Below are 72,089 nucleotides of genomic sequence, written 5' to 3'. Positions count from 1 at the left end.
AAAAAAAAAAACACTAAAACTAACAAAAACTAAAACTAAAACTAAAAAGTTTTAGAAGCAGAATCATAAGATCTTTAGTCCATCTGGAGAAACAAAGTTAAAGCGCCGAGTCTTCTCTGGATTTCTTCTTCTTGAATCTTGAGTGTTGTTTTCTCTCTCTCAGCTTCATGGAATTTTTCTACACTAGCTTGGTCCTTTAACCGACTTATCTCGTTAGCGAGATGTTGTTGCTCCTTCAAGGAATCATTGTCTTGTTAAAAAGATCTACCTCAAATGATGCTTTTTTGGCTTTGAACTTAGCTCGTCGTTGTTGTATGGATAGTTCTGCTACAATAATCTCTGCTTCCTCTGCCTTAAAATCTTCGAAATCCTTTGTCTTGTTTCTGACAGAGGTTGGAATTTATTTTACTAGGATCTTAGATCTACTCACAAGTATGTTGTTTAACACCCTAAATATGAACTTTCTAAAACGATAAATAAACACATATAAAGTTAAGAAAACCTTACATTGATGGCAGCGGAATAATGTCTCCTTCCACTCAGATCTCTAACCCTTGTATCCTTTCTGTCGCGGAGTATTATCAAAATCTAAGCCAGAATGTCCTTCTCTTTGTATGTGATCCTTCACAGTCTTCCAATCTATGATTGAGGTACCACTTGCTGTGTGTGGGCACTACTTTATCACTGAGGGTTTCGAAATTATGAAGAGGAAAAGAGAGAGGGTTGGTTCGGCTATAATGAGAGAGAGAGAGAGAAGGCTCAGTTTTCTGAAAAAGTTGATTTTCTGATTTTCTGACAAAAAGCATTAATTTGACTGAGCCATCACTTTCTATTTATAGGCAACTACTAGGTTTAGGTTAGTAATTATTTGGCATTACAATAATGAAAATATTAATTGGAAAAACATGCTTGAGTGGCCGGCCAAGGTGTGTAATGGGCCCCACTTGGTTTTTGCAGTTTTCACAATTTTTATTTCTATTTTCTCAAAAACGCCAATTTTCCAATTCTAACCTTTTAAATGCCAAAACTAATTATTTAATAACTAAAATAGATTATTAAATAATATTGTCATTTAATTTAATTATTAATTAGACAAATTAAGTCTCTTAATTAATAAATAAAACCTAGAATCTCTTTTCTTTACAATTTCACCCCTGCTTAGTGAAAATTCACAAATTAGACATAGTCTATCTTTAGAATTATAACTGATTAATCACAAATCAATTATTGAGTCTTACAAGCAGTATAGTCTCAACTAGAATGGGGACCATGGATCTATATGCTGAGCTTCCAATAAGTGAATCGAATTTACTAAGTAAATTCTTACTTATTAATTCTTCGTTGAATCCACTCTTAGAACTTAGAATTGCACTCTCAGACTTATATAGAGCATATTATATGTTCCACGATATAGATATGCTATCTCATTTAACCATTGTTATAATCTTATTGTGATCAAAGATCCTCTATATAGATGATTTACATCGAGATGGGATAATTTTACCGTTCTCACCCCTCAAAGTATTTTGCCCCTTAAAACACTTAGCTACCTGTAAATGATGTTTAGTGATCTAAGAATTAGTCACTTAAACAAGAGCTCATCCATTTACTTCTATTTAGCTAAGCTCGAAGGGAATCATCACTTGACTTCTATACACCAGTAGAAGCTATAGATTCCATATTTATGTTCAGCACTCCCACTCAATCATACTATCATGTTCCCAAAATATACGTATCACCCTGACCCAAAAGTAGGCTTAACTAATAAATCAAAGAACATGAATAGCACTCCTGAGTTGAGCCTAAGCATATCAGGATTTAGATTCTTTTAATCTTAAGATCAACTACTGATATTGACTTGGAAAGATATGACGGTAAGTTTATAATATCTTAACTAAGTTGCAATATCGGTCCAGTCCAATGTATACTCCATACATTCAAAACTAGTATACTTTACCAATGTCCTGGAAAGAACATAACACTTACTCCAAGTGTAAGTACACATCATCGTTGATTATCACATCAGTGTAAATCCAAAATACTGATGAAATAGGGACTTAGTCTTTTGATTCATATTATCACAATCACATTCCACTGTGTTGACGATACTGTAATTGTGAATAAACATATGATCTGGACTTAACTGATTTTGTGTGTAAATGTAATAAACATATTAAACCATTAGCATGTAAAATTCATGCAAACATAAATCACTTCAAATTTCTTATATTGATAACTAATCAGATTGTAAAGGGTTTTATTTAGGGCACAAAACCCAACAAACTCCCACTTGCACTAACATAAAACAAACTTTGCAAATTAATCATTCTGTTGTCTTGATCTTCAGATCAAGTGTAGTATATTTGAATCCACCCAAACTTCTGGAAACTAGTTCATAAATACATTTATGAAACATCCTTTGCTATATGCATTACTCATCAAGGGATACTGAAATCCTTACTGTTTTAAAGTACATCTGAATGAACAGAAGACATATCTCTCATATTTTAAAATATGGAATTGAGATAATACAGCGTAGACTTTTCTTCAGTGAAATAACTTTATGGTCATTTCGAATTTACAAAGTTATAAATCGTCTCTGGTAGAGCTTGAATTATTATAGAATAATTCCTCCACCCCCAGAGTAACCACCATCTCAAAATTTGAATGAGTTTGGGTAGATATAAGGATAACTGATATACAGTTTCTTAATATCTAACATATAGATCACTTTCATAAATCTTTCTTGAATATCTTCTAGTGTTCCTTATTTGATTACATCTCAGATAGCTCCCACTCAATAGCAGATGTCTGGTTAAATAATAATTTTAACCTCTTATTGTTTGGAGAGTTATTAGTCCGAAACTTTAAGTTTCTTTTAAGACTAAATCATCAACATAGCAGACTAGTATTTGAAGTGAAAAATACTTGCTAGAGATTAAGTAATCAAAATTAAGATACCATAAAATGTTATGAGGATTAAGAAATCTTGGTTCAAGTCATTCAAATAGACTGAACTAGAATTATTTTATCTTATTCTCATAATTCTGATAAGTTATATCTACCCACATGAATGGTTATATTTGCTTTTCAATAGTGTTCTTAAGTTCCTATCACAAGTGTCAACCTAATGAAGATGGGTAAAGAATTTTAAAATTCTCCCACTCAATTAAGGTTGTGTGAAACATTATCAAAGAAATTTTATAGGTATCATTATTTACTACAACAGTAAAACGAAATTGGAACATACAATCAAGATCAAGGATTTATATTGATAATAGGTAATTCATTATATTACTTCCATGTTTAAAGAAAAATATGTGTTACATAGGGTATTGTGGATAAATTCCACCCCTAAGTATATAGAGATTATGATCCACCCCTAAAGGTTATAAAGATCATGATTCTCTAAGTGTTATAGAGATTATGTGGAGCTGAATACAATCCAGAGTTCATTAGATATAAAAGATCGTTGAACTGCATAGTTTTCTTAACTTTTCCCCACCCCTATTAAATCAAAAGATCCTTTTATTCAACAAATTCTCAATAATTGTATTAGAATTAACAATTATTAATAAACATAGAAATAATTTCTAGTTTTTACTTAATATAACTCTATGAAGAGTTTTAAATATTATAGAATTTGCATCAATAATAAAAACACTTACACATAGAAACATATAAATATAATGTGGTAATTGTGATTTAAGATAAAGTAAATGAAGCTCAATCTCATAAATTGCAATTTGTTTGAAATAGAAAATAAAATATTATTAATAGTAAAAAAAAATGTATTGCAACAATATGAGAAAAAACAGGGATAAAAATCCCTAACTAAAATTCGAAATCTAAATTGTCTTTAAACTAAAACAAATAATTCAAAAAATAGATAAATGAGCTTCATCTTCATCTTGGGCGATCTTCACCCATTGTCCAGCTTTCCGATCCAACTCACTAAGATAGCATCTGAGTTCAAGTAGCTTGGCCTATAAGAAGAAGAAACAAATAAACAAAGTTAGTCCAGAATCAATAATCCAATTGGATAATGATTCACTAAAACTCTTAAAGTTTATAGAAAGAAATACCTTGTTTCTTTGGAAGAAGTTTAGGACATTGGGGTTTCCAATGACCTTTCTCATTGCAGTAGAAACACTTTCCTTTGAGTGCATCACCAGAAGCAGCAGCCTTTCTGTTTTTCATGGCTTTGGCACGCTTCTTGGTGTTTCTCCACTTCTTCTTAGATTTGGGTTTTGAAGCAGAGGCAACATTTGCCTCAGGTTTGACCGTCCCATTACCATTGCCAGAATTTTGAGGCTTACTCCCTTTCTTCTTGGGTCCTCCAATCAAATTTTCATATGTCTGAAGGTCATTGACTAACTCATGAAAGTCTATGTCCTTTTTATTCATGACATAATTTGATGTATAGGGCAGAAATGCTGGAGTCAGACTATTCAAGATAAGGCTTACTTGAGTAGTGTGATCCATTTCAGCACCATGATCCTAGGCTTCTTGGAAATAACTTGCCATGAGGAGAATATGATCACGCACGTTTTGATGGGGTTCCATCCGTGCATTGATGTATTTCTTAGTCGCGTCAAAGCGAGACTGAAGAGATGCCCTACCGAATAGCTCAGTTAACTTCGTCATAACTTCAGCAGTCTTTTCGGTTTTAGAAAACCGAGTTTTAAGGGTGTCAACCATGCTGGAAAGCATGAAGTATAGAGCTTTGTCGTTAGCTTTCTGCCAACGCTCATACTTTTCTTTCACAGCTTTGGTTGCATTGTCCCCCGGCACTTCTGGAGACGGCTTAGTTAACACAAACAAGGCACTTTCTCCTATGAGAGCAATATTAATGTTCTCATTCCATTTTGGAAAGTGAGATCCATTTAGCTTATTTTCGGTCAAGAGTGATAACATGAAATTCATCATGGTTATACAGGATACTACAAAATAATAAATAGAAATCAATAATGGTTTAACACAAAATCCAATTCAGAAATTATAAGCACATAGAATGTAGGAATGATAAGAGAAAATACTAAAAAAATACAATCCTAAATAATTTCTAAGGTTTTCAACAAACTGATATCAGTGTCCCGTTTAGGCGAGAGTCAAAGCTGCCATCTATTGAATAGAGTTGTCAGCTCATCTAAAATGTTAAACATTCTAGCAACCTTTTATTCGATCAAGATTGGAATCCAGCGTTGTCCCGTTTAGGCGAGAGTCAAGGCTATTCTATCTTATGAGCTTCTACCATTGTTTCATATTTTGCAAGTCAAATACAGTCGCCACCATTAGGGTGATCCATACCATATAAAACACTTACAAAGCTACTTATCTTTCGAGATTAAACGGTGCGAACTTGCTAATGAACGTTCCTCCATTAGGGAGGATTACTCACTAAAACAAACGCAATGTAAAACCAACAATGGAGATCGAATATCTTAATAATAATAAAGCTCATTCTTTAAAATGTATTTTCTTTATTATTTATAATAAATATATTCATTAAATATCGAATTTAAAATTAAAATTCTAAATTAGAATTTAATTTAATATTTATAAAATTATACTTAGATGGTGATTGAAATAAATTGAATTATTTCCATCTTAGTAGTAATTTTGATATATAAATATTAAGAAAATTATTTAAGTTGTATTAATTTAAATTAATTTGCAACTTAAAATAAATTTTCATGAGAATATATTTATTGTATTTTGAAAAAGTATAAAAACTTATTTTCGAAATACTTAAATAATAAATACTTAAAAAAAATACTTCAAGCAAAAATATCACCTATCTAGATTTTCCTTTGACTAATTAATTAATTTCTAATAATATACTTTAATTCATTTATTTTAAATTAATCAATAAATGAAAAAATCATTGATTTAAGTTGGTCCAAGAATTAATTAAAATAAATAATTAATTTACAACTTAATCTATTTTTCAAGATAAATTTAAAATCATCTTCCATTATGAAATGCAATTTCGAAATTGATTAATAAAATAAAGAAAATGTATTTTGAAAATTATTTAAACTTAAGTTGAAAAAATAAATTTCAACTTAAAAAATAATTTTCTATTTAATTAAGTATCATGAAAAAGAAATATTTTAGTATCATGGTGAAAATCAACTTAGATATTTAATTTTTTAATTTAATTAAATGTATTAAATTCAAGAAATAAATAATTAAGTGTACAGAAGACTTAATTATTAATCTCTAGTTTAATACTAGGAAAAAATATACTTACAATAAATTGTACCAAAATTAATTATTTAAATAATTAATTTCACAATGTATAATATTTTCTTATTTAATATTAGAAATAATAAGTAGTCTAAAAATAACTATCTAGAAAATATCTTATTTGACTAAGTATCTTTTCAACAAAAATTTGAAAAAGTATCTAATTTAAGTTGTTATAGAAAAAATCTAGAACTTAAATATTTTCAAATTTAAATTTAATTAAATATCAAAAATTAAGTTGTAACCACTTAATTTGAAAAATATTCCATTTTAAGTTTAAAATTAACTTAAAAAATATCTTAAGAATCTTTAAAAACTAATGCCTAGAATTCCTCAACTTAATTTTAAATTTAAATAAAAATTTTAAATTTAAGTTAGATAAAAAAAATCAGTTAATATAACTAATTTATAACTTAAATAGGAATATTTAATTAAATAAGCTTCAGAAAGAATCTAGTTAGTAAGAATTCTTTATTTAATTAAATACAAGAAAAATACAAATAGTTTGTCTAGAAATAATATCTAAAACTAAGAGTGTTTTTCTTAAAATTAACTTTAAAATATTAAAATGAAAAATAAATTTCATATATTTTAAAAGTTAATTATGTTGCTAATCAATTTTATTAGGTTAAACTAATTTAATTAACCTAGCACAGTTATTCAAATCAGGCAAATGGGCCTTCACAATTGGGGTAGTTCATGTGAGGGGGAGTTGGGTTCAGTATGTCGTACCCACTTCTATTGGCCCCCAACTCTCACACAAGGCCCAAAAGAGAGGAATTTAACCTTAAAATAAATAACTGTTATTAATTGAATAGGTCCAAGAACTAAATGGACCTAAATAAAATCTATCATGGTGTGACATTTTATTTAGCAACAACCTATATGCATCTATATAATAAAATAAACACATAGGCTCACACAGGTACACACTTGGATGGATCCTATCATGTTGCTAGGTCATACACAGATGAAAGAAGATTGTAAAATTTACCTGTTACAAATTATTTACTTGACCAATTGAACCATGGGTTAAAATCAGATCATTGGATCTGTCAACAAGTTAACCATGGCTATTTGCAATCAAGCAATAATAGGTTTTATAAAACTTACAAACAAGCGAAGACACATACTCCTGCAACAAGGTTAGCTGGATAGTTGGATGTAGGATTTATTTAATTTTAAATAATTAAATTTCGAAAAATAATAAATAATAAAAAAATATTTATTTTCGAATTAAAAAAAAAAAATATATATATCTATTTTCGAAATTAATAAAATAATGCAAGCTGTACGGACAGTTTGCTGAGCATACTGCCCGCGCGCGCGTATGGGAGTGTATGGCCGAGAAAACTCAGCGCAACAGGAGTGCTGCATGATTTCCGTGCACGGAGGGGCGAGATTCAGACAAGAAGCTTGGTCGAGCACTGCCTGAACGCGTGATGTCCGAGGGTGTCACCCTCGTCCGCGTGCGTGAGTGGGTTGCACGACCCTGATATTTTTTGAAACTTCAAAAAATCATAACTAATTCAAATTAAATCGAAATTGAGTTCTGTAAAAAAGTAAATTGCTTAATTTTTTCCATACTATCCAATAAAAATAATTCTAGAAACAAAATTTCAATTATTTTTCACGAAAATTCACAAACATCAATCAATCATCATATAACACACAACACAACATGAAACCATCCAAATCACAAACAATCGTTTTAAAGTCCAAATTTCTTGCAAGAAAATCAATTACCAAGGCTCTGAGGCCAGTTGTTAGAATTTATTTTACTAGGATCTTAGATCTACTCACAAGTATGTTGTTTAACACCCTAAATATGAACTTTCTAAAACGATAAATAAACACATATAAAGTTAAGAAAACCTTACATTGATGGCAGCGGAATAATGTCTCCTTCCACTCAGATCTCTAACCCTTGTATCCTTTCTGTCGCGGAGTATTATCAAAATCTAAGCCAGAATGTCCTTCTCTTTGTATGTGATCCTTCACAGTCTTCCAATCTATGATTGAGGTACCACTTGCTGTGTGTGGGCACTTCTCTATCACTGAGGGTTTCAAAATTATGAAGAGGAAAAGAGAGAGGGTTGGTTCGGCTATAATGAGAGAGAGAGAGAGAAGGCTCAGTTTTCTGAAAAAGTTGATTTTCTGATTTTCTGACAAAAAGCATTAATTTGACTGAGCCATCACTTTCTATTTATAGGCAACTACTAGGTTTAGGTTAGTAATTATTTGGCATTACAATAATGAAAATATTAATTGGAAAAACATGCTTGAGTGGCCGGCCAAGGTGTGTAATGGGCCCCACTTGGTTTTTGCAGTTTTCACAATTTTTATTTCTATTTTCTCAAAAACGCCAATTTTCCAATTCTAACCTTTTAAATGCCAAAACTAATTATTTAATAACTAAAATAGATTATTAAATAATATTGTCATTTAATTTAATTATTAATTAGACACATTAAGTCTCTTAATTAATAAATAAAACCTAGAATCTCTTTTCTTTACAATTTCACCCCTGCTTAGTGAAAATTCACAAATTAGACATAGTCTATCTTTAGAATTATAACTGATTAATCACAAATCAATTATTGAGTCTTACAAGCAGTATAGTCTCAACTAGAATGGGGACCATGGATCTATATGCTGAGCTTCCAATAAGTGAACCGAATTTACTAAGTAAATTCCTACTTATTAATTCTTCGTTGAATCCACTCTTAGAACTTAGAATTGCACTCTCAGACTTATATAGAGCATATTATATGTTCCAAGATATAGATATGCTATCTCATTTAACCATTGTTATAATCTTATTGTGATCAAAGATCCTCTATATAGATGATTTACATCGAGATGGGATAATTTTACCGTTCTCACCCCTCAACGTATTTTGCCCCTTAAAATACTTAGCTACCTGTAAATGATGTTTAGTGATCTAAGAATTAGTCACTTAAACAAGAGCTCATCCATTTACTTCTATTTAGCTAAGCTCGAAGGGAATCATCACTTGATTTCTATACACCAGTAGAAGCTATAGATTCCATATTTATGTTCAGCACTCCCACTCAATCATACTATCATGTTCCCAAAATATACGTATCACCCTGACCCAAAAGTAGGCTTAACTAATAAATCAAAGAACATGAATAGCACTCCTGAGTTGAGCCTAAGCATATCAGAATTTAGATTCTTTTAATCTTAAGATCAACTACTGATATTGACTTGGAAAGATATGACGGTAAGTTTATAATATCTTAACTAAGTTGCAATATCGGTCCAGTCCAATGTATACTCCATACATTCGAAACTAGTATACTTTACCAATGTCCTGGAAAGAACATAACACTTACTCCAAGTGTAAGTACACATCATCGCTGATTATCACATCAGTGTAAATCCAAAATACTGATGAAACAGGGACTTAGTCTTTTGATTCATATTATCATAATCACATTCCACTGTGTTGACGATACTGTAATTGTGAATAAACATATGATCTAGACTTATCTGATTTTGTGTGTAAATGTAATAAACATATTAAACCATTAGCATGTAAAATTCATGCAAACATAAATCACTTCAAATTTCTCATATTGATAACTAATCAGATTGTAAGGGATTTTATTTAGCGCACAAAACCCAACAACAGATATGGACAAACGATCTATAGCTACCGAATTATCCTCATCACGACGAAGAAGGTCCATAATAAGAGATTCATCAAGACAAAGGGCATTCTCAACAACTTGAGTAGAAGCGAGAGACTTTTCTTGAGCTTTGAGCAAATCATTAACAGAGTCAATGAACCATGAAACCTCTGATAAGCCAAATTTATAATGCCCACAAATGGTACTCAAAATATCAAGTTGCATACCCTCGTCAGCACAGTGTTTTGAAAAATCTGATGTGGTCAAAGGAGAAGATGACAAATGAATAATATCTTTCATGCATTCAATCACAAACCTTTTGGTATGCTCATTCAAGTATGAGTTGGTGATTGCTGAAGCTGACACTGTCAACACTGGGTTTGGTCGAGGAATAAGCAAATTTGAGGGAACAAATGATGATGGAACACCCGTCTCTGCTGAGACAATCGGTTCTGGTAGAATGGTTGGCTCTGCAGGCAATGCCTCACTGTCAAATCCTTTGTTAACATAATCATCAGACCCATCAAAGTCGATAAGTTCTTCATCCCTACGGCTAGAAGCTTCAAAGCAAGTATCAGATGGTGGCATCTTTAAACTCTGAGTAAGTGGGAAGGAGACATCTTAAATACGACTAGACTCGTCATGGTTGGCACATTTCTTTTGTTTGAAATGTGGGACTAAGGAATGGACATTTTCTGATCCAATGTCCGACTCAGTATAGCATAGTTGGCGCCAGTAAATTCATTATGTTGGGGAGGACATCTCTCGAAAACCTCTTCAGGGTTGGAGTAAAGTAAATGAATATCTTTGATTACATCATTTCACTCCTCTTCTTTGAATGGTTGCTGGTGTTGGGATTTTATGCCCCAAATAAAACCCATTTCAATCTAATCTGATTTGTTATCAATAAAAGATTAGAAGTCATTTATATTTACATGTTGTTTTCATGTTTATGGTTTAATATATACAAAATCTGTTAAGTCCAGAACATATAGTCATTTACAATTACAGTGATGTCAACATAGTTGAATGTGATTGTGATTATATGCTTCGAAAGACAAAGTCCCCATTTCATTAGTGCATTGGATTTACACTGATGTGATAATCAGCGATAAAGTGTACTTACAGTTTGCATAAGTGTTATGTTCTTTCCAAAACATTGGCAAAGTATACTAGTTTCGAATGTATGGAGTATACATTGGAATGGACCTATATTGATCTTGGTAAAGGTATTATAATCCTACCGTTGTATCTTTCTAAGTCAATATCACTAGTTGATCTTAGATCAAAAGATCTTAATCCTGATATGCTTAGGTTCAATCTCAGGAGTGCTATTCATGTTCTTTGATTTGTTAGTTAAGCCTACTTTCTGGTCAGGGTGATACGTACATTTTGGGAACATGGTAGTATGATTGAGTGGGAGCGCTAAACATAAATATGGAATCTATAGCTTTCTAGAGGTATTTAGAAGTGAAATGATGATTTCCTTCGAGCTTGGCTAAATAGAAGTAAATGGAAGAGTTCTTATTCAGTGATTATATTTCACTGAAATATCATTTACAGGAAGCTAAGTATTTTAAGGATAAAATACATTGAGGAGTAAAACGATAAATTTATTTCTACTCGGTGTAAATCATCTATAGAGGATCTTTGATTATTGAGATTATAACGATGGTTAAATGTTGATAGTGTATCTATATGGTGGAACATATAGAGCGTTCTATATTACTGAGAGTGCAATTCCAAGTTCTATGAGTGGATGCAACAAGGAATTAATAAGTTAGGGAATTTACTCGGTAAATTCTAGTTCAGCTTATTGGAAGCTCAGTTGTATAGGCCCATGGTCCCCATACTAGTTGAGACCATACTGCTTGTAAGACTCAAATAATTGATTTTAATTAATCAATTATAATTCTAAAATTAGACTATGTCTAGTTTATAAATTTTCACTAAGCAAGGGCTAAATTGTGAAGAAAAGAGATTCTAGGTTTTATTTATTAATTGAAAGATTTTATTAAGTCTAATTAATAAATATATTAAAAGGAAATTTTATTTGATAATTAATTTTAGTTATTAAATAATTAGTTTTGGCTTTTAAATGGTTAGAATTGAAAAAATGGCATTTTTGAGAAAGTAAAGGAAATTTTGTCAAAAGTGGAGCCCATTAGTGTGGCCGGCCACTTGTTTGGTATTTTCCACTTAATATTTTCATTATTTTAATGCCTAATAATTCCTAACCTAAACCTAGTGGTTACCTATAAATAGATAGTGATGGCTCACACGAAATTTTCTTGTCTTCAGAAAAAATTGAGCCTCCTATTCTATAGTCATAGCCGAACCTCTTCCCTCTCTTTTCTTCTTCAAATTTTCGAACCCTTGAGTGATAGAGTGAGTGCCCACACACATCAAGTGGTATCTCAATCATAGTGTGGAAGATTGTGAAGAATCCAGATTGAAGAGAAGGACATTCGGGCTCAGATCTTGGTGATACTCTGCGACAGACAGGATACAAGGGTTAGAGATCTGAGTGGAAGGAGACATATTATTTTGCTTCACCCAATGTAAGGTTTCCTAAACTTTATATGTGTTTAATTTCATTGTTTTAGAAATTTATATTAGGATGTTAATTGAACATGCTTGTTAGTAAATCTAGATCCTGGTAAAACATATTCCAATAGCTTGGACAATGTTGAATGAACGGCCTTCACAGACCTCCCTAAGTATGGAAGGCAACATCTCACCCACCAACGACAGTACCAATATGTGCATTGACCCATACAGATAGTCCTAGGAATGTGAAAGTGGATACTAGTATTTCTCCTTAATATTAAAACCCAAGCTTTACCGATTTTGCTTATTCCATACTGCCTCCTCCTAGGGATACTCAAACAAAACTTATTTGAGGGCATACCTTGATCAAAACCAAACTGGCGAGCAAATCTGTTAGGGTAATAAGGTTCTAAATATGCATCTTTGCCCACTCTTACGGGTAACAAAGAAAAACACATAGAAATCAATAACTCAAATTTCTCATTAGATAAATCTTCATTACCCAGAAAATCTAGATCTTTTTCCATAAGAAATGAATATGGCTGATGCATAACATAATCTTCTCCCCTTAAATATGTCTAGCCCCATTCATGGTTCGACGTTCAGCAGGGATCCCGACATACTTACTTAAATGAGGAAGATCCATAAGATCCCAACCACTATAGAGATGGCAAAAATACTCAGCTAACCAACCTATCACATAATGCATAGGTAAGAAGGCTTGACCTCGCCCCTGGCCATGTATGGCTGAATCATATAAAGCTCAATAAATGTATCCCAAACCTGTCACGACCCGAGCCCTAGGCTGTGGCAGATATATAATATCCATAACTTGGGTGGTCAAAGGTCACACTTTGACCCTTGTAGGAAGATAAAGCTTATAAATGATCCTTTTATTTATTTTACAAAATACTAATTTAAAAGATATGGATTAACTCCTGTATTAACAAGAGAATATTAGTAACAAAATTAGGACTACCTATCAGTATAAAAGAACAATAATATTCCCACAGTTATGTAATCACCAAATAGATAGATTAAATAAGTCAATAAAATACCAAAATAATACCTAGCATCCATCATTCCTCATTTCTAACTAGTACATAGCTAATTTAAGTCATCCAGACCATCCATTTCAGCTTAAATACAAAATCAGTTTCATTAGAGGGTTAAAGAGTAAAATAAGACTAAACCAATAACGACTTCCATTCCCAACAATACCATCCTCATCCACTAGCATCAAATTGAATTCCTGAAATGGGAGAAAATAGGGGGTGAGCTTATAAAGCCCAGTAGAAAAACAACTAATATCAAAGGACCCTTGGTTTAATAAAATTCCTGCATGGTTAGCTTTATAAAAATAAAGTTCTCATCAACAGTATCAATATGTATAAATAAAGTAGAGAGACAACAAATAATCAGAAAACAAATGTCAAATGCATATCACACGATCCATTAGACCCCTAGCTCTCAATACCAATCATAGAAAACGACATCCAAAACCGGGTAGTCGCATCTGATATCCACCATAATACCGGGGCTCAAATTTAATTCACTTCCTGTACAGATTCTAGGTCTTTCACCTACAGGTGAGTGCACACCTGATCTACCTATGATGACACAGAGACTAGGTCGTGAAACAACAATATGCACCGAACATGATCAACATGGCTCTCATCAGTATAACCAAGGCAGGTAAATAATAATCATAACAAAGAACACATTCCTTTTTATTTTCTAGAAAATTCGGTAGCATAACAGCTGTATTTTGAATAAACCCAAAATCATAACCTGCATAAATATTTGCACACAAAAAAATATATTTGGCACTCAGTGCCCCAGAACAGTCCAGAAAAATATGCAAATTAAGTTTTCAATTTTTCAAATAATTTGTAAATCATAAAAATTAGAATATGTCCAATGTTATACAACACATATAGAAATCAAGTCCAATAATCAAGTTGAGTCCCTACCTCTCCCGAGTCGTTAAATTTTTTCCAAAAGACAATCTTAAGCTCTTAAGTCCTGAGCTCCAATTGTTTAGTCCAAACTTACATATTACTCTCACCTATACCACCAAATGGTTAAATAATTATCATTATCGCATTCTACATTCAAAACCAAGTCCAACGACATATAATATGACTATATTTAAAATTTGGGGTTCCGAAACCTCACCTAAGCGGTGCACATTAACAATCGGTGGCGGTAAAAATTGGTGTACCAGAAATGTCGTCGAAAATAGGAGTAGTGTATATCATGTAATATCCAGATTAAAATAGTATTTAATTTTTTTTTTTTTTGGATATTAATTGAGCGAGGATAATTATCTTGTTTCTTTGTGTTGTTAGTGAGTTGATATTATTGCTTAGAGTAGTTGTACCAATTTTCTAGAGAGAGTTAAAGTTGTATTAACTACGAAAGTAAAATATTATGGTATTTTTACAGAGTAAGTAATCGTTTAATTAAAGCCCAATATGAAGGTCCATTAGGGTTTTATAATATATTTAGTGAGTTTAATTAATTAATGTTAAAAATTCGTAGGTTTGGATAAATTCGCATGATTAAAAACTGTTTTACTAAAATGATCATATCTGGAGTTCTAGAGCTCGGATTGAGGTGATTTCAGTGGCGTTGGAAAGATAATTTAAAGATCTATAAATTTTGTAGAAATAACTATATCAGAATTCGTAATTTTTCTAGGTCAAAACTAAGCCCTAAAGTTACGAGATTGAGAGCTTACAATTTAAATTTAAAAGTTAGATATTTGTTTATTTAATAATTTATCATATTATTATTGTTATTATGTTAATATTATTATTATTCATAAAACTAAAGCTAATAAGATTCAGAATAGTATAGGTTTCATTAACCCTAAAATTATATCGTTCTATTCTTCCCACCTATTTGAGCAAGACTAACCCTAAAAATTTTCAAGTCATCTTTCCATTACATCCTTAGCCAAATCTATACCACTCTTCACTCTCATCTTTGATCACCATCATCTTATGTCTATCGATCCAAGTAGCTTGATGTATTTGAGGTAAGAAACTCTACATTAACTTATTTATTGATCACAATAGGAGAATTTTCGTAGGTCTCCTTTTCTTATTTTTCAGAATGAAACATGTCTCAGTAAAACTGTCATATCTCTTTAAATACTCATCTGATTCTCGCAATCTTGGTGTCTATAGAAAGCTTATTAAATTTCCTATAATTCTTATGAAGAAAGATTTTACAGAATCGAAATTTATCTATGTCAAAAATTAGTATTTTTACGCTGTTTGTTGTAAATCGTTTTTCATATTTTCTATATAAGTTGTTTCAGTAAAATCCGAATATCTCTCTGAATAATGATCCGATTCTAGCGATCTTGGTACTGTTGAAGAGATAATTCAATTTTCCAAATGTTTTATGAAGAAACCATTCACTAATTATTGATTATTCTAAGTCAAAATTATTGTTTTATTGCTGTAGTTCGAAATCCATTTGTTTCAGGATTTCTAGAAAACTGTTTCGGTATAATATCTATATCTCTTACGTTATAACTCCGATTTTAAAGATTTTAGTGTCATTAGAAAGGAAATTTGATTTTCTAAAACTTTTATGAAGAGAGTATTCTCTGATTTGGAATATTTCAGTATCAAAACTTTGTATTTCCGATGTCTCCTGTAATTCGTTACTCCATATTCCTTCTCAGAAATAGTTTCAGTAAAACTATCATAACTCCCTCAGTTTTAATCCATTTTTAATGATCTATATATCGTTGGAAAGATAATTGAATTTCCTATAATTTTTATGAAGGAAACTTTTACTGAATTCGTGTAGTTATTGGTCAAAAATAGTATTCTTTCTGCTGTACTGTAAGAGTGTGAATTTTAATGTTAGGGCCTTGACCCATGTGTTATTATAGGTAGTAGTGACGAGATAACAAGTTTAAGCAGCGGGATTTGAGGTAAGGAAATTAGATAGTTTTGTATGTGTTTATCTGCATAAATTTAAACTCTTTATGTATTGAAATATGATTTATGATTTGTTATTATGAATATGTATATGGTACTGAGAATGTGTGGTATGGAGACAATATGAGTTTGTGAATTGATACATAGATTATGGTTGTATGAATTGTATATGTTGTATGTTGTATTTGTATGTTTTAGGTTGTATGTTGTTTGATGTATTTGTATGTTGCATGTTGTATGTTGTATGCTAACGTCTCAGGTAAAGTGGGGGGACCATGGTGGGGTATGATACGGGATAAGGCCGTTGAATGTAGAGATACCCTACCCTGCATTTTACTGAGTCGTGTAGGAGATTGTTATGGTGGGTATGATACAGTGATGTTACTGTTGAATATAGAGATACCCTATCCTATAACAATGGTAGGGCTGCATAGGCCCATGTTATTATATGGGCAGATTAGGCCCAGGATACTGTAGGGTCAGGCTAGGCCCGGGTTATGTAAGTAATGGCTATGATATGCCAATGTTGTGATAATGTTATTATTATCTATAGTATTGATATGATTATGTTATGAGTATGATATTGGAGTTATGATCTCTGTATATGTGTACGGTGTGAACAAATAGTATAGACTTGTATGATAAAGGTTTCCATATGTACAGTTATTTAGTTATAGTTATAAAAGAGCATGTATGATATTGCTAAAACTTAATAAATACATTAATGGTATGTGTGATATTATATGGTATTGTTTGATAAGCATTTCCTTACTGAGCTTTTAGCTCACCCCCCTTACTTTCCCCCTACAGGTATTAGACAGGGAAGTATGTATAGTGAGCAGGGTCAGTTCTGGTACGTATACTGTGAGCGGCTACGGGCGGACAAACGATCTAGAACGCCGGTGGTGCCTTAGTTTTATTTTAAACAGTTGATAAATCTAACACAGTGGAAATGCATTATTTAAAATTATTTACTTACTGTATCTTGTTTTACAAATGAAGGATCCTTCTCTGTTGCATTTTGATTTTTAAAAATCCACTGTTGTATTTAAATTATTTTTTTTTATCTTTTCAAATTATGCATGAAAATAGTATTTTTGGTAAAATAAGACAAAATATCGGGGCGTTACATATCAAAACGACCACCTCGACGAGTAGATCACACCCATGCCAACTGTTTGTAAAAACGGTACACGATGTCACTGAAAAGTTGCTGGAAAGGGGCGGTGCTACAAAAATGTCACCGGAAAAAGTAGCGAACCGGGAAAAATGGTTTAGTGTAGGTTGTTCTCCTCGACGAGCTGAGTTTAGTGGTGAAAACGTCTCGTCAAACGGACGCCGGAGGTGACCGGAAAATCCGTTCAAAGTTTGAAACCCCAAACTTTGACTTGCAATCCCGAGCTAACGGTGGCAAAAGGAGCGGCGGCGCTTGGGGGGTGAGGTCGCCGAAACTTGGAGTTCTATTTTGTTCGGCGCGTGGGGCTGGGCGGTGGCTGGAGATAGGTCGCTGGAGTGTGGTGGTTATGGTGGTTTGTGGGTTTTCCCTTTTGTGTTTGAAGAGAGAGAAAGAAAAGAGATTGAGTGAAGAAGAGGACGGGTGAGTAAGAAAAAAAAAGTCTGACTTTTTACTTTTTTTTTTTTTTATGTATACATATATATATGTCTCTTTTTGATTTTGACTCAGTCAAACCGAGATCTCACATTCTCCCCTCCTTAAAGAAATTTCGTCCCGAAATTTCAAAGTACAACCTCTAGTTGAAAATTAAATAAGTGAGGATACTTCATATACATCTCGGACTCTAACTCCCAAGTAGCCTCGTCTTCTCTGTGGTTTCTCCATAAGACCTTGACTACTGGAATCTCTCTATTCCTTAACACTTTTAGCTCTCTTGCCAAGATTTTGACAGGTTGTTCTTCATAAGTCACATCTTCCTGAAGAGGGATAGCCTCATACTCAATAACATGTGACGAATCTGGAGTATACTTCCTCAACATAGACACATGGAACACATTATGAACATGTCCCAACTGTCCTGGTAAGTTTAATCGGTAAGCGAGCTCCCTAATCCTCTCGATAACCTCAAAAGGTCCAATATACCTCGAGGCTAGCTTACCCTTCACTCCAAATCTCGTTACGCCACGCATAGGAGTAACTTTCAAGAAGACATAATCACTAACATCAAACTCAACTTCCCGTCGATGGAGATCAGCATAGCTTTTCTGACGACTTTGAACAACCTTAAGTCTTTCTTGGATTCCCTTAATCTATTCAGTGGTACTAGTAATAATTTGGGGTCCAATAGTGACATGCTCATCTGGTTCTGCCCAACACAATGGCGATCTACATGGCCTGCCATATAAGGCTGTTGGAATTTATTTTACCAGGATCTTAGATCTACTCACAAGTATGTTGTTTAACACCCTAAATATGAACTTTCTAAAACGATAAATAAACACATATAAAGTTAAGAAAACCTTACATTGATGGCAGCGGAATAATGTCTCCTTCCACTGAGATCTCTAACCCTTGTATCCTTTCTGTCGCAGAGTATTATCAAGATCTGAGCCCGAATGTCCTTCTCTTTGTGTGTGATCCTTCACAGTCTTCCAATCTATGATTGAGGTACCACTTGCTGTGTGGGCACTACTCTATCACTGAGGGTTTCGAAATTATGAAGAGGAAAAGAGAGAGGGTTGGTTCGGCTATAGAAGAGAGAGGGAAGGCTCAGTTTTCTGAAATTAATTTTCTGACAGAAAAAGGTTATGAAAACTTGTTGAAAACTTGTTGATTGACTGAGCCATCACTTTCTATTTATAGGCAACTACTAGGTTTAGGTTAGCAATTATTTGGCATTAAAATAATAAAAATATTAATTGGAAAAACATGCTTAAGTGGCCGGCCAAGGTGTGTAATGGGCCCCACTTGGTTTTTGCAGTTTTCACAATTTTTATTTCTATTTTCTCAAAAACGCCAATTTTCCAATTCTAACCTTTTAAATGCCAAAACTAATTATTTAATAACTAAAATAGAGTATTAAATAATATTGTCATTTAATTTAATTATTAATTAGACATATAAAGTCTCTTATTTAATAAATAAACCTAGAATCTCTTTTCTTTACAATTTCACCCCTGCTTAGTGAAAATTCACAAATTAGACATAGTCTAACTTTAGAATTATAATTTATTAATCACAAATCAATTATTGAGTCTTACAAGCAGTATAGTCTCAACTAGAATGGGGACCATGGATCTAAATGCTGAGCTTCCAATAATTGAACCGAATTTACTAGGTAAATTCCTACTTATTAATTCTTCGTTGAATCCACTCTTAGAACTTAGAATTGCACTCTCAAACTTATATAGAGCATATTATATGTTCCACGATATAGATATGCTATCTCATTTAACCATTGTTATAATCTTATTGTGATCAAAGATCCTCTATATAGATGATTTACATCGAGATGGGATAATTTTACCGTTCTCACCCCTCAACATATTTTGCCCCTTAAAACACTTAGCTACCTGTAAATGATGTTTAGTGATCTAAGAATTAGTTACTTAAACAAGAGCTCATCCATTTACTTCTATTTAGCTAAGCTCGAAGGGAATCATCACTTGACTTCTATACACCAGTAGAAGCTATAGATTCCATATTTATGTTCAGCACTCCCACTCAATCATACTATCATGTTCCCAAAATATACGTATCACCCTGACCCAAAAGTAGGCTTAACTAATAATCAAAGAACATGAATAGCACTCCTGAGTTGAGCCTAAGCATATCAGGATTTAGATTCTTTTCATCTTAAGATCAACTACTGATATTGACTTGGAAAGATATAACGGTAAGTTTATAATATCTTAACTAAGTTGCAATATCGGTCCAGTCCAATGTATACTCCATACATTCGAAACTAGTATACTTTACCAATGTCCTGGAAAGAACATAACACTTACTCCAAGTGTAAGTACACATCATCGCTGATTATCACATCAGTGTAAATCCAAAACACTGATGAAACAAGGACTAAGTCTTTTGATTCATATTATCACAATCACATTCCACTGTGTTGACAATACTGTAATTGTGAATAAACATATGATCTGGACTTAACTGATTTTGTGTGTAAATGTAATAAACATATTAAACCATTAGCATGTAAAATTCATGCAAACATAAATCACTTCAAGTTTCTTATATTGATAACTAATCAGATTGTAAAGGGTTTTATTTAGGGCACAAAACCCAACAAAGGCCTCATAAGGAGCCATGCCTATACTAGCTTGGTAGCTGTTGTTTTATGTGAATTCCACTAGTGACAAATGTTCTCCCCAACTACCTCCAAAATCTGAAACACAAGAGCGAAGCATGTCTTCCAAAGTTTGTATGGTCCTCTTAGACTGTCCATCTGTCTGTGGATGATGGGCAGTACTCAAGTGAAGTTCAGTCCCTAAGGCTTGTTGCAAGGCCTTCCAAAACCTTGATGTAAATCGAGGATCTCTATCAGAAACAATGCTTGAAGGCACTCCATGTAGTCGAACTATATTGTCTACATAAATTCGAGCTAGCTTGGTAAGCTTGTAATCCTTCCTGATTGGAATAAAATGAGCAGACTTAGTTAAACGGTCAACAATCACCCAAACAGTGTCATGCTTCAAGGGTGTCAATGGCAACCCGGTAACAAAGTCTATTGTAATCTTGTCCCACTTCCATTCTGGTATAGGCAAAGGTTGAAGTAAACCTGAGGGTCTCTGATGCTCAGTCTTCACTTACTGACATATATACTACACACTTAGCTACAAAGCTGGCCACATCTCTTTTCATTCCTTCCCACCAATATTGTCTCTTTAAATCTTGGTACATCTTTGTACTTCCAGGATGTACAGCAAATTTGGATCTATGGGCCTCAATCAAAATGGTCTCCCTAAGATCAGGGATATCTGCAACAACTAGTCTTCCCATATGGTATAAATACCCTTCACCATTAACTGTCCACCCGTCTAGTTGCTCACCATCTTGGATTCAGTTCCAAATAAATCTTAGCTTTTCATCTTGCCACTGACGTTGCTTAACTTGTTGAAGTAGTATTGGTGTAGCCACTAAGTTAGAGATACAAGCTACTTCTTCCACTTCATAGTATTGTAAGTTATAATCACCCATTATGATTGTCCTTTTTCCAGTCCTCAAGAGCCAAACATGCCAAAGTGCCATGAGGCTTTCTACTTAGTGCATCAACTACTACATTAGCTTTCCCAGGGTGATACTGCAAAGTGAAATCATAGTCCTCCATATACTCAACCCATCTTCTTTGCCTCAAGTTCAAGTCCCTTTGAGTAAAAAGATACTTCAAGCTCTTATGATCTGAGTATAACTCAAACTTTACGCCATACAAATAACATCTCCAAATTTTCAAGACAAAGATTACCGCAGCAAGTTCTAGGTCATGTGTAGGGTAATTCTTCTCATGTGGTTTCAATTGTCGAGAAGCATAGGCAACCACCTTGCCATTTTGCATGAGGACACCTCCTAATCCAGTACCTGAAGCATCAGTGAATACCACATATGGTTCCTGGCTATTAGGAACAATGAGAACAGGCGTCGAAGTTAATCTTTCCTTCAATTCTATAAAAGCTTCTTCACAACTATCATCCCATATAAACTTTACTTCTTTTCTTGTTAACTTTGTCAAAGGCATAGCAATTCGAGAGAAATTCTCTACAAAGCGACGATAGTAGCCTGCCAACCCAAGAAAACTTCGAACTTCAGTGACATTCTTTGGTCTTTCCCACTGTAAAATAGAGTCTATCTTTGCAGGATCAACGGTGATACCATCTTGTGAAATTACATGGCCGAAGAACTTGACTTCAGTCATCCAAAATTCACACTTCTCTTTCTTAGCGTATAATTGGTGATCTCTCAGTGCCTGTAATACTATTGTCAAATGTTCAGCATGATCCTCACGTGTCTTAGAATACACCAAGATAACATCAATAAATACCACCACAAACTTATCCAAGAAAGGTCTAAAGACTCTATTCATAAGATCCATAAATGCAACAGGTGCATTCATTAACCCAAATGGCATTACCAAAAACTCAAAGTGTCCATACCGTGTCCTGAAAGCATTCTTAGGGATATCTTCTTCCCTAATCCTCAATTGATGGTAGCCTGACCTCAAATTAATCTTTGAAAAGAACTTTGAACCACCAAGTTGATCAAATAATTCATCAATCCTCGGTAGAGGATATTTGTGGTATATTCTTATTGTTGTAAGGTATATCACTTTTATGTGATATAGTATATATCGAGTGAAATAAAAAAAACGTGGAATATTAGTTTAAGTTTGAGATATTGATATATTTGATTAGGGTATATTATTTCTATGTTTAAGATTGTACATATATACATATATATATTTTTTACTATACTAGTATATTATTTATTTTACAATAGTATATTATGTTAAGATTTGAATATATTTTTATACAATCTAAATTTTATTATTTTATTTTATTTTGCTGAATGTTAAGCCTTAGTACACAAAATGTATACGTTATATTATTTATAATAATATAATATATAGATTAAATATGTGTAATAAAGTAATAGTATGTAGCATATGACAATGTATATTAGTTGTCATATTTTTGTAATATTTGGGGAGTTACTTGTTACTATGAGTAACCTCCACCATTATCACCAATATTAAGAGTGTAAGAAGATGTTACACATCTTAATTTAAAATTCTTAATGCCAAAGGAGTATGATGTATGTAGGAGTTACATTTGAGTCCATAACATCTATGGAGGTTATGAGTTTGAATTTCAAATAGTGATATCCTAAACACTATATAAAGAGGTCTAAGGTGCTCATTTTGGAGATGAAGTTTTCTATCAAGAAAGCACTTTGTTAAAAAGCCCTAAGGCTTAATAATTCCCAAAGCTATTTCCTAGAGAGTTCCCTTAGTGCTTAGAGATAGGGGAAATAAGCTTTTGGACAAAGGTGTAATACCTTGTTCAAGTCATGGTGATCCCTACTAATCTACACTCAAGGTTGTGAGTGAGTGATCTTCTTTTTCTTCTTCATATTATATATATATTATATAATATTGTGTATTCTATTAATATTCTTTTTCTACCTTTCATATATATATATATGAGATATATATATAGTGTATATATGTGTATTATAACATATATTTAATCAATCTCTTTTATTATCAGTGTACTATTTTTACAATTGAGTTGTATATGTTTTTATTTATCTTCCATTGTAATAATATCTCTAACAATCAAAAGCATATCCATTTTCAATGGAAGAGGAGATAAATCAAGATTGTGAGAATATAAGGATAAGAGATTTTGTTTAAAAACCATTCATGGGTGAGCATGGTGGTGTATATTATGTGATTTACTATTTTATATGATAGTAATATACATATGATATATATATGAGTTTTATATATGTGACATATATGTGATTATATATTTGTATCATTTTAATATATATAGTAGTATATAATATGATATTTGAATTTTATATCATGTTATTATATGTATATATAATATATAGCATGAATATGAGTTATGTGTATTATATATATGATGAGATATAATATAATATACATAAATATATTGCGAGATTGAATTTGTAGAAACACTTATTTTCTATGTATTTATATGAGACATGCATATATAATATATATTATGTTTATATATAATATATATCATGCATGTATATTAAAGTGTATATATGTTATATATATGTGTGAGGTATGTAACATATATAGTTGTGTAATTAATATACATATGTATTTGTGAATTTAATATTGATATTATGTGTATAGATAAGAGATTTTGTGTAAAAACTATTCATGTGTGAGCATGGTGGTGTATATTATGTGATTTACTATTTTATATGATAGTAATATACATATGATATATATATGAGTTTTATATATGTGACATATATGTGATTATGCATTTGTATCATATTAATATATATAGTAGTATATAATATGATATTTGAATTTTATATCATGTTATTATATGTATATATATAATATATAGCATGAATATGAGTTATGTGTATTATATATATGATGAGATATAATATAATATACATAAATATATTGTGAGACTGAATTTGTAGAAACACTTATTTTCTATGTATTTATATGAGACATGCATATATAATATATATTATGTTTATATATAATATATATCATGCATGTATATTAAAGTGTATATATGTTATATATATGTGTGAGGTATGTAACATATATAGTTGTGTAATTAATATACATATGTATTTGTGAATTTAATATTGATATTATGTGTATGTTACATATGAGATGTTAATTAATAACATACATATTATATTAATATATGAGTTATATATAGTATGATAATAATATGTTAGTAATATAATAATATTATTTATTACAATTGATGTGAAGTATATTATCATTTATATTGTGAACAAAAGAGAACTTGGAATTCCTTTTCCAATAGTGATTTTGAGAGAAGAAATATTGACTTGTGAGAAGTGTTACATTCTTTGAGAATTAAAAGTGATAATTATCTCATTTTATGAGATAAGAAAGTAAACTATGAGAGTTACACATATGAGAATTGTCTTCTCATAGCAAGAACAATTAAGATCATAGTGGATCCAAACTTGTGAAATGAGCCATAAAATTGGAAGAGCAATTTTAGTCTCAAAATAAAGTGAATCAATGTGGATTCAAAAATTGTGAAAAGATAACAAAATTGGAGAAGCAATTTTGAATCTTAAAAAAAAATAATCACATTATTTTATAAGTGATGTTGTGAGTTTGATATTTTAGTTTTTTTGAAAAACTAAAAATATCAAATAGTATTTTAAAAGTGACCTTAAAAAATTATTCAAGAGGAAATACACAAAAGTGATATTTTAAATACACTTTATGCTAGAAATGTGGGGGTGAGCCACAAACTTAATCAAAATGTGATGAGACATTGTTGATCAATTCATTTGATTTTGAAATCAAATTCTAAATCAAGTTTGGCTATGTGAAAATGTGAAAATTTTGACTATTTAATGTCAAAGTTTAGTGAAAATAATTTCAAGAAGGAAATTAATTAAAAGAGCTATAGATACAAAATGGTCTTCTATATTTTAAAATCAAGATATTATCTTGATAGTGAAATGTAAAAGTGTAGGGGTGCATACTCCAATATGAGAGTTTAAGACATGTTTGGTGTCTTAAAATAAAGTATAATTTAGACATGTTTGGTGTCTAAATTAGTGTTTAATTTAGATATGTTTGGTATCAAAATTATTGAAAATTTGAGTTGTGTGAAAATTAATCTATTGTGATTGAATTTTCAAAGCTTAAGTAGTTAAGGAGAAAAGTGGTCACAAAGTGTACACTATATTTTGGCATGCATGATTCATATGGAATCAATAGTGAGAGGTTATAACAAATCGCTTAATCTCCGTACAATATTAAAGCATGAATTTTCGAGGGATGGGACCTAAACTCCCTTATTGTTTTTCTCATTGATGGTAACCTATCTTAACACTAGTAAAAATCTAGTCTTAAGTTCAATAGGTAATAACAAGTGAATAGAGTGAATATGGTACTCAATTGTCTCATCTATGGACGAGTACATGTTGTGAAAATTGAGGGTTAAAATCGAAAGGTTCTTTAATGGAGCTTAAGATAAGAAAACTCACTTAAGCTTAAGAAGTGTCTAAAGAGTGGTAAGACACTAAAACTCCACCTATATGGACTAGAGGTGGTGCCACCTCTTATGAGAATTGGGAGTTATTCTCTAGAGAGTCCATGAATTGAAATTTTGCACATGGCCATTAACGGTGCAAGAGCGAGACATGCGGTCTCAAGTGAGCATTAGCGAGGGTGTGTGTGTTGTCACCGGTTTGTACTAAAGGAATGGTGGTTCAATGCTACGGCAACCAAAATTTCATCAAACTTTGTGGTAATTACACTAAGGTAAAACTCAAGTCGAAAGACATTTTACCTAATGCACCTAAGCTAAGACTTCTTTAAAAGTGTGTATTTAGTCAATCAAAGTGGGGGAATATTATATTTTGATATAATATTTTTTATTGATTAAATAAATGTTACAAAAGTTACAAGTTTGTCACTAAAGAGATAATATTTAATCTAGTGGGGGATTGTTATATTATTTATAATAATATAATATATAGATTAAATATGTGTAATAAAGTAATAGTATGTAGCATATGACAATGTATATTAGTTGTCATATTTTTGTAATATTTAGGGAGTTACTTGTTACTATGAGTAACCTCCACCATTATCACCAACATTAAGAATGTAAAAAGATGTTACACATCTTAATTTGAAATTCTTAATGTCATAGGAGTTATGATGTATGTAGGAGTTACATTTGAGTCCATAGCATCTATGGAGGTTATGAGTTTGAATTTCAAATAGTGATATCCTAAACACTATATAAAGAGGTCTAAGGTGCTCATTTTGGAGATGAAGTTTTCTATCAAGAAAGCACTTTGCTAGAAAACCCTAAGGCTTGATAATTCCCAAAGCTATTTCCTAGAGAGTTCCCTTAGTACTTAGAGATAAGGGAAATAAGCTTTTGGACAAAGGTGTAATACCTTGTTCAAGTCATGGTGATATCCACTAATCTACACTCAAGGTTGTGAGTGAGTGATCTTCTTTTTCTTCTTCATATTATCTATATGTTATATAATATTGTGTATTCTATTAATATTCTTCTTCTACCTTTCATATATATATATGTGATATATATAGTGTATATATATATGTATTATAACATATATCTAATCAATCTCTTTGATTATCATTGTACTATTTTTACAATTGAGTTGTATATGTTTTGATTTATCTTTCATTGTAATAATATCTCTAATAGTATATACCATAATACAAAATATATAGATCACAAACTAAAAATTAATGTGCCATCAATTTTTTTTATCTTAGTACAAACAATTGATTATCATAACTTTTATTTCTCTAAGTTAGCATGAAATATATAAATTCATATTCATATATACACGATAATTAGTTTTATAGTTAATGTATATTAACACTTGTTAATAAAAAGTGAGCAGCTAAAAAAATATTATTCATTCAATAGAATATACCTATCTATTATAGTATATACCATACTCTAACTATAGTTAGAAAATAACTGATGTACTATAACATAATAATACATTATCTATAATTAAGGGTATTTTCGATAGCAAAAAATAAAAAAGGACATTTACTTTATTATTTTAAAAAAAGGACATTAGCTTTTACTAGAGGGAGAAACAAGACCATTTATTATTATTTCTCATTTGTCTATTAGAAAGATTTAGCTAATGAGTTAAGCAATGTGATATATCAATCTCTCGAAAGTTATTTATTTATTTATTTATTTATTTATTTTTGAAAGGTCAAACTTTATTTATCCTTCAAATTCAGCAATCACACAAGGAAGCAACTAAGTTGGGACATTCCCCATAATGAAAATACGATCAGGATGTAACATAGATGCTAGCAAATTCATGAGCAACTACATTAGCTGACCGTTTAACAAAATTAAATGAAACATTTCTAACTTGAGCAAGTAAATTCTTACATTTAGTAATAATTTCACCAAACGGAGAACTTGTATGAATAGAACTTCTCAAGGCTTGCACAACCAACAAACAATCAGTTTCAATAACGGCCATATGTCTTTGGTGTGTTTTGAGCCAACTTAAAGCCTCTCTAAAGCTTAAAGCTTCAGCTACCATACGATGAATAGCACCTCGAAACAACCTCGTGAGAGCAGTCAAAAGAAAACCATTATGGTCTCTAATCACACATGCCAAACCAAAATGGTGTTGTTCTTCAAAGATAGTCGCGTCAATATTTATCTTGATACTATTTTCAACAGGTTTGGCCCATTGCTCCACCCCATCCTTTACCTGTAAACCAGACCAAGATGTCTCAATTTGAGATTTTTGAGCAATATGCCATTGATCAAGAAAACCTTTTGCTGAAGCCACTATAGCCGAAGCACTCACCACTTTTTTCTGCCATATCCGATCATTTCTTGCCCCCCAAATCGCCCAGCACAACGTTGCAATCAAACATCTCATCTCAGCTGACTGTTTTAGAAAAATTGCAGTACACTAGTCGGCAAAGGAACCCCCATCAGCACCGATTGTGCCTATCCCCACCCTCTCCCAAACCTCCTGCACAAATTTGCAGGTGACCAAGCAGTGTAAAATGGTCTCAGGTACATCATTGCAAAGTGGTCACTGAATATTAACAGGTACTCTTTTCGTCACTAATTGAGCCAACGTTGGAAGACAAGCAACACCAGCCCTCCACACCAGATTTTTGACTTTAGGAGGTATCTTTAGTGCCCATAACTGCTTCCAAAAACCTGTAGCCGCCCCATCATCACCCCGACCTTTGCTTTCTTGCAAAATCTGATATGCACTTCTCACCGAATAAACACCTGATCCTTCTTTCCACTAGCAGAGATGATCACAGGAAGGACTAACTTCAATGGGAATCTTTAGTATCAGGTTTTTATCTCTATCAACAAAGAGATCATTTAACACTTACAAATCCCACTCTTTGCCACCCAAACTAAAAAGATTTTCCACTTTTGCATTCTGAAGAGCAGGGTGATCTGAAATGATAAAAGGATTATCCGGATCAGGTAACCACGGTTCCCCCAAAACATTAATTCCCGAACCATCCCCCACACACCATCTGACCCCATTCCGAATTAAAGGACGAGCCTCCCACACACTACGACACACAAAACTGGGGTTATTACCCAATTCCGCATTAAAGAAACTTCCCCTAGGATAATACCTTGCTTTAAAGATGCAAGAAGCAAGAGAATTAGGCCTAGTTATGAATCTTCGTCCTTGTTTTCCAAGGAGAGCTAAATTGAAATCTCTAAAATTGCAAAACCCCATACCCCCATTACTTTTGTGGTCACACATCCTATCCCAAGACATCCAAGAAATGCCTCTTGCATCACCACTTGAACCTTTCCACCAAAACTTAGCCAACAAGCTCTCAATATCTCTACTTATTTCCCAAGGAAGTAAAAAAACACTCATGGCATAGCTAGGCAAAGCTTGAGCCACAGATTTAAGTAACACTTCCTTACCAGCCCTTGAGAGAATTTTAGAGTCCCACCCTTGAAGCTTACGCCGCACCCGATCCCTTAAATAGCCCAGAGCAGCCGTCTTATTCCTACCCATTGTACTAGGCAATACCAAATACATGCTTCTATCATCCGCTTGGCTCATTTGTAAGAAATGATTTATACTAGTTCTACTAGTATCATCAGTGTTTGTACTATAGAAAATGGATGACTTACTGGAATTAACCTTTTGACCCGAGGCTCTTTTGAATTTATGGAGAAGCTCGCGGACATGAGAGGCTTCTTACATCGTCGCTTTACAGTACAAGTAACTATCATCAGCAAATAACATATGTGAGACCCTCAGGGCACCATTAAACACTTTACAACCATGAATCCAACCCCTAGCTTCATAACTTCTTATTAATGAAGATAAGCCCTCCGCACAGATAATAAAAAGGTAAGGAGACAAAGGATCTCCTTGACGAATGCCACGAGAAGGAAAAATAGGGCCCATTTCCCGACCCCCATGTGTCACCATATACCGAGCCAAAGATACACACTTCATTACCAATGATATCCACTCATCACAGAAACCAAGCTTTGCTAAAATCTTCTCTAGAAAAGGCCATTCAATGCGATCATACGCTTTGCTCAGGTCCAACTTCAGCACCATGTATCCTTCTTTTCCTTTCCTCTTCCTCTTGAGATAATGCAAAATCTCAAAAGAAACAAGGATGTTATCCGATATGAGCCTACCAGGAATAAAAGCATTTTGAGTTTCTGAAACAATCTCATGCATCTGATGCTTCATTCTGTTAGCCAAAACTTTGGTAATGGTCTTATACAAGACATTACACAAAGCAATAGGCCGAAGATCACTCATCCTTTCCGGTACTTTTTTCTTTGGAATAAGCACAACATTCGCCTCACTGCACCCCTGCTCTATCTGGCCAGATATGAAAAAATGCTGAATGAAATCCACAACATCCTTACTCACTATACTCCAGCACTTCTGAAAAAACGCCGGTGTCATACCATCAGGGCCAGGACTTTTATCTGGATGCATATCAAAATTGCCGCCTTAACCTCCTCCTCTTGGATCGGTTCAGTTAAACATTGATTCATCTGGGATGATACTCTTTCTTGAACACTTGCAAGAACCTCATCACACTCCACTCCCTCACCAGAAAAAAGATGTGAGAAATAATCCACCACAACTCCTTCTAAACCCGAACCCCATTCCTTCCAATTGCCAACATTATCTTTCAACTTCAAAATCTGGTTGGCACTCCTTCTTTTACTAGCTGCTCGATGGAAGTACTTACTATTCTGATCACCTTCCTTCAACAAAAATTGTTTCGCACGTTGCTTCTAAAAAATTTCCTTCTGATCAAAGACTAAGAACAACTACTTTTTAACCTCACTATACCGTTGAATAGAAGCCTCATCTCTTTTATTCTTCAACAATTTAAGCTCCTTCCTACAAAGCTGAATCCGTTTCTTGAAATTACCTGTGACCCCTTTACCCCAGGTAGCTAATTTAGTAGCACACGCCTCAATCTTTGAAGTAATATTACCATTTCCATGATGGTTCCAGCAGTCATGGACAATTTCAAAACAAAGTGGTTCTTTAAGCCAAGCATTCTCAAAACGGAAACGACGTATGGGAGGCACCACATTCTGAACTTCTAATTCCAAACAAAGCGGGTTATGATCCGAAGGAGAGGTATCTAAATTGATAAGCCGGGTATTAGGAAATGATTGGTACCATGTTGATGAAACAAGAGCCCTGTCCAACCTAAGCTCAATCCAATTGCTAGTACCTCTTCCTTTTTCCAACGTAAATTGGTACCCAACAAGCTCAACATCAGTCAAATTACAACTTAGTAAAGTTTTCTCAAAGCCTTCAATTAACCAATTCGGATACCAATTACCACCTTTTTCTCACTTTGATGAAGAATATTATTTAAGTCTCCAATAATACACCACGGTATATTATTCGAGTTAACTAGAGACTTAAGCAAATTCAAAGAATCCTCACGTTGACATTGCCTTGGTTCACTATAGAATCCCGTCAACCTCCAAAGAACATCACCCTCCCTTCCTACCATAAAATCAATATGGTGTTGAGAAAAACCCACCACTCGGCCCTCATCTTGACACTTCCAAAGTAAAGCAAGCCCACCACTCCTCCCTTGGGCCTCCACCGCAAAACTACCTTCATAACTCAAATACCAACCCACATAGTCAACTCTTTTTTTCAAACATTTTGTTTCGCAAAGAAAAATAATCTCAGGTTTCTTTTGAGACACCGCCCCTTTTAGGAATTGTAGAGTTCGTTGGTTCCCAAGCCCCCAACAATTCCAACTTAAGACATTCATGGCTCTTGGCGGGCCTGAAATCCAGCACCCGCCCCAAATTCATTTTTTGGGCCACTGTTACCATAAACCTCCAAAGTTTCTTCTAACATCTCCATAGACCCATTGTTATTCGGCCCACTTGTAGTCAGCCCAATAGTAATACCTATGTTCACTCTTTTCCTTTTATTTTCAAGAATAAATAACTCCCCATCAGTATCTATATCTCCTTCCACCTCACCTTCATCAATACCCATATCTTTGTTTGACCCTGAACCCACTTTCTTAGCCATATTTTCCTCCAAATTATTCCTCATATCACCTCTATTCATTATTCCATCAAAACCCATAATAATAGGTGATTGGAAATTGATTACCTGTCTGGCTGTCATTCCGCTTGACTGTCCACCGGAGGCCCCCACCGTCCTTTCCCCTTCGTCATTTCAGCTAGAACTTCCGCCTTTCGCCATCAATCCTTGCTTAAGCCATTTCGCACCAATGGTGTGTTGTCTTCTTCTTGCCACAGCCTTCAACTCCAAATTATACGGCTTCAAAATCAAGTCTAGAGGAGTGTCAAAAAGCTTCGGGCAGAATTTCTCTGAGTGTCCGAGAATGCCGCAGATGAAACAAAACGTCGGTAAATCTTCGTACTTGAAATAGCAGTAGCAAATCTCTCCCCCTCTCTACTCCAACTTCATCCTTCTTTTCAAAGGTAAGTCCACTCGAACGGAAACTCTCACACGGAGATAGTCTCGCCAAATACCCATGAAGTTGTTCTTATCTGCCTCCACAAAAGTACCCACATAATTCCCTATATCCTTGACTACCTTAGCAGACATAAAACCAATGGTCATGCCGTGCAATTGGATGCAAAAATCCAATGTATTCAACACAACATTTCTTGGTGCTTCCCCTATTTTTAAACGTGAGAAAACCAGAGGTGCTCTATCAAAGGTCCAAGGATTACCTTCTATAACCCTATCAATATCCACATCATGGTAAAATTGAAATAGGTATAGGTTCTGATCTAATTCTTTCACATACAATCCCCTACCTAGTCTCCATAAGGACGCCATTTTATGTTGCATAGCCATAAAATCAAGAGCCTTGTCTGTTAGAAACCTTCCCACTAAACACCATCGATCGCCAAAATCTGATAGCTCTGTTTCTTCAGCCTCATACCGTAGACCCCCATCGTCATCATCTCCTTCCAACAGTATTTCGAAACGTCTACCATTGTCCACCTCCATATTGTCGTGATTGTCCATCAACAAATAAACAGCCCACCAAACAGATAACAAACAAAAAACAAATGTAAACTGATACTCTGTTTCGAAGAGAACAGACTCAGGTCAAAATACCTGACGCAGTTACATAAAAATCTCCACAGTAAACCCAATAAAAAGAACCTTAATTGCAAAATACATTTAAAAAAAACTAATATAAGAATTCTAAATTTAATAATTGAGATCCGTATACTTTTATAGAATATTTTTTTTATTATTACCATTATTAACTTTTTTAGAATACTTTTATAACAACAAAATTTGAAATGATCTAAATGATAACTCAACAATTAAATTAATCACAAATAAATATGTAAATAGAGCTTTTCAATCACAAAAACTCAACCAGGTTTATGTATTAGAGATTTATGATTTGTACATCAATATAAATTATTGATGACTAAAGCTTGAAATAAATATAACATAAAGATGGAATGAAATAAAAGTATCCCAATTATATATCTAACTAGATTTAAATTACTCAAGTATTCTATATGAGTTTCAAGTCACAGGAAAGAAAAATATGAAAAATAAAGCTACAACATAATTTTCAAAATATTTAAATAAGTATCTAAACATTATAACCGTATAAGTGATCTATATATAACTATAACATATACAAATATATTAACACAGTCAAGAAGAAGAAAAAAAACAAATGATTATAATCTATAACTAATAATAATTTTAATTTATAACTTATTGACTTTTAAAAAAAAAAAATAAATAATACCTTTTTGATTTAAAGGTTGAGAGTGGAAGTGGAGATGCTATAGACAGAGATGGAGAAGACGATGGTGTAGGTGTAGCCATTATTGATAACCAAAAAAATAATTAAGAATGTAAAGAAGAGAATGGAGTAAACTTTTAACTGAACAAGTTTTAAGTGAATAAGAAGAGAATGGAGAAAACTCTAACGAGTTTAAGTGAAAAAGAGAATGGAGAAAACTAAAGTAGAGAATGGAGAAATTTTTTTAAAAAAATTTAACTAGAGAAAACGTATATATAATATGATATTTTAAAAAAAAAACAAAAACAAAAACAAAAATTCAAATTTAGATATTTATAAAATAATACTATTTATTTAAATTAAAAAGATTTATAAATTAGTTATATTATTATTATTTGAAATTAAATATATATTAAAAACACTTTAAAAATATATATATATAATATTAAAAATTATTTTTCCTATGCGATATTAAAAAATATCTCTTAGATATTATTCTAATTTTATTAATGGGATATTGGCGGCTAAACCAACTGAACTTTACGGTCTGTAACACTTAACCACAAAAATCAAAATTTCGGCAGCTAAACTACCTAAACCCTGGTTCCGTTTTGCTCTGCACACCTCCGTCCAAAAATCACAGTTAAGTGCCACGGTGGACTGTCCATGTGTACACACTTGTACACGTGGCAATTTTTTAATGGTCCACGTAATATTAATTTTTTAAAAAGATTAAAAAAATCAGAAAAAAAAATTAAATATTTTTTTTTTACTTTTTTTCTTTTTCTGTTTTTTTTTTCTTCTTTCTTCTTCTTTTCCTACAGAACTCCCATCCCAGCCCTCTCTGACCCCCTTGTGCCCCTTATGCGACGTCAACCAACCCCGGAGACCACCCCCAACCCCCTTGTGTGACGTCGACCAACTCCGGTGACCTCTCTCTCGTCTCTTTTCTCTCTCTCTCTCTCTCTCTCTCTCTCTCTCTCTCTCTCTCTCTCTCTCTCTCTCTCTCTCTCTCTCTCTCTCTCTCTCTCTCTCTCTCTCTCTCTCTCTCTCTCGCCTGGTTTTCAGATTACTAATCTTTCTCAAATCTCTGGTTTTCATACCTGAGAAAGTGGATTCATTGCAAACTCAGGAACTGATAAAAACTCATCAGCAGAAATGAAACCTTTAGAATTTCGATCGAGTTGATAAAATCTTTGGTATAAGGGTACTATTTCTGGCTGAGAAACTAAAGCAGAAGAAAAATCAGTATAATTATAATTAAACAAACTCAGAGAGAAAATCATCTAAGAGTGAAAATATCAAAACCCACATAGATAATCGCAGTGTTCTTGAACTTCTTCAATGTCATATTGAGTTAGCATAGATGATGAATTCCCCATTGATTTTCACTGTGAAACTAAACAAACAAACAAACAAAAAGAAACCCCAAATCCCAAATAATCATTACCGAAGCAATTATAAAAAAACCCATAACTGAAAAATCAAAAAAAGAAAAGAAAAATGGAAACTTTACTGTAAATATCCACACCTTGCAAGTTTGAATTCTCTGGTTTGCTACTTTCTGCTTTTTCTCAGATACCAAACAAGAAAGTGGAACAAAGAAAAAAGGGAAAGTCTTGAAGATGCAATGTGTATGGTCAGTTGGAGGGAACATAAAGATATGGTTTTGGCTTAGTCATAATCGAACCAGTAGAAGATTAGTAATATGAAAACCAAGAGAGAGAGAGAGAGAGAGAGAGAGAGAGAGAGAGAGAGAGAGAGAGAGAGAGAGAAGAGACGACCGAGAGAGAGGGTTGGGATAGGAGTTCTGTAGGAAAAGAAGAAGAAAAAAAAGAAAAAAAAGAAAAAAAAATATTTTTAATTTTTTTAATACATAATTATTTTTTAAAATTAATATTACGTGGACCATTAAAAAATTGTCACGTGTACAAGTGTGTACACATGGATAGTCCACCGTGGCACTTAACTGTGATTTTTGGACGGAGGTGTCCAGAGCAAAACAGAATAAGGGTTTAGGTAGTTTAGCCGCCAAAATTTCGATTTTTGTGGTTAAGTGTTACAAACCGTAAAGCTTAGGTGGTTTAGCCGCCAATATCCCTTTTGAAATATGTGTGATTATTAGGCATTGCAATCTCAGTTTTACGACTACTTTTTTCCATCTGAACTAATATGCAGTTCAGACCAAGTGAAAGAGACCCATTTCAACAGGAATTAATGGAGAATCCACCACCAGCCACCATCATCATCTTCCACCTCTTCCTCAACAATTTTCTTCGTCTTTCTTCTCAATTCCTTTTGGGCTTTGAATCACAAACAACAAATGGTTCAGAAATTGGCAAAGAAGAAAGTAATGCCAAGAGAGTGAGAGAGAGATTATCCATGCATCGGCAACATTGATAAGCAACAAAAAAACACCCGCCAATCGGTTATACCAAATGCCTAATCGATGATGATGATGATTATGGTCTGCATATTTTTGTTTCAAAATGCCTAGACGCTCTTGTTGTCTCCAAGAAATGTAGGTTTGCCTCGACGACATTCAATTGATCACCTCTAGAAAAGAGTCATCAACATCCATGGCTGAAGGAGGTGTTGAAAGGCACTGTGGGTCTAATTAAATATTTTGTCTTTACAAAAATAATTTTTAAAAAATATAGTTAATAAATCGTGAGATGCCACTGTGCTAGGTACTACTGTTGTCCAATAACAATGTTTGAATTAGTTAAATTATTGAGATTCCATGATCCTCCCACTCACACACCCCTCAATACTCTTTATATGGTCACTAGAACTAACCAAGTGTTTTTTTTTTTTTTTGAAATAGATAGCCTCAAGTGGTGTAGTCCAATTTGTTAGGTTGTCAAAAACTTTGCTTTAATTCTTGAGATTATTGGATGTAAAGATTTTTTTTTCCAAATTTCGTTCAATTTTACTAGTGTAACAATTTTCCCTTAAATCGTGCCCCTAAACTTAAATCTACCAAATTATGCTCCCGTATTTTGATATGTACCGATCTCCTAAACTTTCATCCACGTCACACTTCTATTGATAAACAAAATTTCATGAATTCAAAAATTTGAATAGTTCAAAAAAAAAATTAATGGTCTGAAAAGTTTGGGACATAATTTGATACATGTCAAAGTGTAAGAGTCAAAAATCTTAATAAGCATTTTTAAAACTCTCATTCTTATTATATATTTTTTTTAAATATAATTAATAATTTTGCCCTGGAACTTTTTACACTACCAAGTTGTACTCTCTATAGTATATTACTCGTTAATACCTTTTGAAATTTAACTTTAAGTCTTTACATCATATTCTATTCAAGTAGATGTAAATTAAATATCCTTCACACTTTTTTTCTTTTATTCTATTTTTTATTAGCGTAAAAAAAGTGAATGAATATTTAATTTGTATTTATTTATTAAATACCAACTACCATTTTTCTCTCTACTCTAAAAGTGATATTTGGATAGAATATTATTAACAAGTCATATACTATAAAAGGCATAACTTGGTAGTGTAAAAAATTTAGAGTTGAAAATACTAATTTTTTTTTTTTTTTGATATAATGAATTCATTGTTAACTTATTTTTACAAGAATGATACCACATAGTATAGGAACAAATCTCATGTATCACTCGAGAATTATTTAAGAAATGTTATTAAATAATAGTATTGCGTTTCTTTAATCCATTTTGAATGAGTGAATTTAAAATTAAAAGATTAATAAATTAGTTATATTATTATTATTTGAAATCAAATGTTAGTGTATATATAATATTAAAAACACTTTAAATATATATATAATATTAAAAATTATTTTTCCTATACGATATTAAAAAATATCTCTTAGATATTATTACTTAACCAAATCATTTAAAAATTAATATGTATTGTGAATAAGTATACTCGGGTAGTTAATTTTGAAAAATATGTGTGATTATTAGGCATTTCAATCTTAGTTTTACGACTAATTTTTCCATCTGAACTAATATGCAGTGCAGACCAAATGAAAGAGACCCATTTCAACAGGAATTAATGGAGAATCCACCACCAGCCATCATCATCTTCCACCTTTTCCTCAACAATTTTCTTCGTCTTTCTTCTCAATTCCTTATAGGCTTTGAATCACAAACAACATAGAGAGAATACACATGCATTGACAACATTGATAAGCAACAGAAAAACACCCGCCAACCGGTTATACGAAATGCCTAATCGATGATGATCATGTTGATGATGGTCTGCATATTTTTGTTTCAAAATGCCTAGACGCTCTTTTGTTGTCTCCAAGAAATGGAGGTTTGCCTCGACGACATTCAATTGATCACCTCTAGAAAAGAGTCATCAACATCCATGGCTGGAGGAGGTGCTGAAAGGCACTGTGGGTCTAATTAAATATTTTGTCTTTACAAAAATGATTTTTAAAAAATATAGTTAATAAATTGTGAGACGCAACTTATAAAATGTGCTAGATACTAATGTTATTTAATAACAATGCTTGAATTAGTTAAATTATTGAGATTCCATGATCCTCCCACTCACACACCCCTCAATACTCTTTATGTGGTCACTAGAGCTAACCAAGTGTTTTTTTTTTTAAATAGATAGCCTCAAGTGGTTTAGTTTGATTTTTTTCAATGTTATGTACAAATTATGTCTCCAAATTGTTAGGCTGTCAAAAACTTTGCTTTAATTCTTGAGATTATTGTATGTAAAGATTTTTTTTTTCCAAATTTCGTTCAATTTTACTAGTAACAATTGTCCATTAAATCGTGCCCCTAAACTTAAATCTACCAAATTGTGCTCCCGTATTTTGATATGTACCAATCTCCTAAACTTTCATCCACATCACACTTCTATTGATAAAATTTGACAAAATTTCATGAATTCAAAAATTTTAATAGTTTAAAAAAAAAAATTAATTGTCTGAAAAGTTTGGGGCATAATTTGATACATGTCAAAGTTTAAGAGTCAAAAATCATAATTAGCATTTTTAAAACTCTCATTCTTATTATATATTTTTTAAAATATAATTAATAATTTTGCCCCTGAACTTTTTACACTACCAAGTTGTACTCTCTATAGTATACTACTCGTTAATACCTTTTGAAATTTAACTTTAAGTAACTTAGTCTTTCCATCATATTCTATTAAGTAGATGTAAATTAAATATCCTTCACACTTTTTGTCTTTTATTCTATTTTTTATTAGCATAAAAAAAGTGAATGAATATTTAATTTGCATTTATTTATTAAATACCAACTACCATTTTTCTCTCTACTGTAAAAGTTATATTTCGATAAGGTATTATTAACAAATCATATACTATAAAAGGCATAACTTGGTAGTGTAAAAAATTTAGAGTTGAAAATACTAATTTTTTTTTTTTGATATAATGAATTCATTGTTAATTTATTTTTACAAGAATGATACCACATAGTATAGGAACAAATCTCATGTATCACTCCAGAATTATTTAAGAAATGTAGATTTATAAATTAGTTATATTATTATTATTTGAAATCAAATGTATATATATATATAATATTAAAAATGATTTTTTCTATACCTATGAGTTAGATATTATCATAATTTTATTAATTAGTCAACCCTTTTGAAAACAAAAATTATATATTATGTATTAATTTTATTATCAATCTCAATATTATATTAAAAAAAAATCAACTATGATTAACTGCCTTTATAATTTTTTATTTTTATTTAAAAAAATTATATTAAAAAAAAATCAACTATGATTAACTGCATTTATAGTTTTTTTTATTTAAAAAAAATTGTATGTATGATTGACAAAATTTAACATTTAGAGTGAATAACTTTTTTTTTCTTTTATCACAATCAATGAATTTTATTTCGCCAATTAGCAATTTTTACTCCCGAATTTTGACATATACTAAATCATGCCCTCTGAACATTTTTGGCCGTTAAAAATTCCACCTGAACTATTAAGATTGTTAAATTTAAGGACTTTTATCTAATTTTAGTAAAAAAATTCTAACATAAATAAAAGTTCACGGGGCATGATTTAGGATATATCAAAATTTGAGGGGCATGATTTGGTAGATATCAAAGTTTGGGGAGCATGATTTAGCACATAAACAATCACTGAAACAGTAAAATTGAATGAAATTAGACAAAAGTCCTTAAATTTAACAATTTCAATAGTTCAGGGGGAATTTTTAACGTCCAAAAAAATTCAGGGGGCATGATTTGGTATATGTCAAAATTCGGAGGGAAAAATTGCTAATTAGCCATTTTATTTTTCTGAAAATCACAATCAACGAATTAAAATACATTTTTTCATGAAATTAGCTAAATAACACAATTCCTATTGAAATAGTGCTCCTCACAATATACGAGTATTTACTAAGTAAAAGAAACCATACAAAATTTACACTAAGAAAAAGAGTTATGTTGATGATGATGATGAGTGTGTTGTTAAAACTCAAAGTAGTTTCTTATCTTTATCTACCAAAACGGAGTGTTTCAACAACATCCATTGTTTAGCATTTGTGTAAAAAGCAAGAGATACAAATTGTGAGAAGCAAAGCAACAGAACCAAAGCTTCGAAAAGATAAGGGTATCTATTGGGTGCAGGCAAGGTTAGGTATACTATATGGAAAATGAGTGCACAGACAAGGAACAACGCTTTCAGACTCGATTCTAATGTTTTTGTTTCCTTTGTACCTCGAATTTGATTAGGCGAAGCGTAGTAGAGAAGGGAAAAGAGACCCAACAGAGCGATGTACGGTATAACCAGTTTGTCGCGAACTAGTAGAGGGAACATTGAGAATAAAGCATTGAGTGTGATCCCTTCAGCGGCCAGGAAGTATTTCCTACACCACGGTATATTACAAAAAATATATGATGTTATTAAAGTTAAGTTAAAATAAAAAAAAAATAAATAAAAAGATACTAACAATCTTATTATGCATTTTACAGTACTATAGCATATGTTGAACTTGATGACAATACAAAGAGCCTATCTGCTGTCATGTTCGCAGATATTGTGGAAAAAATATTTTCGTGTACTGCTGCCCAACTAATGAAATATACTACAAATGTATAATTTAAAAAAAAAATAGTTTTACATGCCTTTCATAAGTTGATTTTTTTTTAATTAAATAAGCTATGCACACCATGTCTAATCATTTTAAAAGTAAATACATCACGGTTTGTAGACCGACACTTTGTCGACAGTACCATATTCAATTTATCAACGAAAAAATAGACAATCCAGACATATGCGGACCTGGCTAGAATGAAAAGTGCAAAATACAAAAATTACACTATTGTCTCTATCGAAGCAAATGAAGATTAAAATCCACCAATGACTTGTTGGGTTTTATGCCCTAAATAAAACTCATTTCAATATAATCAGATTTATTTATTAATATAGATAAGAAATAACATTTAATGTTGCATGGTTCACATGATTTATTTCATGATTACATGTACATAATGTATGAATTCATCTGAAACCCTTTTCACATACTTGATCCTGTTTATTGTGCTGTCAACACATTGGAAAGTAAACATGACTATGTGAATAAAGTTTCCTAGATTTATCAGACACAGGGTTTTACTGATATGATAATCTACAACATAGTTTACTTGCATATGGAGAAATGCTATGTTCTTTCCAGAACATTGGTTAAAGTAAAGCTCAGGTTGGATGCATGGAGTATGCATCGGAAGGGACCGATATTGAACTTTGACTTAGATTTATTAAACTTACCGTAATATCTATTCATGTCAATATCGCCTAGTTGATCCTAGATCAAATGATCTTAATCCTGTTATGATTAGGCTCAATCTCAAGAGGCTATTCGTGTTCTTTGATTTGTTAGTTAAGCCTATTTTTGGGTCAGGGTGATACGTACATTTTGGGAACACGGTAGTGCAATTGAGTGGGAGCGCTAACATAAACATGGAATCTATAGCTTCTATCTGGCAAATAGTAAGTAAAGGATGATCTCCTTCAAGCTTGACCAAACGAAAATAAATGGTGGAGATCTCATTTCACATAAGCTGAAATATCATTTATACGGGGTTAAGTATTTTAAGGATTAAATACATTGTAGGGTGTAACGGTAATTTAATCCCTTCACAGTGTAGATCATTCATATAGAGGATCATTGATCAAATTAGGATTATAACAATGGATAACTAATGATGTGTCTATATGGTGGAACATATAGAGCATTCTATATACTGAGAGTGCAATTCTAAGTTCTATGCGTGGATTCAACGAAGAATTAATAAGTCAGTGAATTTAGGTTATAAATTCTTGATCTGCTTATTGGAAGCTCGGTTTTATAGACCCATGGTCCCCGCACTAGTTGAGATAATATTGCTTATAAGACTCATGTAATTGGTTTTGATTAATCAATTATAATTCTCAAATTAGACTATGTCTATTTGTGAATTTTTCACTAAGTAAGGGCGAAATTGTAAAGAAAGAGTTTTAGGGGCATATTTGTTAATTATGATACTTTGTATGGTTCAATTAATAAATATGATAAATGACAATATTATTTAATAATTATTTATAGTTATTAAATAGTTAGAATTGACATTTAAATGGTTGAATTAGAAAATTGGCGTTTTTGAGAAAATCAGATGCAGAAAAGATAAAACTGCAAAATTGCAAAAAGTGAAGCCCAAATCCACATGGCATGGCCGACCACTTTTGTAGGGTTTTCCCTTTGATATTTTTATTATTTTAATGCAAAATAATTCAAACCTAACCCTAGTGGAATGCTATAAATAGATAGTGAAGGCTTCAGGAAAATAATACTTTTCTTCTGACTTCTCATTCAGAAAAACCTGAGCCTTCTCTCTCTACCTTGGCCGCCCACTCTCTCTCTCTCTCTTCTTCCTTAAGATTTCGAAATACTTAGTGATTAGAGTAGTGCCCACACACAGCAAGTGATACCTCAATCATAGTGAGGAAGATCGTGAAGAAAGATTTTCAGCAAGAAGGAGATTCAGCACTAAAGAAGGAGAGAAAGAGATCCAGGTTCAGATATTGATAATGCTCTGCTACAGAAAGGAATCAAGGGCTAGATATCTGAACGGAAGGTGTCATTATATTCCGCTGCACCCAATGTAAGGTTTACTAAACTTTATATGTGTTTATTTCATCGTTTTAGAAAGTTCATATTTAGGGTGTTAATCAACATACTTGTGAGTAGATCTAAGATCCTGTTAAAATATTTTCCAGCATGACTATCATTAGTTTTCTTATCTACAATTTTTAGACAAATGTTATCTTCAATTATCAATAATTTAGAGATTGATTTTTAATTTTTTTTATCTTACACCCATTTAAGTAATGTTTCTTTAAGTATTGGAACATCAATTTTTAATTTATTTTCGGATTAACTTAAGAACATATTTAAATCATCAAGCTTTCTTAAACATTAATATATTGTATTCGGTATTCACTTTTAATTGATAACATTATAAACTATAATATTTAGATAAACATAATAATAATCACACCTTATAACTAATAATATTTTTTCATTAATTTTTAATTGTATCACTTTCAACTAACATAGAAAAAATTAGCATAAAATTTAGTATACGTGCCTTGCACGTAGGTTTTTGCTACTATATATATATATATATATATATATATCTCTATATAAAGTGTGCATATATAACAAAATTCTTAGTTTATGAGAAATTCATGGATGATTTTTTATTTATATTAAAAATAAAATGATTTATTACTAAAAATAAAATAGTTTATGAGAATTACTATTTTCCTATAAAAACACTCATTAAAAGAAAAAGTTATATTTTAGCACATACAGTATAATTAAGAAGCCATAAAATTTATAATTTTGTCTTCTGTTAAATAAAAATAAAAGCAACTTAAAGCATTATTATAATTATGCTGCTTTGTACATGCTGCGACAAAAACGAATGCCAATCTTATTAATTTCTCCATGTTCTAGCTATTAATGCAAACCAGAAAAAGAAAAAAAAATTACTAAAATAAAAAAAAAAACATATGAATGATATGATGTTATTGAAATTTAGTTAAAATAAATAAAAGATGCTAACAATCTTATTATGCATTTTACAGTGCTATAGCATATGTTGAACTTGATGACAATACAAAGAGCCTATCTGCTGTCATGTTCGCAGATATTGTGGAAAAAATATTTTCGTGTACTGCTACCCAACTAATGAAATATACTGCAGATGTGTAATTTAAAAAAACTAAAATAGTTTTACATGCCTTTCATAAGTTGATTTTTTTTTAATTAAATAAACTATGCACACCATGTCTAATTATCTTAAATGAAAATACATCACAGTTTGCAGGAACACCGCCGCTTTGTCGACACTACCATATTCAATTTATCAACGAAAAAATAGACAATCCAGATATATGCAGACCCTGCTAGAATGAAAAGTGCAAAATACAAAAATTAGACTATTGTCTCTATCGAAGCAAATGAAGATTGAAATCCACCAATGACTATCATTAGTTTTCTTATCTACAATTTTTAAACAAATGCTATCTTCAATTATCAATAAATTAGAGATTGATTTTTAATTTTCTTTTTATCTTACACCCATTTAAGTAATGTTTCTTTAAGTATTGGAATATTAATTTTTAATTTATTTTTGGATTAACTTAAGAACATATTTAAATCATCAAGCTTTCTTAAACACTAATATATTGCATTCGGTATTCATTTTTAATTGACAGCATTATAAACTATAATATTTAGATACACATAATAATAATCTCACCTAAAAACTAATAATATTTTTTCTTTAATTTTTAATTGTATCACTTTCAACTAACATAGAAAAAAACTAGCATAAAATTTAGTATACGTGCCTCGCACGTAGCTTTTTGCTAGTATATATATATATATATATATATTTATGGTACTCTTTAAGTGAGAGTAATACTTTTGTTCTTACATGTGAGAGCATTTTTTAAGCCCTTCATTTTTAATCAAGTGGTGGTAGTTACATTGCCTAAGATAGATCATCTCACATGGGAATATAATTGTTGACATTTTAATATATTTTATTTTTAAAAAAAAAACGTGGGCAGTTATTAAACTTATATAACTGTGTTAGTTATATTTGGAGCTTTTTCTAGCACCCAGTTTTTTTTTTTTTTTTTTTGATGTGCTTGATGAATTTCAAGCTTTCATTTGTGTAGAAGTCTATAGCCACTGTGTGGTTTTTGACTTTTTATTTCAATTAAACAAAATATTAAAACTATGTATGTTTATCAAAGTTACATATCAGTAATATACATCATAATAATCTACTTTCAAATATTCAATACTAAAAATAAAAGTAATCAAATGAAGTCAAATATAATCAAGACATAAATTTACTGAAAAAGAAAGTAGAATAAATAAATAAAACTTTGTCTCAATTTCGTTTGGAAAAGGTAGAAATTTTCTTTGATTTTATTTGTTATAACTAGAAAAAGAATATGTAACTTTTTTTATTTTTATTTATTATTATTATTATTATTATTATTATTATTATTATTATTATTATTATTATTATTTTGCAATAAAAAGAAATACATAAATTAAACAATGAAAAAAAAAAAAACTAAGTCTCATACTTTTCATAAGTACTAGGTAAATATTACGTGCCAAGGCACATATGATTAGTTTTATTTTAGATTATGTTTTTTTTTAAAATAAAATATACATATATCATAAATAACTTTAAATTAAATAATATTTATTTTAGATTGGAAATAGTTGAAACCATGATAGGGATTTAAAAAAGATATTTTAAGTAATATATGTGTAAAGTGCTTCTAAAAAGAAAAAAAAAATGGCTATTTCTTAAATTTTGGTAATTAAAAGAAATGGTGAAGTGTTTGTATTTTACATTCTTCATTCATTCTAAATCCATATACATAAATAACAAAACATGAAAGAAAGAAGATGAGAAAGTCCTTACAAAAAAAAAATGTTAATAAAAATAATTTAACATATTTTAACAGCCAATAAATAAGTACAGCATACTGTAACAGGATTAATAAAACTTTATTTTCATTACCAACATAGAACTTAATTTGGAAGCAACTGCTTCAATCTTTTCACCACAGCTTTTGAAACTCTAGAAAGAAAAAAAAAATAAGCTTACCTAAAAATTATAAAGTTAACATAAGAAAACATTAGCATTGAAAAATGAAAGGAGTAAGTGAGTATAAACGATCAATCTTAAAACGAAAAATAAATAATATTTTACTTACATACAATGTTTACTTTAAAATTTATACTTTACCATTTGACCCAAAACTGAAAATTTTAAAATTGGTACAAAGAGAATAATAAGAATTACCAGATTATGGGAAGCTTATAATTGTCGGTCCTCTCCTTGGGGTATTTACCAGATTATGGGAAGCTTATTATAAGAATTACCAGATTACCTTTTCCTTTCTTGTAACTTCGCCTTTCACCTTTGACGGTCCTCTCCTTGGGGTATTTATCCCATTTGTGACACTGGCATTCGGGTGTGGGATTGGGTTAAATTCTTATGGGATCTAAACAAAAAAGGCTTGAATGTCCAAGAGGTTTTCCTATATGCCTCGCTGATAGTTGACACAATATGGCGGACTCGGAATGATAAGGTACATAATAATTGTCCTGCAGATATTGTTAAATGTATTGACTATGTTCAGTTTTCTTTTGCAGATCATCATGCTCTCCTGCTCCCTTGCCCCATACCGTGTCCAACGGAGATGTGGCCCCCCCCCCCCCCCCACAGGATTGGTTGAAGCTGAACTGTGACATCAGAGTGGGATTGGATAGCATGTGTGCGGCTGTGGTTGCAAGGGATCATGTTGGCAAGGTGATCTGGGTGGTTACTTCTAAGATGGACTTTTCCAGTGCTCTCTGTGGGGAAGCAATGGCGTGCTGTCTGGCCCTTCAGGAAGCAAAAGTTCGAGGTGTCAAGTATCTTATTCTGGAGAGTGATTCGAGGGTGGTGATCAATGCTCTTAATGGGAAGGAGTCCCGGTGGGAGCTTGATAACTTCGTCTCCTTTTGTAAAATCACCTCCCCTTTCTTTATTGGTTGTATGTTTGATTATGTTAGTAGACGCTGTAATTTTATGGGCCACAATGTGGCTAAGTGGGCGTTTTCTCATCAGAGGTTTGGCATTGTGCCTCTATCCTCTTTGCCCGAAACTATACTTTGTAATGACCGTGAGGTCTGACAATTTTTTATCAATCTATCGCACGTACGCTTTTCTTCAAAAAAAGATTATGGGAAGCTTATAATGACACAGAAGGAGATGAATGGGTGGACGCCACCACGGAGTCACTGGCTAGAAAATTTCTTCTTGTAGAGTTAGTAAGCTAAGGCTGCTCTCCTCTCTTTTGATAAAATCATGAAGAACCGTTTTCTTTATTGGAGTTCGATTACCATCGGATTGGGAACATCTGAAGCTACAATATCAAAATAATCACAAAATATGTCATATGTCATCAATAAAAAAAGACTACAAATAAGAATAAAAAAAGTGTGACTCAATCAGAGACAAAGGGGCAAGGTAGAAAAATGAAAACTTACACAAAGGAAGCGTTGAGTGGGGAATCGGTCAAAATAGAAAGCTTAGAAGAAAGGGTGTGGTGTCGAAGTGCAGTTCTAGTGTGTAGGCGATGAAGAAAACGAAAAAGATATCATGGGTGTGTAGGCCATCGATTTTACAGATTCTGAAATTGAAAAGGAATCGGTTGAACAGATCCTATTCTTTAGGAGGTTTTGATTTAGAGTCTTAAAAAAAGAAAAAATATCCAAAAAAAAAAAGAAAGGTTAAAGTGAGATGGTTGGTACCTCGATAGACAATCAAATCCTCTTATGAAGGCAATGTTTAATTTTTTTTGGTTTAAACGTTTAAAAAAAGATTATTTAATTTTTTGGGTTTAATTATTTATAGAATTTTGAAAGTTAACGAGAGGCTACTAACATCGTTAAATTTAACAGAATATTCTTTTATTTTTAAAGTATATTCTGTTAAACCAAGAAATACCGTTAACCAAAAAATACCGTTAGATAGACACTTTTAATATATAAAGATACTATAAAAAAATTGAAAAAATCACAACATAATTTAAAAAAAAAATGTATACCAAACAACTGAACAATATATCTTAATACTATACAATTATTCCATTCAACCAATGAAAAATTTAAAAAAAATGCTCTTACATGTAAGAGCAAAAGTAATGCTCTATATATTTGTTTAAAGTATAACTATAGTATTTTATCATTTTTTTATAATTAAACACTAAATATATATTCATTAGTTGGACAAATAAAATGACTTTTTTGAAAGCAAATTTTGTGGTTTCTTCAACACATTTCTAATAATTTTTTTTTTACTTCTTTTAGTTAGTTATTTTTTTAAATTTAAATATTGAAATTGTTTTGAAATTATCTTTTTATTTATTTTTATGTGATCAATCAAAAAAAAATTGTTTGTTTAGTTTTTTTTTATTAGCATAAACAAAACAAATAAAATAATTAGTTAACTATATTTAGTAGATATTTACTAAAAATAATTACGCTATATAATTAAATTTTTAAAAAAAATATCAACTAAAAATATCTAAATATCTTTTACACTTCATATTGATTTTAATTTAACTAAATAATCCTTTTTATTTTTATAATACATAATACTATAAAAAGTTTGTACCTATTTAACTATTCTCACTAAATTTGGATATTTTAAATTTTTACAATATTTATTTATAAATAATAATTCAACAAATATAACATAAAATTAATAAATCCTTAAAAATATTTAACAATAACCGCATGAAGGGCGGATATATTGCCTACTTGTATTATACTTCTAAGAACAAGAAAAAAAATCATAATCTCCAAACGTGACAAATGACAATAACAACTCTCAGCTAATTCTTAAAATTCAAGCAACTCCTATTCCAAGTCTAATCAGTAATGTTTTTTTTTTTTCTCTCAATATTGAATACCTTTAGGATCAACGATTTTTATCAACCTATTATATAAATATCAATATATATATATAAATTATCGTTCTCTATTTCACTCTCAACTAATAATTCTAATCCTCTCTTTCCACAACTTCTCTTCTTTGTTAAAAAATATGTCAAGTTCTGTAATTCCATACAGTTGCGAGGTATGGCAGCCTGATCATATTATTGACTTGATACCAACTACAAACGACATTAGTGGTAATTTGTCACCACCACAAGAGATGGTGTGCCCTGAGTTCTTGATTGATGTGTTTGTAACATATATGAATAATAATGATGATGTCGTACAGCACCACACATCACACCATACGACACCAAATATTTATTCCTCAACCTCAAGGTACTTTCAATTCACAAGTCAACGACACCATTTTGTAGAGAGTAGTATCTCATGGTCCACAATTTCTAACATGCTCTCCCACATGCTGGTTCCCTTTCATGCTCAGCCACTTATGATCCAAAAGATTTCAACTATTGCTCGGGAAATCGCCTTGCAACCTGAAAACTTAGGCTGCAAGACTATTCCACTTGTCATCGCTCTTGTCGTAGGACAAGAGCGATTGGAACAAGGGGAACAGGGAGAAGAAGAAGCCGATCGAGTAAAAGTTTCCAATTCAAGCGCGGGTTTGGAGAAGGTGAAAATTGATGAGTTAGGGGAGAATAATTGTGTGATATGTTTGGAAGAGATGTTCTTAGGGTGTGAAGCTGTTAGGTTGCCTTGTTTCCATTTTTATCATGAAGACTGCATATTGAATTGGCTTGAGAAGAGTAATATCTGCCCTTTGTGCCGGTTTAAGATGCCTTTATAAGATTATGCGCCTTAACAATGTGCTTAATTCATTGTGAAGAACAAGGAAAAAAGTTGCTAATGTATGCATAAATATTGTATACACAATTATAATTTCAATCTTAATTTACTTGTTAAGGGCAATCTTTAATTGTATTGTCTGGCTTGTTGGTTACTATGCATTCCTTTTTCTCAATGTAAATTTAATGGGAGAGTTTGGTGGAGTTGAAACTTGGATGAATTTTTATTAATTATTTCTTTTTCTTGTTTGTTATGTTTTATGTTTAAGTAACTTAATTCTTCTTTTCTATCAGTAATCATAACCTGAATTCAAAGATTTAGATAGTGTTCATCAGATATTATTTGAGAAAGAATCTGCAGCAATTAAATAAGCGAAAGGGCATATTTAGCCAACCTTTTGAGTTTGAGTTAGGATTGTTTGGTGAAGTTTGTGGTTTGGTTTTTATCTTGTTTGACTAGCTATGACATAACTAACTGATATATTTATGTATATTATATTTAATATTTTTATGCCGGTCAATATTCACCGAGAACCAATAAAATTATTGGAGTTTTGTCTCATTTTATAGCTAGTTAATGAAGTAGTTAATATAGTTAGGTAATATTGCTATATTAGAATGCAAGGAATATATTGTCATTATTATTGCCAACTACTTTATTTATTTTTTGAAGGCTATTTGCCAACTACTTGATATAATCACATATTGTTATTTAATACTTCTCCCATTTATTTAAGGAAACCTGAGCTATTAATCTATATATATCATCATCTGAACCCAGAGATGATTACAATAATTTATTTATGAAGTACCAAACCAACTTCCATTTCAGATCATTACAATTCTCTTTACATCTTTTTTTTTTTTTGAAAATAAGCGTAAAGTTATATTGAATAAAACTAGACCTCATGGTCAATTCTCTTTACATCAATAATATGAATTAAGTGCCATCATAAACATTTTGTCCAGAGTTAGTCTTAAAATAAATTTTTAGAGACTACTCACAGAATAGTTTGATGCATACTTAATCCTAGTGGAAACTGTTCCAAAAATAATAAAAAAAACAATCCTAGTGCATATAAAACTCTTTTTCTCTGCTTTCTCTTTGATATTGAAGGAAAAAAAATCAATACAATGGATGGGATATCCTTGTAGATCAAGCTAGTCAAAATTAAACGCAATTCTGAAAAATAAGGATAATATAATTTATTTGATATAGACTTATAGTCTTTACTGTTGTGGATATATACACAGAGAGAAAAGCTTGTATAATATGTATTAACAATGATTTATTTTCTTTAAATAACAAAAAACAAAAAATTACTCACTTTATACCAATTACTAAAGAAAACCACAAAACAAACATATATTTGTAGAAACATACTAACAGAAATGAATTTACAAATACAAAAAATCTATGAAAATACGTTGAATGCCTGAGCCCCACGAGCAACCTTGATGAAGACGTCCTCCAGTGTGGTGTCGGCTAAACCCCATGCGAAAACTGTGAACTTGCTCTTGGCAATCTGAACGGCTTGGAAGACGTCTGCAATTCTCACCTCGTGTTTTGGCAACTCGAATTTCTGTGTCCCAGATAAGTGATATATCTTGTTAGCATTTGGGGAGAGCTTCCTCACCAAGCTTTCCACCTCTTGTTCATGGTTAGAAGATGTTGTCATTGTAAACACATAAGATCCTCCATATCTTCCTTTCAACTGCCAGACATTATTGTTGTTGTTGATGAGAAACAGATGTTATAGAGAAAGATTGAATTGAACAGGATTAGAAAAATCAACGAAAAATGAACAATTTGAAATGTGATCTGACATCTAGTAATTTTAAACAACCAGTAAGAGGACAGTGGAGATACGTTATAAAACTAAGATTGGGGAGTGGGGACTCTTAAATTTACTATTGATAATGCATTGTTAATTATGAGTACAGGTACCTCTTTGGGATTTCCTATGCACTGCAAGCTTCCATCCACAAAAATTCCTAACCTATCACACAAAACCTCTGCCTCTTCCATAGAATGTGCTGCAGACAGTGGAACGGGATTTCCAAGTTAGTTAAAACAGGAAAACGGCCATTATTATATAATGTAAAGAATGCAGGGTCATCATTCATGATGTAGCAGATTGATGGTCCTATGACACTACAGAAAACTAAAACACAGACATATAAAGAAGACAGAGAGAAGAGAGAGAGTACTTGTGAGGATGATTGCTCGCTCTTGCTTTGCACGCTTCACAACGTTCCATAGATTGTTTCTTGAAGCGGGATCAAGTCCAGTACTAGGCTCATCCATGTAAACAACCTGCATAAAAATTATGAGAAAGTGACATTTTTAGATGTCTTCAAAGTACGGAAAAGAGTATTATACACTAATATCCGAGAAATGCAGATTGAGCCATACTTTGGGATCCCCTATGAGAGAAATTGCAACACTGAGCCTCCTCTTCATGCCTCCACTATATTTTCCAGCTTTTTTGTCAGCAACTCCTCCATGGAATAGATTGACACTCTTTAGAGAATCTTCCACAGCCTGTGGCAGCAAATTTATAAATCGTAACATTACTTTAACTTTCTTACCAACAAAAAAGCATATTATATTTAATATTGAAAAACATTTAGGCACTCAAGGTGGCAAGTGCAGGGAGCATGAACACATGATGGACACCAGAGGCCTAAGGTAAGATTTACCTATGTGAGAAGGGGTAAACGCAATTAAGTTAGTGGGCTGAGGGCTTTTAAGTAATTTGTGTCAAGTGAGCTGCCTTTTATTGTTTGGGTGTGGCTGAGAGTTAGTTATGCAATTTGAGAGTAAAATCTTGCATCAGTAGAGGGCTCTCGCTCTCTACCATTGTAAGAGTGAACACTCATAATTTCCTTTCTGTTGTAAGAGATATATCTCTATTTCCATTTGAATTAATAACAGCTCACTACTTCTCTACTCATCTGTTGCATTTAATTGTTCTTCTTAATTGCTATTGCTGTGATATTATTACTGTGTGAGAAGGTAACAACAGCAGGTACTCATCAACACTATTTTCCTATACTCGTTCTTCAGAATAATCCCAAATACTTCTACTACATGTGCAAACTTAAGACTATTTTAAGACTACCAAAACAATACTCCTAGATCTATAGGTTTCTCTCAAAATCATGAAATAAACAAATAACTTACTCGTTTTAAGGAGGAACCTTTGAGGCTCTTTAGTCTGCCATAAAACAATAGATGTTCTCTTCCCGTAAGGGTTTCCCAAAGCAAGCTGAGAATTTCATAAAAGGGAAAGAGAAAAAAGAAAGAAAGAATTTAGTTTTCAATATTAGAAAGAAACAGCGGCAACATAAAAAAAGATCAATTTTATTAAAGCAGAGGATAAGAAGACTATCTTACTCATGCTGTGGGCACACACCCATGCTGGTATATATTTCGTCCATGTCAGTTTGTATGTCCATCCCCTCAACAAATGCTGTGCCAGAGGTTGGCTTTGTAAGACCGATCATCTGTTAACAGATGTAACTATTAAATAAGAATGTGTGTGTGTGTGTGTGTGTTTTTGGGTGCTAAAGAGTCCTGCCATATTTTGGCCTCCAAGATTATTCACCAGCACCCAAAGAAGAAAGAGAATACACATGAAATATAAAGAAAACAAGATAGAGTAGCACTTTTGGCATAATTATCAGGAAAAAAAAAACAGTAACAATAACATAACATGTGTAAAATAACTATTTATGTAGACTTGAAGGAGGTATGGTGACTAATGCTGATAAAGCTATATAGTTGTGTAAAGCATCAAGCCACATTTTGTTTTAAAACAACCTAGAGCAATAAATTTCATCTGGCTTCTGTCATCATATTCTTTCAGTGAATCACATACAGGTTTGTTGTACCAACCTATTCATAATAGATTTAAAAGATTCTTATACCATACTCACCATATTGATAAAAGAAGTCTTGCCTGCACCGTTGGGGCCAAGCATACCAAAACACTCGCCACGGGGCAAAGCAAGTGATAACCCTCTCACAGCAAATTTTTCAGGATTTCCATCCCTTCCTGGATACACCTTCTTGAGGTTGTCACAAATAATGGACTGACTTGAATCTGATTCTAGTAGCAACTGTTCAACCCTCTCTCGCTGAAAATGAATTCAAAGCACAGTTATCTAGAATATAGAAAAAAAAAAAAAAAAAAAAAAAAACATGGAATAGATTCCCTGAAAAACATATATATCTTTGCATGTCGCATGGTGACTGCACATAATGGTAGATTGTGTCCCACCAAGAAGTTTCACATGATATTCTGTAATAGCTAGTACTAAAAGATACTTATAGTTTAAATGAACAAGTTCTGGTTGGATTAGGAAAATCATGATTTGAAATTAATTAATAATGTAGCCTATCCATCTAAATGATATATCTAGAACTCCTAACCATCCATTTTGATCATGGCATAGATTTTCTCTAAGGTGAACAAGAACTACAATCATAAGTTATGATTGAGTGGAAAATAAAGAACCGAAAAATCTTTACCTCTTGAAGGACATCAGGTCTTTCCATATCAACAAAAACTTTGGACCCCTGCTTTTGTAAACTAGGACTTTTAAGAGATGAGCCCTTTTTCTTCCCAAGGCTTTTCAAGAAAAATAAAGGACTTTTTCTTCTTCCTGATGACATAATTTGGTCCACGTAATATGCAACAAATAGCACCAGAAACCATTCTATAATCATTATAATAAATACTTCTGTCAGTCCATTTTTGCTGTCACTTAAATCTCCCCAGCGCATGCCATCAGTCCCCAAGTAGTTTCCATTGAAAGCGTATTGTGCAAACTCATATAAACCACGATACAAAGCAAAACCTGGATACAACTCCATAACAATAACCCAGCCCCCTGCAACAACCAATAAGAAGAATATCATTGACATGAGCTAACCTACATTTCTTTCTATATATAAGTTGGGGAAAAGAAAATAGAAAATAATAGCAACAACCAAACGAAAAGCGAAAAAAAAAAATTAATCTTCACAAATATGTATCTCTCACGATAGCCTGCTGGACTTGCATGATATAATAGGAAGTGCAATCTTGTGAATGCATTCCATAATATATCTGACATGCTAAGCATGAGATAAAAGAATCATATATGCTTAAATTATCATGGTGGAATGATGAAAAGCTTCAAATTGGTCAAAATTGCAACCCCATTCCTACATCACCAAAGTCTTCTATAATATATCGTTTTCCATGATAGTAAAGAACATCTCTTGAATCCTGTAAACTTTTCACTCTTTAGTGAATATAACTACGAGGAAGGTCTATCTCATTGGAAATTCAACCTTCACAAATTTTATATCCATGTAAATAAATGTTTCCATGGTTTTAGCAAAGGATTTATCTCTATGATACAATCTTCTGAAGTGACCACATATCAATTATCATTCCTGAAACACTACTTATTCCACAGTTTCTAAAACATGCTCATTCATTAGAAAATCAAACACAACCCATCAGACAAACATGTTTTTGTATGGAAAGTAATGGAAACTTTTACTTAAGCTTAAAACAAATCAGATCAGGTTCCCTCTGCCATAAGTTGTAATCGAGCCTTTCCTGACAATTAATTTGGTCAAGAAGCCAGTCCAAGTTGAAGAGGAACTGTGATCAAGTTGGTCAAACAATTGAATAACCTTCATTTTAAAACTTATGCTCAAGTCCAAACATAAGGAAAGCATTCATTGAAGTTTACACTTCCAACATGAATATCTGTTTTGAGTTATTAAAAAGAAAAACAAAGTACAGTAATACATACTTATTTACTCAAATTCCTTCACTTACTTGGGAATGATGCATCTTCCACAAAAAACTGAAAAAGAAAGCCTCCCAGGAGTCCCGTTGCAAAGACACATATGTAACCTATAACTGTATCATCAATTCAGTGATAGCATGCCTGTTAGTTAACTCTTCTTCTGTATTTAAATTTATTGTTTTACAGGGGATAAAGTAAATAGCTAAGATCAAACCTGAAGCAGTCTTCACATTAGAAAACATTGCAGCTGCTAGAAAAGCCAATGCAATTTGCAAATTGATAAAGATGAAGTAAAAAACAAATTGAATGCTGTAATCATTTAGTGTGAAGAACTTTAATCCTGCAAGGAAGGTAACTTCATGTAAGGCAACTGAAAGAAACATTTGTTCTATGATCAGTATGAAGTGGTTAACATATTACCTACTGCAGAGCCAAATACCACAAAACACAGCATGTAGACTATCGATACGGCTAAGAAGTAAGCATATGAAATCATCCAATAAGGCCCATCACCAAGGCCATGCATTTTCATCATGATTCTCAGTTTTTGTTGCTTCTCATAAACCAGTGCTGTCAACACAACCTATTCCAAAAGAACATACTGAGGATTAAGATAAAAAAATAATAATTATAAAATATATAAATATATATAAATATATATTAAAACAAGTACCATCATGTATTGCAATACACTAAGAATTAAATTGTTAGAAAATGATTGATAACCTTAACTTTCCAAGAAAATCATTAGAGCAAAATCAGGCAAGTTCTTCCAGGTAAGGTTTACATTCAAATATCCTAGTACAATTATATTGTTGAAACTGAATTTGAATTGATGACCATCAGTAAATCCCAAGAAATCTCACATCAAATAAAGTTATCTCAAAAGAAAAATCAGGTTATTTGAAATGAGATGGACCAGTTCCATTTCCATATCATAACTGCCTTCGTTAACATATAGATCATATTTATAATGCATAGTTGCATAAACAATGAAATAACATCCACTAAGTCTTAAAACTTTGAACAATATATTTGGATTACTTACAGGAAATAGCTGTATGATGACCCACGTAAAGAAGAGTGTACCAAGAAGAGATGAAAAGTCCAATCTAAGTCGGCTTTCATGTTTGGGCATTTCTTTGACAAAATCAAATTGAATTTTCGTACCAGGCCCTCGTAGAAATTGTAGGTAGGCATTGGATGCCTGTTAATATATGAATTAGGAATATTACTGATATTAAAAACACTATTCAGTACTGCTCATATTGAAACAAGAAGACACTATAAAAATTCCACAAATTAAAACAAGACAACAATATCACTGTGAAATTTGTGACTACATACCAGATTCACAGAGCGTGGGACCCGTAACAATCCAATAGGAACATTGCCTGAATCGTTCTTATATGTAGAATTGTACCATATGGTCACGTTAAAGTTGTTCTCATTTGAGTTCAAGAAATCGTAGGCTGTGAGAATTCACTGTCAATGTTCAATACTACAATTCATAATATGATTCTGTATACAACCAGCTAAAGTTAAGACACATCAAGTAGATTAACCTGCTACAATCTCATTAATCTTCCTCTCTGAATTTCCCTTCCTGTAACCTTTATATAGCTCATCATTTATCTCAGAAGAGGTATTGCGCCACAATTGCAAACCTTGAACACATTTAATCTCTGGAATTTGCAGGGTAATTGAGTTCATAGCAATTTAGCACAGAAAGAAAAGAAGAAAAAATACAGATCACATTTTTAACAGATTAATATCCATTTGAAGTGTAGTATCAATTTATAAGATTATCAATGTTTACACCAAATGAATTTCAATTAATGTCTTAGACTACAAACAATGAAGATGAGACATGCAAAATGTCAGATTCACAAGATTTGATAAAGTAATAAATAGATTAGTCATCAACATAAGATAGCTACATGAAAAGAAATTAAAAGTGTGTGGTTGTACAAACCAAACCATAACTGGAAAAAAATCTACTATTCACCCTTTTTTTGTGATAAAGTGATTGGAAACACTCAAGAATTCACAGTGAAGATATCAACAATCAGTGCGGAAACTCTTCAAACCAGGATAGCTCATTGTCTAACCTAAGGGCATGCTTTGCCTAACCATGAGCTGCAGAGTTATTTTCACGAGCCCTATTTGGTTTACCCCATAAAGGTTGTAATATGTGAACATTGAGCAACTCTTATTTTATACTCCGTTGCACTACACGGGATATTCTTATGGTAATTCTGGCACATTAATTTGTTATTCCTTCTTTCTTAAATAATTAATAATAACTAATTAACTATATAGCCTAAAAGCAATTTAGAAACTAGTACACATCAAGGAAACTGGTTTCCATACATATTATCACCTTCTTGTTTTATTTTTCTCTGCATTAGGTAGTTTCTACCCCTACCTCTATGTGTCACTTATTTAAAATTCCCAACTCATGCAGCATAAATGGGGACCAAACTGCAATACAACAAAATCATGAATAGAAGGGTAACAGTATCTTTACCTTGTTCTTTCCCAAAGGACGTTATTTGAACATCAGCATAAAAAGTAGAGTTCGGTGTGCACTGACGTTGCAAATTATATATGGGTAAGCCTGAATAAAATGCAGGATCAAGGAAATTGGTGAATTGGGGCATTGATTCAGAACCCTGCATAAAGAGGAACAGAGAGACATGTTAAAGCAGACAGAGTTATCAATATCATAAAGATAACTTACATAAGCAAGGAATTTGCTAGATAATGATACTGCTTATAAAAATTTTGTATAAAGAAGACTTGAATACAAAGAGAACAATATGTCTTACGCCAACAATATTGGCTAAGCTATCCAGGGAACGTGAGGAATTTAAACTTGCAGAACTTGTGAACATACTCCCAGCCAAAGCTACCATAGAGCACAAGATAATGTTGATTTTCAAATAAATATTAATCTCAAATTCTTCAGAAACATAATACATTAAAAGGCATGAAAGATAAAATCTTACTTTGTCCAAGAGATTGATTATTGCCAGTAAAAAGTAGAGTAACAGGACAGGAACCAGTCCTTCTGCATGACTCATTTGGCAAATCAGAAAATGGAATAACATTAGATGCCACAGCACGATATTCAGGAGCCGGAACTTGCAACAATGGAGGCCATTGTGGCGGGTTAGGAATGGGACACCAGGCCCCTTGATCCAAAGAGGAGTGTTCCAAAGAGCAAACTTCCTCGCATCGACCATCTCCATTTGTATCAATGCAAGCACAGCCACATTTGTTTTCAGGTTTATCAAGTTCATGATTGACCAAATTTTGGATAAGCACAAGCAAAAGGCAGAGAATAAAAGGAAACGAAATCAACCGAATATTTGTCCTGACATTTCTTTTCTGCAAAACGAACAAAAGATATTGTCATCACATATTTGTTTTGATACTATTTTTAATGATTCAGAACTACAGAATGCTTGTAATTTTCAAACCAGATCCTTCAGTTCTAAAAACCAAGTAAGACATTCGTTATAAAAATATAGATTTAATTTCTTGTCACAGTAAAAAGACTCAACTTTCACATTTCTCTTCATCCCTAGTTGTCTTTCATTTTGTAAAAAGAAAAGTTCGTAAAACTATATAAGCTAGAAATAATAACTAAAATGTATCAGAGATATTAAATGGCAAATTAAATCCATGCGTTCTGTTGAACCATATCTTAATATAAAGGATAATCACAACACCTTGAATTAAACAAATATTAACACATTCCTACAATATAGTCCAAAATCATCTGACAAACTTAAAGAAAAAAATCAATGAATAAAACAAATGTAAAGGCTAAAAATTAGAAGAAGTGGGAGTACCTTTACCAAATTGATTATTTCTAATAAAGCTTACACATGCATCAAAATGTAAAATGAAGAGAAAAAAAAAAGGAATACAAGTATATAATCTGGAACTTAGTTCTTGTGTGTATTGTATATACATCGATATTAAATTTATAGAGAGAGAGAGAGAGAGAGAGAGAGAGATAGAGAGAGACCTGAAAAGTTAGGTTCTTTCGCAGTAGAGCATCGGCTTGAGTCCAAAAGCTAGCAGGGCCATGAGATGTTTCCGCCATTGAAAATTGAAAGAGCTCAAAACAAAATCGTGATAGTTAAATTCAAAAGCAGAGTTGAAATTGAAATAACTGAAATTCAAAAATTGTCAACCAAACGGGAACTCCATCGTCCTATTCCTTAATCCCACGTTGTTAACTTAACCACTTTTTCTGCAAATGAAACTTTGCCGGCTTTACATGAATTTATAGTTAAGTCCTTTTATTGACCGGTGTAACCGAAACGACAATTTTGTCCTCTGTATTTTGTTTTATTTACGACAAAGGATCGGTACCGTATAGCCGTAATGGGGTGTCTATACCTCACTCTTTACCGAAACTACCCTTCCTTAATTTACTGTTGTACCCCTAACGCGTTTATAGCGGGGCGGTAATTCCAAACATGGTATGGGACCATGGGTTGGATACTCACGCCATCTTGTTCGTTATGAATAAAAAATAAAATTATAAAATGTTTATAAAATTAATTAATCCAAATAATAGACTGGAAGCCTGAGATTATGATACGTGCATCTATTTGTTCCATATTGAGAAAAAAAAAACAAATGGTTAAGATCTCTTTGTGTTTGGTATTATTTTTATTTTTTATTTTTAAAATCTATACTTTTAAAAAATAAAATTATTTTTGGTAATTATTTTTTAAAAAAAAAAAAAAACTGATTTAATTTTAATTTTTTGATTTTATTTAAGTCAAGTTTAGATTTAAGTCTAAAATGAAACCTTGATTCGAGTCTGAAAATAGGGTCGGTCGGGTCCCAAGGTCCAAGTTGAGAGTTGGAGTCCTTGATTAAGAAAAAAAATTATTTAAAAAATTTTTAATAGTATTTTTTTTTTTTTTTTGTATTTGAAATTTTTAAAAGTTTAATTGTCAATTAAATAAATAAAAAAAATAAAAAACAGTTTTATAAAATATTTTTTAAAAAATAATTCTACTTTTCTAATTAAAAAACAAAAAATTAATAAAATATATTATTACACTCAAATAGAATAAAATAATAGATATCTTATACAATCTTTGATTGAGATTTGGGGTTTGATCTATAAACTAAACGTAAGTACCTTTTGGGATCTTCTGACATATATTATTTTAATAATTCTCATTAAATTAATGATCAATTAATCTTTATTATTTTTATAGTTATTGACTTACTCTATCGTCTTTAACAAAGGCGTCATCGATTGTGATACCAACAATTTATACAAATATTCTAATGATAATAATCAAAGTAAAACAAAATTTTAATACAATAACTAGATGAAGTTTCTTGTAACACACTAGGAAATGCTAACTACTTTTCTCCAAATGTTCAAAAATTTGCAACATCAACATCAGCGTGTATATTTTGAGTATAAAAGTATATGGTGATTCTACAGTGCACTTCCTTAAAAGAGATGTATTAATGCACTCTTAATTTATTTCGGCATTTAGAAAAAAAAAAAATTAGTCTAAGTTTTTTTTCATATTTATGTACGTTATAGTTATTTAAGATATCTTACAAAATTTTGAGAAATTTAGAATAATTTACAATATAAAAAATAATGTTCAAACAATCGATTTTACACGCGTATAAAATAAAATAGTCAGACGTGCAATACAATGTTTAAACATAATTTTCGGCGTATCAAACTTTTCTAAATTTCTTAAAATTTTACAGGATGTCTTAAATAATCATGAGAAAAAATTTGACTAAAAAATTATTTCGGATGCTAAAACAAATAAGGTACATCAATATATCCATTTTAAAGGGGTACATTATAGAATTTTCCAAAAGTAAATATGTGTTCTAGTATTATTTTAAAATATTACTTGCTCCAATCTAATAGTATTTGAAGCTTGAGACTGAGATATAAAAAAAAAATGTTATTATAACTAATCAACTAATTAAATTATTATCTATAATTGTCCTAATAAATTAATACATAGTCACATGGAGCATGACAAAATCAGATTCAAAGCTTTGAATTGGGTTTAAAAGGGTACAAATAAATAATGATGAAAATTTAATAAAATAAAACTTACTTACATTTCCAAGAAAAGAACAATAACTTCTTGTGATTGTAAAGAGAGTTGACAATCTAAAAATCCAAAAGTGCGAGTATAAGCTTGCCACATTCGTCAAATATATTTGAAAAAAAAAAAAACAAAATATTAATTTAGAAAATAAAAATTAGAAGCGATACAAACTAGCATTCAGATTACAAATTTACGCACATATATGTATCTATACACATATAAATTAAATAGATTGATCAATGATACTGATGTCAAGACATTATAAGAAAATCAACTATAGTTAAATATGGCTACTTAAGGCTGAAGTAAAAAGGACTATCGAGTATTGTATAATAAAATAAGCATAAGACTATTCAAGAATCAAGATTGTTTTTTATAATGTTTTACTGAGTACATGAAAATAGTCAGAACTTGCACCTGCAAAGGCCAGAAACAGAATGCCTTTAGTCCACATTATCCGAATAAAGTATAAAACTTGACTAAGACCAGAAGAATTCACAACTATTCATGCAATTTCATTAAGGGAAATTTGATTTTATATGCTTACAAAATTAAAAAAATTTATTATTAAACCAAAAATTTAAACCCTTAAAAAATTATATATTTTTTTTAAATCCTAAAAATACCCCCCTCACAATTCTCTCTCTCTGCATCATCTCTCTCTCTCTCTATCTCACATCCCAACCGCCCACCCTCACCACCACCTCCGACCTCAATCCTCCGACCTCCGACCACCCGCACCAACACTCCGACCCAGCCCCACTCTCTCGGATTGCCCAAAAGTCGCACCTCGAAATCTCTTCCTCTCTCTGAAATCGCAAAAAAAAAAGAAAAAAATTGCCACTGTGTCCGATGGTCGGACCATGGGGTCCGACCAATCGGACCCATCGGACCCATGGTCCGACCATCGGACCCATGGTCCGACCATCGGACCTGGGAGCAATTTTTCTCTCTGAAAACGCAAAAAAAAAAAAAAATTGCTCCCAGGTCCGATGGTCGGACCATGGGTCCGATTGGTCGGACCCCATGGTCCGACCATCGGACCTGGGGGTAATTTTTTTTTTCTGCGATTTCAGAGAGAGGAAGAGATTTCGGGGTGCGACTTTTGGGCGGTCCGAGAGAGTGGGGCTGGGTCGGAGTGTTGGTGCGGGTGGTCGAAGGTCGCGGTGAGGGTCGGAGGTTGGAGGATGGAGGTCGGAGGTGGTGGTGAGGGTGGGCGGTTGGGATGTGAGAGAGAGAGAGAGAGAGAGAGAGAGAGAGAGAGAGAGATGATGCAGAGAGAGAGAATTGTGAGGGGGGTATTTTTGGGGTTTTGAAAAAAAAGACATAGTTTTTTAAGGGTTTAAATTTTTGGTTTAATAATAAAATTTTTTAATTTTGTAAGCATATAAAATCAAATTTCCTTTTCATTAATCAACGTTCCACCTCGTTATTACTTACTTTTTTGTAAAATGCTTAAAATTGTCGTGTCCAGTAGCGGACTTAGAATTTTTTTTTTATTTTGTGGTAGGAGTATTCGTAGTGCGGGTGGTATATTTTTTGACTATTTTTTCAAATTAACTCGCACATGCGATTTTTCTAATTTCTTAAACTGCACCCACACCGCGAAACTTAAAAACTGTAAAAACCTCGCACTGGAAAAAATGGTGCGATAATGCGGTGCAATTTTTACGATTTTCGCGGTTTGGACTATCACAAAATAATTAAACTATCACAAATACAACAAAGCTTGAGCAACACTTGTCAAAAATACCATAAGACTTGTCAATAAATATGAAAAAAAAAAATTAAGTTTCAACGATATAATAATTAGTGAATTTTAGGTTAGACATAGTACATATTGGAATAAATAAATATAAAAGGTGGTATTTTTATAATGTGCGGTGCGGTTTGAACCGCATATTAACAATTCAAAACCGCAAATCGCAAACCGCACCGCACCGCGCAGTTTAGGAAAAATTCCAACCGCAACCGCACCGCAAAAAATTTCAAACCGTATTTATTTGCGGTGCGGTGTGGTGCGAACGGTTTGAGCGGTTTGATGAACACCCCTACTTTGTGGGGCTTATTTATCAAAAAAAAAAAAAAAATTATAGCTACATTATAATCCCTCTTATTAGATTTATTTAATTTTGTAGGGATTTTTCTATTATTTTAATCTATAATTATTAAAATAAAAAATTTATAATTAATTTTTTAAAAGACAATATTTTTAATATTAATGGATCCGATTGAATAATATAATTAAAAGAGAAAAAAAATAATAAAGTAAAGTGAACACCAAATTTTTAAAGAGGTTCAGCCCCGTGAGCGTGGTAATAGCCTACTCCCCTTGTATTGTATTAACTTAAGAGAATGAACAAATTATTCTTCCTCTTTGAAAGCTCTTACAACTGATTTCTGACTAATTCTCTGTAACGCCCCGACCCGTAGAGACGCCACGTGTGTGTTCTTTTACAAACTTATTCCTAGCTATTCTATTAGTTTATGAAAAGTGGGGTTTAATATAAAACTTTTTGATTAAATCGAAATAAAACTTCTTTATGAAATACCACTAAATATAGGGATCCCCTGTTTATGAAATTTCTTTATAACAGGTTACAAAACCGTTAATACAAAAATAAAGTTACACTTTCACACATAAAAGAAAAGAGGTTGATCTTGCTTCTCAGAACTCAAGACACCATGGTTGATATGTACACTGCTGGGAGACTTCTGATTCATGGTCGAACATAGCTTTATTCCTCTTACCTGCACCATGAAGCACCCGTGAGTCACAATGACTCAGCAAGAAAAGTTATTAGATCAAAAGCATTATAACCGCAGATATTCACATCTCAATATAACAAGTATATATATATTTGTGACTCTCACATATCCATTAAGCATAACCATATAGTATTAGCATTTATACATTTCCACATACTATGCGTTATGAGAAAATCACAACATCTTACAGTCAACAACTTTATCGTTGCATTAAATGAATATCTAATCAATACATAACCACACATTTTCAGGGCTTCATAAAGCATTCTAATCTTACATCCCTATAAACGCATATTCTTACATCCTGTGAGTCACTGAAGCTCGGCAAGGAAAGTGACTAATTTCATAAGTAATATAACATTCATCCAGTCACACTATAATAAAAATGTATTCAATTATAGCTCATCACATAATATCACGCTTAATCCATTTCACAACATCGTAACCACACAATCCTGGTACTTCATAAAGTACACTTACCACTCGTTAACCACGAGCTACATATATCACTATCATTGCCTGATACAGCAAACGATAAGTAAGAAACCTATCTGCAGTTTCAGGAATAATTACTCATAATGGTAATGACCGTTTCCAATCTTCACCACTCGTTATCCACGAGTTGCATATGTCACTATCGTTGCCTGATAAAGCGAATGATAAGTAAGAAATCTAACTGCGGTTTCAATGAGTAATTACTCATAACAGTAATGACCGTTTCTAACCTTACCACTCGTTATCCACGAGCTGTGTATGTCACTATCGTTGCCTGATAAAGCAAACGATAAGTAAGAAACATATCCGCAGTTTCAAGAATGATTGCTCATAACGGTAATGACCGTATCTTAATTCATTCACAACAACGGTGATAACTGTGTTTTTTCCTTAATCATAAACAATTCAGAAACAACAATAATCGTTTCTCATCATTACCTCGATTACCATCGAGTCACAACAAATACATATTGTTAACCTCAATTAAGATTAAGTCACAATAAACACATACAGAGATCTTGATCATAATCGAGACGATAACAATCATAACATTACTATGTACGGTGCTTAATACTTTTCTTACCTCAAGTCCAAAGTTAAGTATGTGGGCCGACCTGAGTGGAATGATGCTCGACGATCTCGGGTCCTCAAACTTCTATAGTGTTCTAAGGAATGATTCAGCAAGAGAGAGGGATGAATTCCAGCTAGGTTTCTCCCAACATGGTTGGCTTCTATGCTTGCACGAGAGAGAGAAGAGAAAGAGAGGGAGTAGGTTGATTATGGAGTGATTACTTGGTTCTTAAGTAATTTATAGTAAAGGTCTTCTTTTTTTTATTAAAAGGCAGCCCATAAAACAAATAAAACATAATACTTCTTTCTTCTTTTTTTAAAGTATGACTAATTTACCCTTAAAGAAAATAAAACTTTAAAATAACCTAGGGGCATTTTGGTAATTTACTAATCCATTAAACCGACATTCTAATATTCAAAACTAATCTGGAATACCCTCAAAATAAGTCATCCCTTAATGTCGTGATATTTCTGACCACATCTCAAATTTCCACAGTCGTCGGGCTCAAAAAATATTTTTATTTTAAAATAGTATCCTCGATACCAACATATCCCAATTTAACCTCCTGTCCAGAATCTGTACTGGTTGTTCTTCATGTGACAAGTTGGTTTGAACTCTAGATAGAACAGGGGGTAGGGCTAGCTGATAAGCCACCTAATCTCCCCGTTCCTAGAAACCCAAACAGACCGATGAATCTAAGACTTAACTTTCCTTTCTTCTCAATTTGGAACTTAATATCATTACACTTTGGATCAGCATAGCTCTTCCATTTACTCTATAAAGTAAACATACGAACTCGAATCTTTCCTATGGCCTCGTTCATTCCTAAATCGCATCAGGAGTGCCACATCAACAACACTCTAATAACTGTTAATACATGAAAACTCAATCAGCAGAAGATACTTATTTCAGGGACCCTCAAAATATATCACACATGCTTGTTACAGACTCTCTCAGCATTTGAATGTAAACTTTAAATCTCAACCTGAGATAATTTCTTTTGCAGCATCACAGGGCTGAACTATTCCCTTGACAAATAGATTAGCACACTAATCCACCAGAAACATATTCCACTATGATAAAGGAATTGTACTGATCTTATATATCTTAGTTACTCCTAAGTATAAAGAGTATATTGTAGTATGAAACTCATTTGGAACCTTTTATTCAATATCCTTATCAGACTGATACACCAACCTTGTCTTTATATTATAAAATTCCTTCAAACGGAATCAAAAAGTCCTTTGTCAATCTGGTTCCAAGCCTTTCCTTGTACTTCTAAAGTTCAGAGTCTTTCTGTTGGGCCACTCTATTTCTTTCCAACAGATTAAACTACAATGTAATATTAATAAGTTCTCTAATCATGAACTCAATCCTTATTCTGGTTACATTTATAGCAACCTTTGATGAGATCTTTTCGTTTACAAACTTGTCCTAGACCTCTTTGGTTTAAAGTATGCACTACTAATTTTTTTCTTCCCAGAAAGGTAGGGAATCATACTGTTATAATCTTCAATTAGCTCTAACCATCGTCGCTGCCTCCTAATTAAATCCTTTCCAAATGATAAAATATTGAGGCTCCTATGATTCATATAAACTTCGTACTTTTGCCAAACAGGTAAAAGCACCAAACTCCCAAGGTAGAAGCCACCGCTATCAATTCAATATTATAGCTGGAATACTATTACTCACACTTCGTTAATCGCTTAGAAGCACATGCAATAACTCTCCTGGACTGTATCAAAATGCAATCTAACCCTTGTTTGGAAGTGTCACATCAAATCATAATTTCTCCTCACCGACTAGCAATGTTGGCATTGGTACAATAGTTAACCTCTGTTTCAGTTCTTTCGATTTGATTCCACTAAGGGTGTAAACAACCCTCAACAAATATTCCATAGCATCCTGTTAGTTCCAGAAAACCTTTAACCTTTACTACAAATTTGGGGTCAGCAAAACTCGCGTTCTTATATTTAGCACAAAACTTATGCTTCCAGAGATGTTACAACACCATCCAAAGATGTCTCTCATATGTCTCCTGTGACTCGGAAGAAATCACAATACTGTTAATGAAGACAACTACGAAGTCATCGATACAAAAACTGTTTTGGGAATATCCTCCTTTCGAGTCTTCAACTGGTAAATACCAGATCGAAGACCGATCCTAAAGAAGATGATCCTTCCCTAAAATTGTTCAACATAACATCCATCCTTGACAATGGATACTTATTCTTCACCGTTAATTGATTTAATCTCCCAGCAGTCATTACACACTCATAAAGTTTCATCCTTCTTCTTCACTAGTAAAACTAGCGTACTCCAACATAAAATACTCAAACTAGCAATTTCAAGCCTAACATTTTCTACAACAAAACCTTTACCCTTTTCAATTTTACGATTACCATCCAATTCAAAACTTTAGATGCAGGTTTTACCCCAATATCAATTCAATTCAGAGTCAATTTCCCGCTTTATCAATAACCTTGGTGGCTCTTCTAAAAATCCATCTAGAAACCCTTGGACCACAAGATTGTGTCTCAGTCCCACCGATGTTCCCTTTGTAATATTTGCCACACCAACTGAAAGGTTGGTACATCCATCCCATACTAAACTTTTTGCCTTAAATGTCGTGATTAATGGATTTTGGAACCCTTGAACCTTCCACAAGAATACAAATAGATCCTCACCTTTTTATTGCCACCTTTCTTTCACGATCAATGTTTACACTATACTTTACAAGTCAATCCAATCCCCAACATTACCTTAAATTTTTCCTACTAAACCCATAACTGGTGGGTTAGTAATCCTTTCCCTTGAGTTCATTAGGGTAAACACCATTTACCCGATCCAAAATTGATCATTTACTTTCATGAATCTCTCTTTATATTATTTCTTTTGTGATCTAGTCCTTGCACCCTTAGCAGTAAGGGTTAGCTCAACCAGCTGAGCATAAAGACAGACAACTCCTAGTTGTTTAGCCATTATATCCACATTTCGAGTGATATACTCTTTCCACCTTCAATTGGATTTAGCCTTCCTACCGGCCTTAGCAGCCACTTCTATAAAACAAAACTTTTTCATTCGGTCCAGCTTAGTGTCATTCTCCATTACCGCACTGCCCGGGATCAACTATGTAAGTTCTAATACCTTGCCACTCAGGTAATCTCTTACTTTGTGGCATTCATTTGTTCATAATCTTGTGGCGGTGGAAGATTCATACCCACACTACCAGCTCCAAGCCTGATAAGCTCGCAGTTATTCTTACTAGATCGCCCCCAATACACTTTCTAGTACACTCGCGACCATTTTTTTCTCATGATTAAAATCTTTTCCAACCAAGAATAATGCTAATAAGCGTTACCGCGCATGCTTAAACATACTTAACAACTTTATATCAAAACTTATTGTTGACTTCGCTTTTAGCCAACGACAATGAGTCTTTTTGAGAAGCGATAAACGATATGTCGTAATGAATATATAATAAAGCAATAATAAGACACAGGAATTTTATAGAGGTTCAGCCCCGAGCAGTTCGGTAATAGCCTAATCCTCGTTATTTGTATTGACTTAAGAACAAGGAAGAAGATTCCTTTTCTTATAGCTCTTACAACAGTATCTCTGAATATATAATTCTTAGATAATAATATAGTCTTAGCTTAGCTGCGTGTCGACTTTTAATCTCTCGGTCCCCTTGCCCAGTGAACAGTCCTCACTATTTATAGGGCTGGGAAACTTGAGGAGGAAGAGTTTCGTCTCTCGTTACAATGCGCATAAACAGAAAGATCGTGTGATCAATGCTGAATGCAAGGATCGTGATAGTGGGATCGTGTGTATGTCATATCCACGTAAGTTGATCCCTGAGTTATAGGGATTGAGCTGGTGACTCATGATGCGAAAGCTGAATTCGCTAAGTGTTGAGTGCTCTGCACGGATCGCTGGATATCTTATTCTGGATGTGCCAGCGAGGCATCCTGCTCGGTCCATTCTTCCCGAGCAGATGCTCCAAGTGGACTCCACGTGTTACCATTCTCGTGATGCCACATCACAGTGCAAAATTTGGGATAACATTTTCCCCCCAAGTCTGTACGGGACCTCTGAGATTGCGTGTAGACTTCTTCCGAGCTGGCTTTGCTTTTGGATGGGGACACGTGTCGAGCATGACCATTCGAGACTCGATGTGAAGCTGACTGGGCGTCCCTTCAGTTTTCGGCTAATAAATGCTCTGACAATTAATATTTCGAAATCTGATTTTCTCTTTCCATGGCTGACGGTTGCACTCGATTACTTTTGATTTCCCATATTCATTTTTTAGGCTGGAATCTGAGGCGTCTAAGGTTCCTTTGATGTAGTTACCTCTTTTGGTGACTTGCCTATAAATACCCATAGCATTGGCACATAACTCATTTTACCACCCTTCGCTGTTAAGTAAACTCTAGAGCGAAAAGAGAGTTTTCTAACTTCAAAGTTGCCGAAGTGCCTTCAGACGATTACTGTTTAGATTGACGTTGCTCGAACCCAGACACTCGAATCTTTGAGTAAGTTTTTGATTTCCTTTATGCTTTTCTTTGCATGTTTACACTTTGAATGCAACTATGCTGTAGAAAACTGCTTAGGAAACCCTAGGGTTAGGAACGAAGTCGGACAGAGTGGAAAGTTGAGCCACTTGAGGATCAGAAGCGTCAAACAGACGCGTGGTTTTCTTTGTACGAGTCATCATCCTATGGCTGGGTACAAGTTCAGAAGAATGTCCTTCGCTAGAAGGAGGACTGGAACGAAGACGAGGATGATCTTCGTGCAGAAGTTGAAGCAGATCCTGGTCGATTTGATGCCCGAGTTCCCAAGACTCACCTGAGTTCATCTACAAAATACAACACACAAGATGAGTGTTGGACGGAATATCAAACGATAAACAAGCAAATATGCCGACCAGGAGTACTCAACAGATTAAAGAACGGCTATGTCTAAAGAAAAGTCAGAACTCAAGAAGTCAAAAAGTTTTCTTGAGTTAGGGCAAAAAAGTTCATGAAGCTTAGAATAAGCAAGATGAAAGGCAGACGCAATGCAGTTCAAAGACAAGCTCTATGGCTATAAGCCCACATGAAGACATGATAAAGAAGAGTCGCAGAAGTTTCTAACCCTAGGGTTTCCTAAGCAGTTTTCTACAGCATAGTTGCATTCAAAGTGTAAACATGCAAAGAAAAGCATAAAGGAAATCAAAAACTTACTCAAAGATTCGAGTGTCTGGGTTCGAGCAACGTCAATCTAAACAGCAATCGTCTGAAGGCACTTCGGCAACTTTGAAGCCGGAAAACTCTCTTTTCGCCTTGGAGTTTACTTAATAGTGAAGGGTGGTAAAATGAGTTATGTGCCAATGCTATGGGTATTTATAGGAAAGTCACGAAAAGAGGTAACTGCATCAAAGGAACCTTAGACGCCTCAGATTCCCACCTCAAAAATGAATATGGGAAATCAAAAGTAATCGAGTGCAACCGTCAGCCGTGGAGAGAGAAAATCAGATTTTGAAATATTAATTGTCAGAGCATTTATTATCCGAAGACTAAAGGGACGCCCAGTCAGCTTCACATCGAGTCTCGAATGGTCATGCTCGACACGTGTCCCCATCCAAAGGCAGAGCCAGCTCGGAAGAAGTCTACACGCAACCTTAGAGGTCCCGTACAGACTTGGGGGGCAAATGTTATCCCAAATTTTGCACTGTGACGTGGCATCACGAGAATGGTGACACGTGGAGTCCACTTGGAGCATCTGCTCGGGAAGAATGGACCGAGCAGGATGCCTCGCTGGCACATCTAGAATAAGATATTAAACGATCCGTGCAGAGCACTCAACACTTAGCAAATTCAGCTTTCGCATCATGAGTCACCAGCTCAATCCCTATAACTCAGGGATCACTTACGTGGATATGACATACACACGATCCCACTATCAGTGTACTCAGCCTCAATCCTACGATCCTTGCATTCAGCATTGATCACACGATCTTTCTGTTTATGCGCATTGTAACGAGAGAGGAAACTCTTCCTCCTCAAGTTTCCCAGCCCTATAAATAGTGAGGAATGTTCACTGGGCAAGGGGACCGAGAGATTGAAAGTCGACATGCAGCTAAGCTAAGACTATATTATTATCTAAGAATTATATATTCAGAGATGCTGTTGTAAGAGCTATAAGAAAAGGAATCTTCTTCCTTGTTCTTAAGTCAATACAAATAACGAGGATTAGGCTATTACCGAACTGCTCGGGGCTGAACCTCTATAAAATTTATGTGTCTTATTATTGCTTTATTATATATTCATTACGACATATCGTTTATCGCTTATCAAAAAGACTCATTGTCGTTGGTAAAAGCGAAGTCAACAAATAATAATAAAATTTTAAAATTAAATACAAAATAGTAAAATTATTAAATGCATATTCTATAATATGATACTTAATGGCATAATTAATTAAAAAAAAATCATGCTAAAGAAGA

At 32.7% G+C, this 72,089-nt stretch overlaps 5 protein-coding genes across 6 annotated transcripts; 1 reads left to right on the top strand and 4 right to left on the bottom strand.

The window, feature by feature from the left end:
• Positions 1-13,389: 13,389 nt before the first annotated feature.
• On the bottom strand, positions 13,390-18,565 carry LOC115710419 (uncharacterized). The gene is made up of 2 exons (XM_061112687.1): positions 18,210-18,565; positions 13,390-13,396 (listed from the first exon to the last, which is right to left on the bottom strand). The coding sequence occupies exons 1-2, from the start codon at positions 18,563-18,565 to the stop codon at positions 13,390-13,392; spliced, it is 363 nt and encodes a 120-aa protein (XP_060968670.1).
• Positions 18,566-27,962: 9,397 nt separating this feature from the next.
• Positions 27,963-29,699, bottom strand: LOC133036180 (uncharacterized). The gene is made up of 4 exons (XM_061112686.1): positions 29,088-29,699; positions 28,752-28,952; positions 28,665-28,667; positions 27,963-28,580 (listed from the first exon to the last, which is right to left on the bottom strand). Exons 1-4 carry the CDS (start codon positions 29,697-29,699, stop codon positions 27,963-27,965), a joined length of 1,434 nt encoding a protein of 477 aa, XP_060968669.1.
• Positions 29,700-35,040: 5,341 nt separating this feature from the next.
• Positions 35,041-35,781, bottom strand: LOC133035817 (uncharacterized). Its single transcript, XM_061112152.1, has 3 exons — positions 35,489-35,781; positions 35,270-35,356; positions 35,041-35,185 (listed from the first exon to the last, which is right to left on the bottom strand). Exons 2-3 carry the CDS (start codon positions 35,337-35,339, stop codon positions 35,055-35,057), a joined length of 201 nt encoding a protein of 66 aa, XP_060968135.1. The 5' UTR covers positions 35,340-35,356; positions 35,489-35,781; the 3' UTR covers positions 35,041-35,054.
• Positions 35,782-49,128: 13,347 nt separating this feature from the next.
• LOC115710423 (uncharacterized RING finger protein C57A7.09) lies at positions 49,129-49,827 on the top strand. Its single transcript, XM_030638787.2, has one exon. It carries the CDS (start codon positions 49,129-49,131, stop codon positions 49,825-49,827), a length of 699 nt encoding a protein of 232 aa, XP_030494647.2.
• Positions 49,828-51,006: 1,179 nt separating this feature from the next.
• LOC115709820 (ABC transporter A family member 7) lies at positions 51,007-60,018 on the bottom strand. 2 transcript variants are annotated; one of them, XM_030638051.2, is made up of 18 exons: positions 59,679-60,018; positions 58,651-59,032; positions 58,471-58,550; positions 58,170-58,314; positions 57,205-57,324; positions 56,987-57,111; positions 56,688-56,846; positions 56,060-56,222; positions 55,854-55,979; positions 55,669-55,752; positions 54,363-54,724; positions 53,768-53,968; positions 53,226-53,335; positions 53,013-53,097; positions 52,242-52,370; positions 52,037-52,142; positions 51,774-51,862; positions 51,007-51,540 (listed from the first exon to the last, which is right to left on the bottom strand). In XM_030638051.2, exons 1-18 carry the CDS (start codon positions 59,754-59,756, stop codon positions 51,241-51,243), a joined length of 2,844 nt encoding a protein of 947 aa, XP_030493911.2. In that variant the 5' UTR covers positions 59,757-60,018; the 3' UTR covers positions 51,007-51,240. The 2 variants fall into 2 exon arrangements, with proteins under 2 accessions (XP_030493911.2, XP_060968136.1); XM_061112153.1 differs by lacking the exons at positions 58,471-58,550; positions 59,679-60,018.
• Between the last annotated feature and the right edge of the window lie 12,071 nt (positions 60,019-72,089).

The sequence above is a fragment of the Cannabis sativa genome, chromosome 3, assembly GCF_029168945.1.
Source record: "Cannabis sativa cultivar Pink pepper isolate KNU-18-1 chromosome 3, ASM2916894v1, whole genome shotgun sequence".
Taxonomy (NCBI): Eukaryota; Viridiplantae; Streptophyta; class Magnoliopsida; order Rosales; family Cannabaceae; genus Cannabis; species Cannabis sativa.
The sequence above is the reverse complement of the archived record's forward strand: the minus strand, read 5'-3'. Positions and strand labels throughout refer to the sequence as shown.

What these genes read in the sequence shown, in the direction of transcription:
- LOC115709820 (XM_030638051.2), bottom strand. Translation starts at nt 59,756, where the DNA reads ATGGCGGAAACATCTCATGGCCCTGCTAGCTTTTGGACTCAAGCCGAT. An exon ending in TCCCACGCTCTGTGAATCTG is followed by an intron (nt 56,847 to 56,986) that starts GTATGTAGTCAC and finishes ATATATTAACAG; the next exon opens with GCATCCAATGCCTACCTACA. An exon ending in GGAAGATGCATCATTCCCAA is followed by an intron (nt 54,725 to 55,668) that starts GTAAGTGAAGGA and finishes TGGTTGTTGCAG; the next exon opens with GGGGCTGGGTTATTGTTATG.
- LOC115710419 (XM_061112687.1), bottom strand. Translation starts at nt 18,565, where the DNA reads ATGCGTGGCGTAACGAGATTTGGAGTGAAGGGTAAGCTAGCCTCGAGG.
- LOC133036180 (XM_061112686.1), bottom strand. Translation starts at nt 29,699, where the DNA reads ATGGGTAGGAATAAGACGGCTGCTCTGGGCTATTTAAGGGATCGGGTG. An exon ending in CTGCTCTTCAGAATGCAAAA is followed by an intron (nt 28,953 to 29,087) that starts GTGGAAAATCTT and finishes CATCTCTGCTAG; the next exon opens with TGGAAAGAAGGATCAGGTGT.
- LOC115710423 (XM_030638787.2), top strand. Translation starts at nt 49,129, where the DNA reads ATGTCAAGTTCTGTAATTCCATACAGTTGCGAGGTATGGCAGCCTGAT.
- LOC133035817 (XM_061112152.1), bottom strand. Translation starts at nt 35,339, where the DNA reads ATGGGGAATTCATCATCTATGCTAACTCAATATGACATTGAAGAAGTT. An exon ending in AGAACACTGCGATTATCTAT is followed by an intron (nt 35,186 to 35,269) that starts GTGGGTTTTGAT and finishes CTTCTGCTTTAG; the next exon opens with TTTCTCAGCCAGAAATAGTA.